General features: G+C 44.9%; 4 protein-coding genes across 8 annotated transcripts in view; all 4 read left to right on the top strand.

Annotated features, from left to right (window-relative positions):
- The window catches only part of LOC114830322, a 13273-nt gene extending 3992 nt beyond the window's left edge, over positions 1-9281 (top strand). The window contains exons 2-12 of one of the 4 annotated variants that reach the window (XM_034290718.1): positions 650-715; positions 939-1045; positions 1336-1438; positions 3194-3293; positions 4048-4087; positions 5199-5250; positions 5406-5511; positions 6357-6440; positions 7448-7565; positions 7746-7836; positions 8797-9281. In XM_034290718.1, the coding sequence (XP_034146609.1) occupies positions 650-715; positions 939-1045; positions 1336-1438; positions 3194-3293; positions 4048-4087; positions 5199-5250; positions 5406-5511; positions 6357-6440; positions 7448-7565; positions 7746-7836; positions 8797-8871 (942 nt within the window). In that variant the 3' untranslated portion in view covers positions 8872-9281. Of the gene's footprint in view, positions 1-649; positions 716-938; positions 1046-1335; positions 1439-3193; positions 3294-4047; positions 4088-5198; positions 5251-5405; positions 5512-6356; positions 6441-7447; positions 7566-7745; positions 7837-8796 lie in introns of those variants that run through there. The other 3 variants (XM_034290720.1, XM_034290719.1, XR_004575420.1) reach the window with 3 other exon arrangements.
- Positions 9282-16311: 7030 nt separating this feature from the next.
- On the top strand, positions 16312-21715 carry LOC105030634 (lecithin retinol acyltransferase-like). Its single transcript, XM_010904617.3, has 2 exons — positions 16312-17251; positions 20154-21715. Exons 1-2 carry the CDS (start codon positions 16646-16648, stop codon positions 20304-20306), a joined length of 759 nt encoding a protein of 252 aa, XP_010902919.1. The 5' UTR covers positions 16312-16645; the 3' UTR covers positions 20307-21715.
- Positions 21716-23777: 2062 nt separating this feature from the next.
- Positions 23778-28304, top strand: lratb.2 (lecithin retinol acyltransferase b, tandem duplicate 2). 2 transcript variants are annotated; one of them, XR_829616.3, is made up of 6 exons: positions 23778-24053; positions 24218-24373; positions 24458-24532; positions 25217-25369; positions 27734-27816; positions 28012-28103. XR_829616.3 is itself a non-coding variant. In XM_010904618.4 (5 exons), exons 1-5 carry the CDS (start codon positions 23910-23912, stop codon positions 28165-28167), a joined length of 684 nt encoding a protein of 227 aa, XP_010902920.2. In that variant the 5' UTR covers positions 23778-23909; the 3' UTR covers positions 28168-28304. The 2 variants fall into 2 exon arrangements, 1 of the variants encoding a protein (XP_010902920.2); XM_010904618.4 differs by lacking the exon at positions 27734-27816 and having other exon boundaries at positions 28012-28304.
- A 122-nt stretch (positions 28305-28426) lies between these two features.
- rbm46 (RNA binding motif protein 46) lies at positions 28427-44544 on the top strand. Its single transcript, XM_029117236.2, has 17 exons — positions 28427-28593; positions 29035-29232; positions 29968-30012; positions 30109-30184; positions 33197-33256; positions 33438-33541; positions 33975-34027; positions 34938-35067; positions 35545-35647; positions 35814-35895; positions 37705-37829; positions 38067-38197; positions 38413-38559; positions 38813-38896; positions 41929-42050; positions 42285-42387; positions 42821-44544. Exons 2-17 carry the CDS (start codon positions 29088-29090, stop codon positions 43009-43011), a joined length of 1701 nt encoding a protein of 566 aa, XP_028973069.1. The 5' UTR covers positions 28427-28593; positions 29035-29087; the 3' UTR covers positions 43012-44544.
- The last annotated feature ends 26044 nt before the right edge of the window (positions 44545-70588 follow it).

The following is a 70588-nucleotide window of genomic DNA, read 5'->3' as shown; positions in this document are numbered from 1 at the left end:
AGGTTAGGGTGAAGGTGGGTGACAGGGTTAGGTTAGGGTGAAGGTGGGTGACAGGGTTAGGTTAGGGTGAGGGTGAGGGGGGTTAGGTTAGGGTGAGGGAGAGGGTGATGGGGGTTAGGTTAGGGCGAGGGTGTTGGGGGTTAGGGTGAGGGAGAGGGGGGTTAGGTTAGGGTGAGGGAGAGGGTGATGGGGGTTAGGTTAGGGTGAGGGAGAGGGTGACAGGGTTAGGTTAGGGTGAAGGTGGGTGACAGGGTTAGGTTAGGGTGAGGGTGAGGGTGAGGGGGGTTAGGTTAGGGTGAGGGAGAGGGTGATGGGGGTTAGGTTAGGGCGAGGGTGTTGGGGGTTAGGGTGAGGGAGAGGGGGGTTAGGTTAGGGTGAGGGAGAGGGTGATGGGGGTTAGGTTAGGGTGAGGGAGAGGGTGACAGGGTTAGGTTAGGGTGAAGGTGGGTGACAGGGTTAGGTTAGGGTGAAGGTGGGTGACAGGGTTAGGTTAGGGTGAAGGTGGGTGACAGGGTTAGGTTAGGGTGAAGGTGGGTGACAGGGTTAGGTTAGGGTGAGAGAAATAAATAAAACCTCAGACATGTAGAATCTCTGTGCCTTTCTCTCTGTCTGTCTGTCTGAAGTGTCCTTGCTGTTTTGTTGTCTTCAGGTGTGGAGGGGGGGGGCGGTCAAAGTGACGGGGGCCAGAGGCTTCGCTCCATCCAGTGATTACAAGGTGCAGCACCCCATTGCATCGTGGGTGGTTGGGCTCCACCGAAATGTGGAAAAAGTCAGCCAACGTGCCCTTGAGCCAAGTACATGAAGAGTAACTGTTCCTGTCAGCGACTCCTAGAGCCACACACGGACTGCTCCAAGGCTTGTGAAGCCCCTCCGTTCCAATGAAGTGCAGTCTAACAACGCTACTGTGTGTGTGTGTGTGTGTGTGTATGTGTGTCTAGGTGTGTGCTACCTACATGGATGGGTACAGAGCTACAGCAGTGTGTCCTGTAGGGGGCCCCAGAGCCACAGACAAGGCCCGGCGCACCGCTGACAGCATCATCAAACGGTAAGCGTCCGGTCCAGTCCCAGGCAGTTTGGGCCTCATGAAGTTCTTTTGAAGTCCTGCACTCCAGCTGGCCCGTCTGACAACTGCCAAGAGACTCTCTGTAGTTTAAATTAGAAAAGGCCAGCTCGTAGGGTGTTGAGTCCCCCTGGGGCGGCAAGTAGAAACATTTTGACCTGATCTTGAGCCGGGCCCTGTCACTATAAATGCTCCCGCTGTAAAAACACAGGAAGAATATTGTTGTTATTAGTGTATAGTGCAATAGACATCCTGTCCCTGTGTGTCCTGGTCAGGACGAGACGTATCTTCACTCAGCAGCATCTGGAGGACTTCACTTCTGTCAACATCCAGGTGTTGGGTGCTGAGGACACCTACGGACCTCACAGGAGAAACCTGGTGTGTTACCCTTCTCTCTCTCTCTGTGTGTGTGTGTGTGTGTGTGTGTGTGTGTGTGTAGAGGTCAGGGGTTGATCTATCCAACTGTTTCCTTTGTCTTTGCGTGAAGACTGAGACTCTGTCCACAGCCTGTGTGGTAGAGCCCCAATGACTACAATAACCCCTCTGTTCTTTAGTCTCTCCCTCTCTCTCGCTTTCCTTCTCTCCCTCTTGCTTTCTCTCTGCTTTCTCTGACGATCACTCTCTCTCTGTCTCTCTGCTTCATACGCTTGTGGGTTGCATCCCGACACAGGGCCACTAGTGGGGTGAAGGAGGCTGTAGGGTGGCATTTGTTAGCCCCCCCATCTGTATCTATGTGGGTCAGGGGTAGTAGTAAGCCTGTTTCATGCTTCTTTATGCACTGGGGTGCCCGCTGGCAACAAACTCATTCAACCTTCCAATACAATTTAAAGGGCTAATTTGACATGGGGGAGATGTATTTAGATTGCCAAAGCAACTGAAAACAAAATATATATACAGCTCCGGGGGAAAAAATTACAAGACCACCTTTTTCTTTCCTTTCCAAAAAAGTTGAAAAGGGAAATTTTGAGTGAGGGACAGTAGGGTTCAATTTGCAGTGGTCTCTTAATTTTAACCCTTCTGCTCCTCACTCAAAACCTCCCTTTTCAACTTTTTTGGACAGGAAAGAAAAAGGCGGTCTCTTGATTGTTTCCAGAGCTGTATATTTAAGTAACACAAGTGAAAACTAAACATCCACATGGGGAAGCCCCCAAACGCATTGCAGGTCACAGGCCTTTGTCAACCTGGAAGCCACAGCATGTTGCTGTTATTAATACTGGCCATGCAACAGCCGCTTGGTAAAGGCTTTTCTACGGCTTTTATGACCTGATGCAGCTGCCACTTCGCTTTTCCTTCCTAGGTATGTCTCCGATTCTGACGAGCGCCTCTCTCTGACCCTGAGGCCAAAGCAACACTTGTTCTTTCTTGTGTCATGAGACGCAATCGGGCTTTGGCTGCAGTCTTAAAACTGTGACCTAAAGTTGCGCAGAATTCCCATTATGCAAAGTCAAGGTTCCTCTTTCAAGGTCAGATGTTTTATCAGCGTCCCGAAATATCTGGAGAGCGTTGTTTTTGTGTCCATTGTGTTTTGTGCCCCATTTGTTTGGCGAAATGTTATGGCAACAGGTCACAAATCTTGCGGCTTTTTTGCACATATGGTATTCTTCAGGGAATAGGTATTCAAATGTTTTGTGTTTTTGTGTCTTCGGAGGGTAAAATAAATTTTTCAGGAGCTGAGGAAGAGAAGTACAGTCTGTCTGTGGACGAGAGTGTAGCAAGGCCGTTATCATACCGTCTCTACGTAGTCAAGGTTGTTTTTATTTCGGGTCAGTAATGGGGGTCAGATACTCTGCCACTGTCTACCCCTTTGGCTGATTCTTTTCATTGTGTCAAAGAGTTTGTGTTCTTATTCATTGGTAGGAGCTTTCTCTCCTGGGGCTCTGCGGGGTCTGTTTGGGCCCCAAAACCAGCTGGCTTAGTGGGGTCTTCTCTAGGCTCGTCTCTCTGTAGATGGCTTTGTCATGGAAGGTTTGAGAGTTGCTTTCCTTTAGGCTGTTGTGGCATTTTCTGAATGATTGTTTGTGGTTATAGTACTAATTAAGCTCTGCATGAAAAATTCAGCCTGCAGAGTCTAAATATGTTTATTTGATTTTGTGAATACTGCTATCCACCCCCTCCCCTCCCTCCCCCCTCCAGTCTCCCAGAGAGGTGGTGTTATGGATGGCTGTGTGTCATAAACAGAAGAAAGCTCTGGAGGTCTTCGCCAGGGAGATAGCGCCTGCAGGAACGGGCATGGGTAGCAGCGAGCACACAGCACACACACCAACACAAACACAGCACACACACCAACACAAACACAGCACACACACACACACACACCCCCACACCGACACAAACACACCGACACAAACACAGCGCACACACACACACACACACACACAAGCACAGCACACACACAAGCACAATGTTCAGTTTACACTCGAACAGAACATTTTGAAACAGTTCAGTTGGAGGTCACAGGCTGTGTTTGCGTGTGCGCGCGCACACACACACACTGCGGTCCCTGAGATCCTCGGTTGAACTTGTGAATCAGCTAATGCAGAAACACATTTCCTGCTGACGAGGTTACAGTAACAGTGTGGTGCAACGGAGACGTTCCAAACGGCACACTACAAAGTGCACTAGTGTTTGTGACAGTTCTTCCTATGGGCCGGGTCGAATGGAGTGCACTAGGGAGGGGGGGGGGGGCTTGGGCCTGGGCCGAGACCAGGGTGGCTTTCCCTAATATTCACAAGCATTTGAGCAGCCACGGAGTGTGTGTTTTGTCCTGACCCCTTGTTAACCGTCTCCCTCTCTGTCTGTCTCCTCTCTCCCTCTCTCTCTCCTCCCACTCCTCCCTCTCTCTCCTCCCTCCCTCTCCTCCCTCCCTCTCCTCCCTCTCTCTCTCTCCTCCCTCCCTCTCCTCCCTCTCCTCCCTCCCTCTCCTCCCTCCCTCTCTCTCCTCCCTCTCTCTCCTCCCTCTCTCTCTCTCCTCCCTCTCTCTCTTCTAGCTCCGGGACTCATGGGGATAGTTGGAGGTCGACCGAGGGTGTAGGTATTGTGGTGCTGTTACACCTCCCACAGCTCGTGTTCTGATGAGACATTTGCAGGGTTGTGTGTGTCTCTGTGTGTGTGTGTGTGTCTCTGTGTGTGTGTGTGTCTCTGTGTGTGTGTGTGTGTGTCTCTGTGTGTGTGTGTGTGTCTCTGTGTGTGTGTGTGTGTGTCTCTGTGTGTGTGTGTGTCTCTGTGTGTGTGTATGTCTCTGTGTGTGTGTGTGTGTCTCTGTGTGTGTGTGTGTGTCTCTGTGTGTGTGTGTCGGTCGGTGTGTGTGTGTGTGTGTGTCTGTGTGTGGGGGTGTGTGTTTGGGTCTGTGTGTGTGTCTGTGTGTGGGGGTGTGTGTTTGGGTCTGTGTGTGTGTGTGTGTGTGTCTGTGTGTGTGTCTCTGTGTGTGTGTGTGTGTGTGGGTCTGTGTGTGCGTGGGTCTGTGTGTGCGTGGGTCTGTGTGTGCGTGGGTCTGTGTGTGCGTGGGTCTGTGTGTGTGTGGGTCTGTGTGCGTGGGTCTGTGTGTGTGTGCGTGGGTCTGTGTGTGTGTGCGTGGGTCTGTGTGTGTGTGCGTGTGTCTGTCTGTGTGTGTGTGTGTGTGTGTGTGTGTATTTGGACAGTGACTCAATTTTAAATAAAACTTTAAGAGGTTAAAGGGTAGTAGACTGTCAGCTTTGAATGGAGGATATTTGCATCAATAAAATGTTAACTGTGTACTAATTTTAACCCCCGTTATATAAATAGTGCCCCATTTTAGTGGACCAAAAGTGACTGGACTGTTGGCATCCTGGCCAGATGTGTGTCACTGCGTGGCTACGTTTCATTGCATACAGTCAGGGAACAGGACTAGACCAGTTCAAAGAGTTGCATTTGGAGCCTCTTTCTCTCTCTCAACATGCAGAGCAAAGAACTGTCAGGGCCAGTAAATCAGGTCCCTGTGAGGCTGAAAAATCTGTACGAATCGATCAGAGACCCTGTCAAAACATCAGGTGTGTCAAAACATCAGGTGTGTCAAAAACTGTTTAGTTGTTTTTTAGAAGCGTTTTTTTAGAAACCCAATAAGGCACACTGCCCGGGGCTGTTTTTCTACACAGTCTTGATTTGTGTCATTTCTTTCCAGCTCCCCGGTTCTGAAACCTTTCTTCTTCATGCATCCTAAATCCCAGATGAAGGTAAATTCATCATCCCGATAAGAGCATATTAATAGGTTAGGTTGATTTATGGCTCACACGTCATATTCACTGTGTGTTTTCGTAGTTCAACGCAGACTGACTGATCTATTAATTTGTCCACTGATTGTTTCGTTGATCGACGATATTTGCCGCAGGTGGAAATGTACATGGATGGAGGACATGTCGAGACGCACACGGAGGTGGAGTTAGCATCAACCGAGGCTCCGTCACCGAGTGTGGAGAAAGCTGGGCCGGTCACAGGTGTGCCATTACCCAGGCTGCTGTTCCGTTCCCTTTTCACTTAAGAGAACATGAACGAAACGTGCCATATTGAACGAACCGGTTCCGGGAGGAGGAGGGGCTTTGGGCAACACTGTCCACATGGCCACTGTCTAAGCTCGCGTGAAATTCTTCCCCCCTTTAAAATCATTTCAGCCAAGCCTGATTGCAAGCAGTTGAGACACAGTGAAAAGAGCTGAACGTATAAAGAAAACTGGTTATCGCTCTCGTGCAGATTATGATAATAACGTAATGATGTTCGTGGTCGTCAGTCGACTCTGTAACGCTCCAAAGTGTCTAGAAATTCAGACTGGCGATGACGGCTCCGCTAGCTATTCAACCTGTCTGTCGTAATGAGAGTTAGCGTGCTAATAGTACACTGCACACAAACCTGAAGAGTTTTCAGAGTGGTATTCAGTAGGTGGATGTTCAAATAACATGACAAGCTAATGAGAAGATGGTAGAGGTACATGAGTTGAAAACAACGTTAAACCGAGCAGAAGGTCATTTAGAAAAGGCTCCAACAGCATATTCCGAGTTGATTTTACGTTCGTACCCAAAGGAAGCAAGAAATAGAAATTGAGAAAAGGCACCAGTCTCCAAGAAAGGCAGAACTAATCAATTAAAAGGCAGAGCTAATCGATTACCTACCCCTCTGCAGATAAGATCACTGTCTCATTAATGAATGAATGAAGAGGCAGAGCTAATCGATTACTTATCCTTTACATTGATCATCATAAACAGAGTCTGAAGCTGTTCTGAGACCCCAGAAATCCCTCTCTCTTTCCCACCCCCCCCCCTAACTCTCCATCTCTCCCCCTCTCCAGATCTCCCTAGTGGTCCCCATACCTTCAGGCTGGAAGATTTGGCCTACACCCGGAGTGGAGACAAGGGAGACTCTTCTAACATTGGTAAGACTCACTGTACAAACACTGTATACAACAATAACAACATTGACTCGCTGTACAAACACTGTATACAACAATAACAACATTGACTCGCTGTACAAACACTGTATACAACAATAACAACATTGACTCACTGTACAAACACTGTATACAACAATAACAACATTGACTTGCTGTACAAACACTGTATACAACAATAACAACATTGACTCGCTGTACAAACACTGTATACAACAATAACAACATTGACTCACTGTACAAACACTGTATACAACAATAACAACATTGACTCGCTGTACAAACACTGTATACAACAATAACAACATTGACTCGCTGTACAAACACTGTATACAACAATAACAACATTGACTCGCTGTACAAACACTGTATACAACAATAACAACATTGACTCGCTGTACAAACACTGTATACAACAATAACACATTGACTCGCTGTACAAACACTGTATACAACAATAACACATTGACTCGCTGTACAAACACTGTATACAACAATAACAACATTGACTCGCTGTACAAACACTGTATACAACAATAACAACATTGACTCGCTGTACAAACACTGTATACAACAATAACACATTGACTCGCTGTACAAACACTGTATACAACAATAACACATTGACTTGCTGTACAAACACTGTATACAACAATAACAACATTGACTCGCTGTACAAACACTGTATACAACAATAACACATTGACTCGCTGTACAAACACTGTATACAACAATAACACATTGACTCGCTGTACAAACACTGTATACAACAATAACACATTGACTCGCTGTACAAACACTGTATACAACAATAACACATTGACTCGCTGTACAAACACTGTATACAACAATAACACATTGACTCGCTGTACAAACACTGTATACAACAATAACAACATTGACTTGCTGTACAAACACTGTATACAACAATAACAACATTGACTTGCTGTACAAACACTGCATACAACAAGACTTCCTCTCTCCTCTGTCAGGTGTGATAGCACGCCACCCTCTTTACTTCCCCTATCTGAAGGAACACCTGACCGAGGTCGTGGTGGAGGGCTACTTCTCCCACCTCATACAGGCAGACACGCAGAATGCTGTAACACGGTATGTGTGTGTGTGTTCACCTTTCACTAGCCTTGGTCTCCTTGGTCTATAAAAGGGCAGGACAGGCACCCTATCCAACCAGTGCTCTAACTGGGGCTCAGTGGGCCAGTGGTGCTGCATTCTCCTTCCGGGTCGTCATTGTACATCCAAATTAGTTTTGACTCCCCACGTTTCCTCCAGCTATGAGTTGCCAGGGATTCACGCTCTCAACTTTGTCCTGCGACGTTCTCTCGGAGGAGGAGGGGTGGCTTCAATGCGCAGTGACCCTCAGGTACACGCACACACACACACACACACACACACCTCTTCCTGAACCTCTTTCTTTCTCCCCTGACCTCCGTCTCTCTTGACCTCCCCTCTGATGACATATTATCCCTGCCAGACTCACTTTACTTTCACCTTTGACCCCGCATTTCCCCTTCTATTAGGATTGGAATGCAGCCCCTCTCTGTGTTTCTCCTGCCCTCCATTCCCACCTCCCTCCATCCCCCTCTCCCTCCACCCCTCCACCCACCTTTTAGCGTTCCATTCATTCCTCCTCTCTCACGCCTCAGACTGTGGCGACAGCAGTCCTGTAAAGGTCTTTATTGGCCCACTGGATCTCAGAGGAACATCAAAGGATCACACACACGCGTACACACACCATTTAGAGTGTGTGGTAATCAACTATGTGAATTCCTAATGATGTTTACCTCATCCTTTAACATTAACACTTGATACAGCCTGGTAGGTTTGTGTTTCAACTGAGACATCTTTATCCTTCCCTCCCCCATATTCATCCTTCCCTCCCCCATCTTTATCCTTCCCTCCCCCATCTCCCCCTTCCCTCCACCCTCTCCCCCTTCCCTCCACCTCTCCCCCTTCCCTCCACCCTCTCCTCCTTCCCTCCACCCTCTCCTCCTTCCCTCCACCCTCTCCCCCTTCCCTCCACCCTCTCCTCCTTCCCTCCACCCTCTCCTCCTTCCCTCCACCCTCTCCTCCTTCCCTCCACCCTCTCCCCCTTCCCTCCACCCTCTCCCCCTTCCCTCCACCCTCTCCTCCTTCCCTCCACCCTCTCCTCCTTCCCTCCACCCTCTCCTCCTTACCTCCACCCTCTCCTCCTTCCCTCCACCCTCTCCTCCTTCCCTCCACCCTCTCCTCCTTCCCTCCACCCTCTCCTCCTTCCCTCCACCCTCTCCTCCTTCCCTCCACCCTCTCCTCCTTCCCTCCTCCATCTCCTCCTTCCCTCTAGGGCAAAGCATACGGTCAGATGCTGCTGGACCTGAAGTTGTCTGGGTTGCCAGACCTCAAGTCTCTGGTCGGCTGAGATGAAGAGGAGCTATGGATCACTAACAGATGTAATCATTAATGTTAACACGATCAAGTGGCTCCCTATTCCCGAGGCAGTGCCCTCCCTCTGACCAGGACTCTAAGCAGTCTAGCTGCTTATTGAAGGGGATAGGGTTTAGTTTGGGAGCTGAAACATGATGCAGTCCTGCGTATCTCTGTGGAGATAATTATCTGGGTCCGCTTGTCATTGGGACCCTATTCCCTAAATAGGGCACTACTTTTGACACAAGGCCACATAGGTAATAGGGCTCCACTTGGTGTCTGGGTTTTATCCGTTTCTAGAGTTGGTTTTCTGTGTCATGACATTATGTGCCTCACTGTTCCGAAGTTGGCAACTAACATGAGTTCACTGGGAAATGTACAAATAAATAATCATCGTACCATTGGGTTTAGTGTGACGTCAGTTTTCATGTGATTGCGCTTTCTTTGTTAAAAATACCTTTGCTCTATTTCATTGTCAAGCTCAATCACTATGAACATCTCATGTTTTTCCCTCCCACATACACAAAAGACATGAAAAAGTTAACAAACAAGATAATAAACAAGGTATAAAAAAAGTGTGGTTTGGAAACCCAGGAGAGCTTGGCCAATTAAATGCGCTAAAACATTTGACCAATTAATTGCACTAATTTGTAGCTCTGAAAAAGAGGGGTTGGTTAATTAATGTGTTCAGTTTCAAAGTTGAAACAAAACCCATTCTTCCTGTTCCAAAACTGGTCCTGGCCACAACAAGCCAAGAAGAAACAGTGGCTGCCATCACCGGTCTGCGCCCCAAAACAGCAACCTATTCCCTTGGTAGTACACTGCTTTTAACCACAGCCCTGTGGGCCTTGTAGGGAATAGGATGCAATTCAGGATGTGACCTATGTCTTCACTACCATGGCAACCACTATGCCACAACAAGCCAGCCTTAACAAGCTTTGGGAGTTTGTTAAGAACAAGACGCCATCTTGTTTTTTTCTGGTGGGTTTATTCATACACACACAATCTGATGCACTCAACTGGTTTGCTGATGACTTATTTTCTGTTTTGAAAAGTGACTTTTAGTTTTGTAGAATGGGAGTTAACATTTGACCGTTGACTGTTTTATGAGGCTGCTTTCTGTGTGTGTGCTCGTGTGTGTGTGTCTGACAGACACTTTAGCACAATGATCAGCTTGTCAACCATATCCAGTCCCCTTGTAGCAGATTTCACAGTAAACCTTTGCCTCTGTGGGTGTGTCTGTCGTAAAGCCCTGGAACGTATTACCTCTCTCCAGTCTTTTGACACAGGAAGTCATCAGCCAAAAGGTTTTCCTGTCAACAGGAGTGACATGTTACAGGGAAGGCCAGTCGCAGGAGGCTGTGAAAGAGGAGAGGGAAAGTGTGTCAGCCGTAGAGGCAAAGTGTGTAACTACAAATAGGACACACATGGTTCCCAACTGCTGTAGCAGCAGAGTCAGGTTAGAGTCAGACATCAGGGCTGGATTAACATTAATGTTAGTTTGTTTAAGGTTAGGTTTGGGATTAGTAAAACTTGGATTCTTTGAAGGGGTAATCAACTTTGGTGTCCCCATTTAAATTGCTAAGTAAGTGTGTGTGTGGGTGTGTTTGGGGGGGGGGGGGGGGTGTGTGTGTGTGTGTGTGTGTGTGTGTGTGTGTGTGTGTGTGTGCGTGCGTGTGTGTGTGTGGTCTAGCAGACAGGAATGATGATGGATGTGGAGACATTTATCTTCCTTTATCTCCTCTGACATCTCTGCTGCTGTGTGTGTGTCTGTGTGCGTGTCTGTGTGTGAGCAACCTAATCTCACAGATTTTATTCTATTTCTAAGCTTATTGGCCAAACTAAACAATATTTTAGACCTATTTTGGACATTTGTTTGTGTGTTAATATGTTTTCAAGTAAGCAGTGCAGGCATTAAAAGGACTGTATGTAGATTTATATAGATTTACAGCTCTTGTTTTTCCTTTCCAAAAAAGTTGAAAAGGAATGTTTTGAGTGAGGAACAAAAGTGTTCAATTTGCTGTGGTCTCTTAATATTAACCCTTCTGTTCCTCTTTTCCTCTGTTAATTTTAACCCTTCTGTTCCTCACTCAAAACTTTTATATAGTTTTAACAGGTTGAGGTTTGGGACAGTTTTGACTGGTTGAGGTTTTGGACAGTTTTGGCAGGTTGAGGTTTGGGACAGTTTTGACTGGTTGAGGTTTTGGACAGTTTTGGCAGGTTGAGGTTTGGGACAGTTTTGGCAGGTTGAGGTTTGGGACAGTTTTGGCAGGTTGAGGTTTGGGACAGGTTATGCTGGTCACAAGCAGCGGGGGGGCCTGTGGAGGTAACTGACATCCCTTTTTGCTCCGTAGCTCTTGACACTGGGTCGAAGGTCATGCGGGGCAGTCTTGGAGGCTTTCATTGGTCGGTCTGTCTGTGTGGAGGACACAAATGACTACTAACGCTGGCGTGTACATTATCCGTGTGCTTGTGCGTGTGTACGGTCGTGTGTGTAGCCATGAATAATAATAAAGAGCATTGGGTGGTGAGAGAACAAATAGGAACTACTGGTCATCTATTCATCCTTCCATCATTCAGCCTTCTTTATCCCTCTACCATTCTAGCCTGTTTTCATCCCTTTATCATCCTCTCCTTTATCACAGCATCCCTCACGTTAAGCGCACACACGCGCACACACAAAAGCAAGCGCGCACACTGTCACAAACAAAAGCACGCAAGCATTCACACACACACACACAGCCATGGTTTGAAAGGTTTCCCATGCTGTCTCTACAACATGATTGATGTTGACAACAGGGGATCATACAAACAGGCACCAAAAGACATAGAAAATCACTGAGGCCTCATGAAAGCTGGGTAAGCCTTCGTCTTGCCAGGTCTTAGGTCGCTCTTTGGCTTTCGGTAGCTGCCACTCTGCAACTCAACAATAACACGGCAGAGTTAACACAGCCAGCTCAATTCAGATTTTGTTTTCTTCACACAAATGTTGCATTTTGTGACCAATCAGATCTTTTGTCTACAACTGGTCTGTTTGTGTAAACGTGGCTTTCAGTCAATAGTAGAAGGGTTCCCAGACCTGAATTAAGCCTAGTCCTGGACTTAAATTACCTGAATAAAGCCTGGTCCTGGACTAAAATGACCTGAATTAAGCCTAGTCCTGGACTTAAATTACCTGAATAAAGCCTGGTGCTGGACTTAAATGACCTGAATTAAGCCTGGTCCTGGACTAAAATGACCTGAATCAAGCTTAGTTCTGGATAAAAATGCTCTTTCTTTTGATATTCACCAATTGATTGGTCAGTGGGTTGAATAAATCTGATTATGTTTGAACTTCTGACAAATCAGTTAATCAGAAAAAGTTCTGATGTGGTTTGTCAATAGAACAATCAGGTAGGGGGAAAATCGGACTTGGCGTCCCTTTGTAAATGGAGATCCTCCAAGAGTAGGTATCTGGGAAACCAACCTTTGTAGTTAAATCAGGCCCAGCCACTAGTCGTGTATCCCACAGCTACTAATGAGGCCTTCCAATCTGTGTATCATCCCACAACTACAAATGAAACACTCCAATCTGTGTATCATCCCCCAACTACTAATGAGGCGCTCCATTCTGTGTATCATCCCACAACTACTAATGGGGCGCTCCAATCTGTGTATCATCCCCCAACTACTAATGAGGCGCTCCATTCTGTGTATCATCCCACAACTACTAATGAGGCGCTCCATTCTGTGTATCATCCCACAACTACTAATGAGGCGCTCCAATCTGTGTATCATCCCCCAACTACAAATGAAACGCTCCAGTTTGTGTATCATCCCACAACTACAAATGAAACGCTCCAGTTTGTGTATCATCCCACAACTACAAATGAAACACTCCAATCTCTGTATCATCCCGCAACTACTCATGAGGCGCTCCAATCTGTGTATCATCCCACAACTACTAATGAGGCGCTCCAATCTGTTTATAACATTCTGCATCCCAGCACATTGTTACGATGTAATTAGCCTTCTCCTCCCTTATCCCTCCCCCACCACATCTCCCCCTCCAGGTCCTCCTCCTCCTAGCTGCGGGAGAGCATCAGCCCCACGCCAGGCTGTATTGTCCAGGCTTAATCACGCTAATCCACACACACACAAACACACACACACACTGTCCCCTGTCAATCAGCACCCCTTGGCCTTCTCATCGTGGGGTACAAGGCATTCAGACTGAGTGCGTGTGTGTGGACTTCTACCTTCTCAATTACATAATCTCCTCTAATCCCTCTCTTCTGAATACAGAGGGAGAGTTGATGAGGATGAGAGGAGAGGGGGAGAGGAGAGGGGAGAGGGGGTGAGTATGAGAGGGGAGAGTGGATGAAAATGAGAGGAAAGGGGGCTAAAAGAGGGAAGGAATATAAGAGAGGTATGAGTGGATGAGTGACTCAACACTCTGTGAAAACAAATCCCATATAAATAGTCCTGTGGTAAACTTTGAAGCTTCTTCCAGGATTGGCCTTTACTCTTCACTTAGGTGGATTTTTGTTCTTTTAGACCACTTATCCAAATGTTTAAGAAGGGAAACCCAACTGGTGCTCTTTTCCCTGTGTAGTGTCCTGCTCTGACTAATAGGTCTCAGGGTGAGACTTTTACATTGTAAGGCTTTATAACCCAGGTTGATCCAAACCCTGAACACTGTTATATCAGACCATATACGGTATAACAAAAAACCAACCACATTGAGTACTTCTAGTGCCAACTGATATTAAAGTTGAATTCAGATATTCAGAAAAAAAAGAATGTAATGCACAAATGAAATAATGGAATTCATACATGGTTTAAATGATAATCTAGCCCGGGGGTGTGGAGCGTAATCTAGCCCAGGGGTGTGGAGCGTAATCTAGCCCAGGGGTGTGGAGCGTAATCTAGCCCAGGGGTGTGGAGAGCGTAATCTAGCCCAGGGGTGTGGAGAGCGTAATCTAGCCCGGGGGCGAGAGCGTAATCTAGCCCGGGGGCGGAGAGTGTAATCTAGCCCGGGGGAGGGGAGCGTAATCTAGCCCAGGGGTGTGGAGCGTAATCTAGCCTGGGGGTGTGGAGCGTAATCTAGCCCGGGGGCGGAGAGCGTAATCTAGCCCGGGGGCGGAGAGCGTAATCTAGCCCGGGGGCGGGGAGCGTAATCTAGCCCGGGGGCGGAGAGCGTAATCTAGCCCGGGGGTGTGGAGCGTAATCTAGCCCAGGGGTGTGGAGCGTAATCTAGCCCAGGGATGTGGAGCGTAATCTAGCCCAGGGGTGTGGAGCGTAATCTAACCCAGGGATGTGGAGCGTAATCTAGCCCAGGGGTGTGGAGCGTAATCTAGCCCAGGGGTGTGGAGCGTAATCTAGCCCAGGGATGTGGAGCGTAATCTAGCCCGGGGGCGGAAAGCGTAATCTAGCCCAGGGATGTGGAGCGTAATCTAGCCCAGGGGTGTGGAGAGCGTAATCTAGCCCAGGGGTGTGGAGAGCGTAATCTAGCCCGGGGGCGGAGAGCGTAATCTAGCCCGGGGGCGGGGAGCGTAATCTAGCCCGGGGGCGGAGAGCGTAATCTAGCCCGGGGGCGGGGAGCGTAGTCTAGCCCGGGGGTGTGGAGTGTAATCTAGCCCGGGGGCGGAGAGCGTAATCTAGCCCGGGGGTGTGGAGCGTAATCTAGCCCGGGGGCGTGGAGGTGCAGTTTGCCTGCCGTGTTGCTCTCTCTCCTCTGGGCTACTCTGCCAGTGACTCTGTCGTGGAGGCCGGGACACTGCCCTGTCCAGGGATATCATAGGCTTGTTTACATTAAGGCAGAGAGAATGATACGCTAGATAAACGTATCTGGTTGGCATAATCATTTCCATTGCGTTTGAATTTACACAGAGATGCTTGGATCTTATCTTCCCTCTAGTTGGATCTTTTCTAATTCGGTGGCCTGTTGGAATTGTTTCACTCTCCTGATTGATTCTCGCCAAAGGCTAAATTCATAGTGGTTAAAAGAGGGGATCTGTGTTGGGGATCTGGGCAGCTTGCCAGGAAGGATGCAGTCCAAGAGTGTGGAGAGCCTGAAGCAGGTAATAGCACCGCCTACATGCCTCAACATAGGCCAGGTAAGCCAGTGATCCACCCATCAGAACAAGAGAGCAAGGTTATTATCGTTAAAGAAAACTAACGAAAAAACAAAAACTAGGTGTGGAAAAACATTTTAGTTAACTGAATAAAATTAAATAAAATTAAAAACAAGGCTTGACATAAAAACTAAAACTACCTGAAACTGTAGTGTGTGTTTGCAAAACTAACTATAATAAACTAAAATTATGAAGAAAATGTCTTTAGTTTTTGTCTTTGACAATTTTTTTGTCCTACAAAAGCCTAGTATTTTGGGAGGATATGAAATACATTTCTTAGCTGTGTGGGTTTTAGTTTGTGCTCCTCACCAGGCATCATGGTGGCCAAAGTCGTGAGAAAGCGGCAGTGACCCATTTGGGATTTCTTCAAATACGACTGTGTCTCAAATGCCTTGCAGTCGAATGTGTTCAAATATTTGGCGCATTTCTCAAGGGAAAAAATCCCAGAAATGTTAAATTCCATTTGAAAAGTGCGCACAAGAAGGCTAACCTAGCTTACCTTGACAAGGTAAGGGAGAACGTCATAACCCATATTAGAAAAAAAAGACTAAAACTAACACTGAAACTAATGAAAACTCAACTAAAACTAAGGATAACCATCACCAAAATATAAACAGTCAAATCATATGGATGACTGGTGGATCGCATTGAACACTGGGATTATGTTTTACACATGGCAATTGCTGGCTGTACTTTCCTCCATGAGTTACAATGTGCCACATTCCAGGTCTTGCAGTAGTTAACAACCATAGAGGGAAATCATTGGAAAGATGTCTGTACGACCCTTTGTGGCCGTTTGAGTTTGTTAACAGAAAGGCTATGTAGATTATTGCTGCTTTAGAAAAGTGGGTTAGTTGTGGGTAGATACATCTGAATTGTGTGGGTATGTGTGTTTGAGTCAATGGGCTGGTTAATCTCAGTTCTCCAGAGATCTAATGATTGCCACATGGCTACGGCTCTTCCCCTTTTTCCATAGGTCCAGAGTCACACCAAACACACCCACAGCTCCATTTTGTAGCCAAGCAAGCTCAGATTTTCCACAGCCGTGCACGACACAAACGTGTACTTAGAAATGTTAATGGGCACACCAAAGTTGACTGCCCAAAACAAATCCTACTTTTACTAACCCTGACCCGAGACCTAGCCTCGGTAACCTAACATGTATGCTAGAACTTAACCTATCCCTAATGCCTACATATTACAGACAATGCCTAACCCAAATTCTAACCCTAACCTCAAGTGTAACATTTAAAAGCCAGGAAAAAAAGTGTTTCTGATTTAACCAGATTGGGGATTTATTTCTCACCATTACATGTGTTTCTAAATGTAAAGTCAGAAACACACACCAGACCATTTGCAGATGTACAGTCTCCACCCAGTCTCTAAGTAATTTCTCTATAGCAGCATTAATGCCTTAACACTCAAACAAGTTACATTCCCAGGCACCAAAGCAGAAGCGGATGTTCATTCCTCTCTGACTGATGACTACCTACCAAAGAAACCTTGCAGCCAATCGGATCCTCAAATCCCTTATGGCGTCACCGTGGGCCTCCCGTTGAAACTGACCGCGAGCTGAAGGTGATGCACTGTAGACGCGCGCGAGGCGAGGAGGAGTGCTTGCGGAAAGTCAAGGACTAGGAATCTCCAATAAACATGGTGGATTCGCTAACATTACTCCTGGAAAAAGTGTTCTTTCTAACTCATCTCAATGTGTTCAATCTGTTCAGGGTCGGTCTATTTTCGGACACAGAGAGACAGGGTCAAAGGGAGAAGACAGTTAAAGCTCACTGCGAGGGAGAGAGAGAGTTGGTCCCCGATCCCTCCGCCGGCGCTGCACTCCAAGACTTCGTCTACCGTCGGGGAGACTTGCTCGAGGTTCCCCGGACTTTGTTCACTCATTTCGGCATCTATTTAGGGGGCAACAGGGTGGCGCATCTGATTCCTGACATCTTACCGCTTTTCATAACGGACAAGCGTTCAATTCAGGTGATGGTAACGAACAAACGGTTAGTTCTCGGAGTTCTGTCTAAGACCGCCAGCATTCGAGTGGATACTGTGGAGGACTTTGCTTATGGCGCGTTAATTTTTCTGAACACTATGGACAGTAGGATTCAGAAACGTCCGTTGGGTGGAGAAGAGACTGCGAGGAGAGCGGAAAAACTGGTCGGGAGGATACAGTACAGCTTGTTGTGGAATAACTGCGAACATTTCGTTACTTATTGTAGGTACGGGAAGGCAATCAGCATTCAGACTAACAAGGTAATGTTGCCTGGAACAATTTATGATATGATTGGCCTCGTGTAATAGGTCCCTATAAATTTTGATTAGCCAACACACATTTGGTAAGTGCGTCCTTTGAACTGTTGCGCGCTGGAGATTTTTTTTTTTAAAGTGAGAGGCTTCTGGGCTGAAGCCTTTCACTTTAAAACCAGCCTTTTACTGGTTGAATAATATCAACAGTCTAAGTAAATCAACGAATCACCTCGTATCACATATTACAACATTTCAACTAGTATTATAATGAATGCTGTTGGTGTTAGTAAATGTACAACATATTAATCTCTAGCTAAATATACTGGTTTAACTGCCCAAGAAAGACCTTCATATGGACCATTTGTGATCACAAGTTATACAGCAGAGGTAGAAGCGCACCCAAATGACAGCCTATTCCCTGTACTGCTCAGGGTCAAAAGTAGTGTGCTGTACGTGCCATTATGCTGGGTAGTAAAACCGGGACATCCTCCCAGTACCCCATGCCCTAAAGAAAAAACACTGAGGTGGATATGTAGAGCAGTCTGAGACCCTTCAGATTGTGTCACAGTACAGACTGCATCTAAAATCTGGATATTTGCGACGTTTAGGCAATGCGAACTATGCAGGCTTTGGCTGCACCACTTAGAGCAGTTCTGATGTTTTTCACCAGTTGGCCTTTGGACCAATCGGCTATGAAAAGGATCTGAAGTAAGAAGTATTTAAAAAAAAATATGTCTTGATGCATGCTAGAGCTGAGTTGGGTCAAGTGTGTGCAGGTCTGTTGAGAGTCTGAGGTTTGTTTTTCTTTTAGCCTAAATGAGGCCACTCAGGAGGCTGGCCCAGTGCATTCAGTGTTTAGGTGCCTGCTGCTTTTAAGCCAGAAAAAAACGTCATTGTGCCAAAGAGAACTCTCAGTTCTTAGAATACTCTACTCTGTTTTAAAGAACCCAACTACGTGTTCTGCTCATTCTGTTCCACTAGGTCTGCAAAAAAAGTTAATTGAATTAACAATTTACCCTGGTCCCTAAGGCGATGCAATCTGTATTCAGCCACTAGGGGCAACGGTGAGCGCCGTGAACATCTAGGAGTCGCGTGGCTTGCAGTGTTGTAGTGCGCTCTGAGAAAGTGGATGGGCGACAGCTGCAAGCACTAAGACGAACACATCCGTCTAAACTCTACATTTATTATGGAAACACGTATTGTATTAAATAATGCTGTTAAACTATTAAAATATTGAATTAAGCATAGTCTGCTGAAGTATAAGCACGATTAATTGCACATTTAGAATTTGTTAAAATTTGGTCCTGAATGAAGAGTGTTCTGTTTATTGTAGTTTTCTGTTCATTAATTGTAATCTGTGGCAAAAAACAATGGATCTTTGGATGGTTCTGAGCATCAAAAAAGGAAAATGTGTTCTGGATGACAATAACGTCTTTAAACCTTTTTAATTAGTTGCACAGCTTTACATTGACATCCCTAATATTATAGTTTGAATTACAACTGGAATTAATCTTTCAACTACACCAAGCACCAGGCTGAAACTCAACTCTGTTGTTTTTATTGGACCATGTGCCCCTTGTATATTCAGACCAATGAAATGCTTGCAGGTTCAGCTGTTAACAATGCTACAACAGCGAAATGTTATAAAAGTCATTTGATAGAAGGGGGGGGGGGGAGGGGATGATACAAGAACGGCACCCAAACAGATCAGACAACATTTGCGTGCTTCCTTTTCTTTGAAGGTGCTCGCGATCCACAACCAAATGTGTTCAGTAGGAGAACCAGATTGCTGGTTCGTTTCTCAAGAAAATGAGAAAAAGGGAACTATTGAAATAACATTGTCATGCCAATTAACCACAAGTTTTTTGGGAGGTGGATGATTTTAACCAGAGATGAGGCCTGCAGTGTTTCCCCTACTTTTTTCCCCAAGAGTCTGGGGGGGGGGTTACGGGACAACCCGCTGGCATCAACGACACACAAGGCTCGATGCATGACACCTATATTTTCTTAACATTATTTGACAATACTGCCTTAACACCATTCCCTAATAATAACCTAAGTAATCCCCCTCAATTAACCATATTCTCTAAAACTGTTCATGAATCACCACCCAGACTCCTAATAAAAGCCAATAGCGACCAACTAATGAGGCAGTATGAATTCCATGTACAGTTTATTACCGTGTGTTGCACTGGGCATTAAAGAGGGGATGGAGAATAAAAATGTTCTGGATGTAGCACACAGTGCTCCATGATTTCACATTATATTTTTAACTTTACAAACTCCTGAGTATTTCGAACAATACATTCACTGTGGCACTGAATAGTTTCTATTCTGTTTTTCTGTGGTGGCAACGTCACAATTTAGCAGCCCGGTAAAAGAGGGAAACACTGGGCCTGACCGCTTGGAGGCCCCCTGGGCGAGAGCTGCGGTCGTCGTGACATTTGAGCTAAACATGATTGGCCCCAAACTGAGCCCTGGTCTGAAGGGAAACTCATTCAGCGACTGTCAATGAGACATGTTGAGGTGTAAGTTGATACCGGGGGCCTATTGGCTACACTGCCAGGCAGAAGCAGAGGGGATTGCTTGGCATGGATGTCCTCTCTGGAGGACCTGGAAGAGACATCCGTTTAGACGTCAAATCCCCATAAAGGAAAGCTTTTAAAAATGAACACAAACAAACTTATAATGAGTGCAAGACATAAAATAAAATAGTCTGTCATGACAATTACATTTGAGCAAATTCTGTTAGTGCTATGTAGAGTAATTTAAGAGGTGCTGTCTCGAGTACGGCGCGCACCCATACACACACTCACTCATACACACACATTTATGCTTGATGAACTTTCCCCTTTGTGTCACTGTGATACAAAATCACAATGTGTTTTCCCAATTCTTCCCTTTTTAGTTTTGTGATTGGCTGAAATCCATCATCCGGGATCACAGAATTGTTCCACTGACGGCGCTCCTCGGAATACTGTCTATCCTCTACTTGGGACTTGCTCCCCACACCGCTCTTCCCACTCTTCTCATCCCATTCACACTGTGGATGGTCGGCTGATTCTAGGAGTTCCATAATGGAATGTTAACTTTATATTGCATTCTGTCAGCCAGGGTCATGGGCTATATACACAGACTACCTCATGAGGCTGGTTGAGAGAATGCAAAGAGTGTGCAGAGGTGTCACCAAGGCAATGGCTGGCTTCTTTTGAAGAATCTAATCTGTTTGACACTTTTTTTGGTTTGCTACATGATTCCGTATGTACTACATCATAGTTTTGATGTCTTCAATATTATTCTACGATGTGGAAACCAGTAAAACTAAAGAAATACCCTAGAATGAGTAGGTGTCCTAACCTTTGACTGGTACTGTATGTATGCATATAAATACAATACAATACACACCTATCTCTCTGTAGATATATACATACGTAAATACACTATATATGTATGTATCTGTACAGTATGTTGTTATTTTTGACAGAATTGGTTAATCCAGGAATATTTCCAATAGGAACGGTTCTAAGCAACAAAAATAAAAAATATGTCTCAGAATATGGATTAGCCCCATAACATAGTTTATTTACTCATATGATAAAAGGCTACATTGTAGACTCCTCAGATCTCACCTGATGGCAGTGATTACTTCCTGGAACTAAATTCTCAATTAGCCTATCAGATGGAACACATTGTGTCAACCGACCAGAGGGCTTCCATTAAATATGTTAACCCAGGGCGGCCACCAGAGGAATGTCTAGACCTGCAGTACAAGGTTGTCTTTTGTCCCTGGTTCTGTAACAAGTGCGGTGTGTTATAATATTGTCAAAAAGCTATTATTGACTACTTCCTGCTGTGTCTAATTAGGATCTGCTGAAGTGGGAATTATCAAGTTTTGAAAATTGCTTGTAATTAGTTAACCCCATTCTCACCTTGCAAACAAATCAACTATTTGAATTGGCTGATATGAATTTTCAGACACAATTTTTAAAAATATTTTTGGTCATACTATTAACCACAGAAATACCATTTTAGTCATATTGACCCGATAACAGTTTTGGTACCCCTCTGTAGCCATGATTTATTTGTAATTAATGTATTTTGGTACTCTGTAGCCATGAGTTATTTGTACATAAGGTATTTTCTTACTCCTCTGTAGCCATTAGTTATTTGTACATAATGTATTTTCTTACTCCTCTGTAGCCATGGATTATTTGTACATAATGTATTTTCTTATTCCTCTGTAGCCATTAGTTATTTGTACATAATGTATTTTGGTACTCCTCTGTAGCCATGAGTTATTTGTACATAATGTATTTTGGTACTCCTATGTAGCCATGAGTTATTTGTACATAATGTATTTTGGTACTCACCTAGAACTACGCGTCATCTGTACATAATATATTGTTTGACAAGTTAACAAGTTAATGCTTTATGCAGTATTATCATTAATAAATAAATACCTGAACATTTTACACGTGTGTGTGTGTCTGTGTCTTTGTGTCTGTGTGTGTGTGCGGACCAGAAGTCCTGTCTAGGATAGTGAAACATGACTGAAACTGCCTTTATTCGGACCTATTGCCGATCCCCCCAAGTTCAAAGTAAATTTCCCTCACAAGGTTTATGTTTAGAGTCAAATTGGGATTACTTTTAGGGTTAGGTTTAGGTGTTAGGGCTAGGTTAAGTTTAGGCATAAATCTTATTGAGGTTAGGGTTAGGGTTACTTGTTTTCCTGTCACCGTGAGGACTGAAGTATCAGGGTTTGTATGTGGATTCTTAGTTACTTGAGTGTTGAGTCTGACTCAAAGCTTCTTCGCACATTTTTTACAATCTAGATCTCTTTCCTCTTTGTTCATATTTTATGCCGAGATGACTCTTATCACACAGAACTAATTGTTGATATTGCCACACAGTGTGTAATGAAAAAACTGTTGAAAGTTTAAGAAGGAGAGATTTCATTTTAGTCTGACCTATTTCTTAGGGTCTTTTACCACAGAGTGGCCATTCATGACATAACCTCAAACACCACTGTTGTGTGAGGATGATTGGCGAGGTGGAACAAAGCCATTGATTCATTCATTAATCTGGTCAGTGCTGAGTTCGGGGAGACAGACAGGACAACCAGCAACATGGCGGATTAGAGAAACATTATAGGGGTTGCAGAATTCCCTACATTTTCATAGAAGGGTTTTATCCCACATAAACTACTCGTAAAATGTATGGAATTGAGTGTGAGTACGAGCTAACAATATGTCATTTGTATAGTTAGCATACTTCTTCATCCCTACATTATGTTTAGGTACAAGCAATAGGTAAATAATCAAGTCTTCGCTGTTTAGCAGGGCTCCAGAGTGTTGTATTTTACTTTAATTTTTTTGCAATATCACAAACAAATCCCAATTTTTGCCAGACCACTTAAGCGGAGCTGGCCTAGAAGAGTGAATGTCTCTTACTGAGTCCGTCCGTCTGTCCGTCACCGACCGACCGACCAGTATGATGTCTTAGCATTTCTTCAGGATTGTGAAACACTTCGCTGGCTGCACGATTCTTTCGTCTTTTCACTTGACGTAAAAGTCAGTTATCGCCACCTATATTGATACAGAAGTTATTGTATCAGTGTCATTCACAAATGGCAAATAAGCTGTTAAAACGGCCAGCGGCAAGAGTCATACAGTTCATAGATACTTTGTGGTGGAGGTAAACTTCATAAGAAACGTTACTCAGTTTAACACGATGGTTAATGGTGTCTAACAAAATATTCAAACTTGACGTGATGTTAATGCATGACAACATTATATAATGTCAATATGCTATACTGACACACGGCAAATGGTCAGCTCTGTGGTGTTGTGGGTAAAGACACAACCTTTCACGTGGGTGACCTAGGTTAGAATCTTGAGAGGGCAGCCATGATCAACACTTTCTACTGTGGGCCGGCTGAACTAGGCTTGTGGGCCGGCTGAACTAGGCTTTGCCTGGTTTCTTGTTTTTTTCTTGACTGGGAACCAATCAACTGGGGTTAAGTGTCTTACTCAGGGGCGGAACAGATTGTCAGCTTGTCGGCTTTGGCATTCAAGCTAGTGACCTTTTGGCCACCTTACGACAACTATGCCAACTATGCAATCTGCCACCGCCTCTAAGGTCATTTCAGACCTTAGACTTAGTGTTGGGAAATAACAGCATTGTTTTGTTAAGCTGGCTTCACTCGATGACTGTACCGAGTCCATAGGCTGCTGTTTGGGACGCAAACCTTCTTTCTCATAGATGAAGTGTCCACATGGCTCTAAAACCTGGCCCTGGACCAAGGCGTCACTGTGTGTATCTCTTGCTGGCTGTGAAGCCTGGTGTCAACAAGATGCATGTCACACTATGGACCAGAGGGGCAGTTTCTAATCCGCAACTTTGGGAACCTGTTAGACACCGTCCAAGCCTCGGTGAGGTCCCTACCCACTGTGAGGGGGGGGGGTTGACCCAGCATTAGGGCTAATTCCTGCAGCTCCTCCTTCTTGACTAGAGGCAGGCCCAATAAAAACACCAGAGTAACACACTGAATTCTTTCACCCTGTCCACATTCTCCTCTCAACACTTCCTAAATTGTACTGTACTATCTCTCCGGTCTTTCTCCTCCCATCTCCTCTCTCCATCTCTTTGCCTTTGTGTCTGCACTATGTTCCCACTCAACTTTCTAAGCCTCATCTTCATCACCGCGCCAATAGACCACGGGGAAAGGAAGAAAAGAGAGAAAACCAAGGATGACCCCAAAGCCCCTTCTAAGTACGACTCCATGTTCCAGAGAGGTGACCTGTTGGAGGTATGTTCATATCCCAGGTGTCACCCTGTTCCCGTTATAGTGAACTGCTTTTGACCAGACGCCACTGGTTGCACCATAAAAGGATAAGAGTGTCATTTGGGTCTCAATACTAAAGACAGAATATGTTGAACATCCCTAATACCAGCATGTATTCCTTCCGTTAGGTACCCCGTACGCTGTTCACTCACTTTGGGATCTACCTGGGGGGCGGGAGGGTGGCTCATCTGATCCCTGACATCCTGCCTGTGATGTCGGTTGATGAAGGGGCCATTAGAGAGATGGTCACCAACAGCAGACTCATTCTGGGGGTCATCGCAAAGGTGAGGTGCGTGTTTGCGTGCATGCGTGTTTGCGTGCATGCACTGTATGCCGTAATACGGGTTTTCTAACCGCTCCTCTCTCAGTGTGCCAGCGTGAGAGTGGACTCTGTGGAAGACTTTGCCTACGGCTCGGAGATCATCGTCAACCCAATGGACAAGGTACAGACCGTTGCCGACCTCGACTGGAAGCTGGGGAAGATTAGGTGGCCGTGACGGTTTGTGGGCCAGATCGACTGGAAGCTAGGGATGATTAGGTGGCAGTGACGGTTTGTGGGCCATATCGACTGAAAGCTGGGGAAGATTAGGTGGCAGTGACGGTTTGTGGGCCAGATCGACTGAAAGCTGGGGAAGATTAGGTGGCAGTGACGGTTTGTGGGCCAGATCGACTGGGAGCTAGGGATGATTAGGTATCCGTGACGGTTTGTGGGCCAGATCGACTGGGAGCTAGGGATGATTAGGTATCCGTGACGGTTTGTGGGCCATATCGACTGGAAGATGGGGATGATTAGATGGCCGTGATGGTTTGTGGGCCAGATCGACTGGAAGCTGCGGATGATTAGGTGGCCGTGATGGTTTGTGGGCCAGATTGACTGGAAGCTGGGGAAGATTAGGTGGCAGTGACGGTTTGTGGGCCAGATCGACTGGAAGCTGCGGATAATTAGGTGGCCGTGACGGTTTGTGGGCCAGATCGGCAGCGTAGCCAGCACACAGAGGGTCCACACTCCTACTTATCTGATAGGTGCCTCTGGAATTCAAAAGGGACGGTTTAACGTTCCTTTAGAATTGCAGAGCCCTGAGCATAGAAGGTGTGTCTTTGTCTCAGTGTGTGTTCACGTTGATCAGGTGTGCAGTCGACCTCCACTGGCAGGGACGGAGGTGGCCCGCCGCGCGGAAAAGCTGCAGGGCTCTGTGGCCTACAGTCTGCTGTGGTACAACTGTGAGCACTATGTCATGTACTGTCGCTACGGCACCTGCATGAGCTACCAAACATTCCAGGTCAGTACAGTAGTAGTAATGGTAATCATGGTAATTTGATTTGGTTTGTCTGTATGTAAGTCTTGTCTTCCAGTCTGTATGTCTTGTCTTCCAGTCTGTCTGCCATTTTGTCTGTCTGTCTCCCTGTCCGTCTCTCTGTCAGGTGGTGTTCTCCCTGCTTTGCACACTGTGTGACCAAACAAAATCACACAATCACAACCTCAGTTTGTTTTAACAACTCTAAAAGTAGACTGTTTAATAAGAAACACAGTCTGAAGACCCATTAAGCTGTACGTGTGTTTCTGTGTGAGTGTGTTTCTGTGTGAGTGTGTGTCTGTGTTGAGTGTGTGTCTGTGTGAGTGTGTTTCTGTGTGAGTGTGTGTCTGTGTGAGTGTGTTTCTGTGTGAGTGTGTGTCTGTGTGAGTGCATGTCTGTGTTGAGTGTGTGACTGTGTGAGTGCGTGACTGTGTTGAGTGTGTGAGTGCGTGTCCGTGTTGAGTGTGTGAGTGCGTGACTGTGTTAGTGCGTGTCTGTGTGACTGTGTTTCTGTGTGAGTGGGTGTCTGTGTGAGTGCGTGTCTGTGTGAGTGTGTGGGTGTGTGTGTGCATGTCTGTGTGAGTGTGTGTCTGTGTGAGTGTGTGACTGTGTGAGTGCGTGACTGTGTTGAGTGTGTGAGTGCGTGTCCGTATTGAGTGTGTGAGTGCGTGACTGTGTTAGTGCGTGTCTGTGTGACTGTGTTTCTGTGTGAGTGGGTGTCTGTGTGAGTGCGTGTCTGTGTGAGTGTGTGTCTGTGTGAGTGTGTTTCTATGTGAGTGTATGTCTGTGTTGAGTGTGTGTCTGTGTGAGTGTGTGTCTTTGTTGAGTGTATGTCTGTGTTGAGTGTGTGTCTGTGTGAATGTGTTTCTGTGTGAGTGTGTGTCTGCGTGAGTTTGTTTCTGTGTGAGTGCGTGTCTGTGTTGAGTGTGTGACTGTGTGAGTGCGTGACTGTGTTGAGTGTGTGAGTGCGTGACTGTGTGAGTGCGTGACTGTGTGAGTGCGTGTCTGTGTGAGTGCGTGTCTGTGTGACTGTGTTTCTGTGTGAGTGGGTGTCTGTGTGAGTGCGTGCCTGTGTGAGTGTGTGAGTGTGTGTGTTTGTCTGTGTGGGTGTGTGTTTGTCTAAATCCCTGCATGGTAATAATGTCCACAGAAAAAAACATTGACCAATTATATGAGGTTAAGCCTCAGATTTTTGCAATGTGGAGAAAAGACAAAAGCCCCCTTTTAATATCCCTGTGAGACTTCACAAGCCCCTGGAATTAGTCTGAAAGAAATTGTTATATAAGTCTGAAAGTAATCTTGTTTTTCTTTGTGAAGTTCCTCCAGTAGAAGGTAATCTTGTTTGGACATACTACGTAAACATAAAGTAAATGTACCATGATGAATTGTAATCCTTGAGATATCAAGCAGCATTACATCAGGTGCTTTGGAAAAAAATCACAATATTTTTAGCAGGTGTTAATAGAATTCATACTCTGCAGATATATGGCCCATAGTCTTGCCCAGTAAGTTTGGCCTTTTATATCAACGTAATACTCCTCACATGATGTCTCCTTAACACCTCCCCTTAAAAACCCATCGTAAATGGTCGGACAGGAACATCTCTGCGAAAATCCAGTTGACTCAAAGAGTAAGTGATAAGGCCTATTTTAAAAACAAAAACAGCTCATGTCACATAACAACCATGGTTGGTAAAAAACAGCTGAGTTTAAACCCAGGTCTCCTTCAGGCTGTTAACACGCTGACCTGAAGCATGGGCATTCTATTACTTGAAAGAGCTAAAGCGGCCCACGTCTTCAGTTTCGTGTCATGGGCCGGTTAACCCTGGAGCAGAAAGACTCTAATGAGCTATTTTCCAAGTCAAACACTGGTCTTCTAGTTACTAGTCTGAAGTAGGACAGCTTAATAGATGGTCCTCTGGTCACTAGTCTGAAATAGGACTGATTTTATTGCATTAAAACAGAGTGTTATCATAGTGTTACTTTCCCGTGTGGTTTTACATTGGACCCTGGCAAGGGCATATGCAGAGCTCACTGGTAACGGACAATTCCCATAGGACTGTTTAAGACAGCAGATGTTCTCTCACTTTGTTTTCCAAGAACCTTCCCACAAAGACACTTCACCTGAATTAGAAACATTTTGTAACAGCTCACAGATAGAAAGTGTGAGAATATGATTGTTCTCAAAGAATCGTTGTTCTAAAAACACTTTGTGACCAATGACTTCAGTTCTCCCTGCACAACAAGGGAAACATTTGTAACGGCTCATAAAGACTAGGCATGTGAATATTAATATAAAAATCTTCCTCCACCCTGTAATCTGTGAGCACGCCTAACCTTCACATGGTAGTCTGTGAGCATACCTAACCTGTGACCTTGTGGACCCAATAATCTGACCGTGGCAAGGCAATCAGATGGATAAGCTGTTTAGAGGTACTATGGCGCCCTCTTTGTGGTCATAATGTGGGGGAAAAATATTATTCACACAACAGTGTCCTTTCTAAACACCTGTGGTGTCAGAAATGTAAGAACAATTCATACCTTCATATTTCTCTCCCTTTCTCTTCTCATGCTTCCCTATCTCCTTTTCTCTATTCTCAAACCATCTATCCACTTCTTTGTCCACAGTTCTGCAAGACAGTGAAGAAGTTAATTCTGAACCGGAGGAACGCCAAGCTTACAGCGGTGTTGGGCCCAGTCCTGATGATTTATCTAGGTGTGGTGTCGCCCTTTTCAGCTCTGGTCACATTGCTGGTTCCCTTCATCATTTGGATGGCTTCCTAGAAACACACACACACATATCTACTAATCTAAGCTAGTATTTTTCATTGCATAATGGCGTCTATACGTGTGAATTGTACATAAGGCTGTCCTTTCTTTTAAATAATATATCTATAAATAAAAAATGTTATTTTGTCAGATTTTGGTTCGTGTGCTTTTTTGTCAGTGTGAATTCATAGGAGACTGACTGACTGATACATTTCAATGGTATCCCGCCTTTATCACTGACAACAAACGCTGATTGGTCGGAGTCTGACGGGGGGTCACTTACTAATTTGTCACCACCGACCAGGCGAAGACGCCGCATCGGTTCTTTTTCGGAGGGAAATTCCGTTTCTCACTAGTTACCTACTTTGGGAAAACGAACACATTCGGTATACCTTCATACTTCTACCGGTTTTGTCCATAATACATACATTTTCGGCGGAGGTAAGAAACGTTACGAATCGATCATCGCTGAATTCGTTATGTGTATTTACAGTACTGTACTGAAACACTAGTTAGTCCGTGGGCTAGCCGATCAAAGTCGCGTGCACACGTGTTTACTGTACTAACATCGCTAGCTAATCATGGCTAACCTTAGCTAGCAGTAGGCTCGGAACATCCAAAAAGGGACGAAAGTAGTCAGTAACTTTATTGCATCACCCTAGCAAAATATGTAGTCAGTTAATTTGAGCATAAACGAAATTTAATATTTCCAATAATAGACAAATCCATATAATTCGCTAATGTACAATACTGTAGATGGATAGCTAGTTAATTTGTTTCGCTAATTCGTTCTTTTATTGGGGATCATTTAAGGTAACGCGTTTATGAACTGACTGTATTAAAGGCGTACTAGCTAAAACCCTACAGTACTATATTTCACAGAATCGCCCAACATTGGGTAACTTGCCAGCCTAGCCAGCCGACATTAGCTAACCATGGAAGGAGACGGCGGTGGTACGCTCACGGAGGACCGGACGCTGGAGAGCCCCAATGAGGCAGCGCTGCTAGTTCTGATGGAGAAGACGGGATACAGCATGGTACAGGAGAACGGACAGAGGAAGTTTGGCGGACCGCCTCCAGGTGTGTGTCTGTCTGTGTCTGTCTGTGTGTGTGTGTGTGTGTGTGTGTGTGTGTGTGTTAGACAGACAGACAGACAGAACACGCGTGTAACAAACGTGATTGAACTTCATCCCAAATGGCAGGTCTCAACAAGGAGATGGAACGGGTAGAAATCTGTGTTTGTTTGTGTGATACATAATGGCTTGTGAAAGAGGGAGTTGTTGTGCCACTTTAACAACCTTGGTTGAAATGATCGATAAACCTGTCAGAGAGAAAGAGAAGAATCCAGATGTTCATGGCCTGAGTTTGTCCGGAAAATAACGTGCAAGAGAGGCAATCAGTGGAAGTGCTACCGTGGTTGAATACTGCACCGATTACTGATGTGTGTATGTGTCAGAGGGTTTCTGGGTCTGACCCGACGCTGTTTGATGAACCAGCTGAATGGCCAATTCTTTAAGTGTTTGTTATGCACTTTAATGTCCTCTGTCAGAAATGTGCTATTGAATCTCTTTCCTCCCCCCTCTCTCCGTCTTTATTTCGGTGTCTCTCTGTTGTCCGTCGCATCTCTCATTATATCACCCCTCATCTGTGCTGTCATTTTCTCACTCTGTTTCTTTTTCATTCTGTGTTTGTTCCCCCCCCGCTGTGTCTCTTTCTGTCTACTCGCTCTGTCTGTCTCCCTCTCCTGGTTTCTTTTTTATCTTTCTACCTTTCTGTCTCCATTTTCTCTCTCTCTCTTTCCATCCCTTTCTCCAGGTTGGGAGGGCCCCCCACCCCCACGAGGATGCGAGGTGTTTGTAGGTAAGGTGTCTCTGTAACTGACATGGTTGTGATGGCAATGGACGATGAGGATGAGGATAATGAAGAGCAGATCTATGACTGTGTGTGTCTGAGTAGGTAAGATCCCTAGGGACATGTATGAAGATGAGTTGGTGCCAGTGTTTGAGAGGGCCGGAAGGATCTATGAGTTCAGGTGTGTAGCCCGCAGAGTTAATCCTTAAACTGTAACATTCCCAGCTGTTGTGTTCTTAAGAAAGGCACTTGAGGAGATATTTTGCCAGATTTTGCGCGCATTCATGAAATACCAGCAACATATTGCAGTGAATGTGACTGTAGGAGGAAACCTTTTCCATATTGGCCGTGTTGCCAGTTGGGTAGATTTCCCCAAGAATTGGGCTATTTTTAATTAGGCTGGGCACCTGCATAAAGTTGAAAAACAATGTGACAAGGCTGTAATAATATATAATATAGCCTGTACAGTATACTGATGCGTTTTTAAATCAAGTCAAATTAACAAGAACATATTATAATAACGAAAATAGACTAATTATAACGCTTGATGAGTGATTTCATATTTCTATGTGATTCCTGGATCTTCGAATAAACTAGTTTTGATGCTCAGACGTAATGAAGAGGGAATGATATTCTCTGTATGCTAGAAGCATTGTGGAGCCAATGTGTTTGGGGCCTTAGGAAAATAGCCAAGCAGAAACTACAGGCTGGATGCACTTAAATCCAATAAAATGTCTACTAGCTCTGGACAGGCAGAGGAGAACAAAAACAAAAAATTATCAAACATCTAACATCTTAATATGTAAAGAATAGATGTATTGCTTGTTTTCTGGTTGCTATTGAAGAGGACATTGTAAACACGCATTAGCTGGACAACAGGGCTGATTTAACACTATAAAGATTGTCTATTTTCTAGTGTGTATCCAGATATTATATAAAGTATATCACAGAGTGTATCCAGGTATTATACAAAGTACAGTGGATTTAAAAAGTCTACACACCCCTGTTAAAATGCCATTTTCTTGGGATGTAAAAGAATGAGACAAAGAGAAATCATGTCAGAACTTTTTCCTTTTTAATGTGACACAAAACGTGAACACTTAAATTGAAAAACAAACTGAAATCTTTGAAATGATAAAATGAAAAAGAAAAACCTTACAATAACCTGGTTGCATAAGTGTACACACCCTTAAACTAATACTTTGTTAAAGTACCTTTTAAAAACCTTTTAAGATTTGTACATCACAAGAACCTGGCATTTTAACAGGGTAGTCTAGACATTTTATATCTACTGTATATCACAGATTGTATCCAGATATTATATAAAGTATATCACAGAGTGTATCCAGATATTATAAAGTACAGGTGCTGGTCATAAAATTTGAATATCATCAAAAAGTTGATTTATTTCAGTAATTCCATTCAAAAAGTGAAACTTGTATAATGTATACATTCATTCCACACAGACTGATATATTTCAAGTGTTTATTTCTTTTAATGTTGCTGATTATAACTGACAACTAAAGAAAAACCCAAATTCAGTATCTCAGAAAATTTGAATATTGTGAAAAGGTTCAATATTGAAGACACCTTGTGCCACACTCTAATCATCTAATTAACCCAAAACACCTGCAAAGGCCTTTAAATGGTCTCTCAGTCTAGTTCTGTAGGCAACACAATCATGGGGAAGACTGCTGACTTGACAGCTGTCCAAAAGACGACCATTGACACCTTGCACAAGGAGGGCAAGACACAAAAGGTCATAGCTAAAGAGGCTGGCTGTTCACAGAGCTCTGTGTCCAAGTACATTAATAGAGAGGGGAAGGGAAAAGGGAAAGATGTGGTAGAAAAGTGTACAAGCAATAGGGATAACCGCACCCTGGAGAGGATTGTTAAACAAAACCCATTCAAAAATGTGGGGGAGATTCACAAAGAGTGGACTGCAGCTGGAGTCGGTGCTTCAAGAACCACCACACACAGATGTATGCAAGACATGGGTTTCAGCTGTCGCATTCCTTGTGTCAAGCCACTCTTGAACAAGACACAGCGTCAGAAGCGTCTTGCCTGGGCTAAAGACAAAAAGGACTGGACTGCTGCTGAGTTATGTTCTCTGATGAAAGAACATTTTGCATTTCCTTTGGAAATCAAGGTCCCTGAGTCTGGAGGAATAGAGGAGAGGCACAGAATCCACTTTGCTTGAAGTCCAGTGTAAAGTTTCCACAGTCAGTGATGGTTTGGGGTACCATGTCATCTGCTGGTATTGGTCCACTGTGTTTTCTGAGGTTCAAGGTCAACGCAGCCGTCTACCAGGAAGTTTTAGAGCACTTCATGCTTCCTGCTGCTGACCAACTTTATGGAGATGCAGATTTCATTTTCCAACAGGACTTGGCACCTGCACACAGTCACAAAGCTACCAGTACCTGGTTTAAGGACAATGGTATCCCTGTTCTTAATTGGCCAGCAAACTCGCCTGACCTTAACCCTATAGAAAATCTATGGGGTATTGTGAAGAGGAAGATGCGATATGCCAGACCCAACAATGCAGAAGAGCTGAAGGCCACTATCAGAGCAACCTGGACTCTCATAACACCTGAGCAGTGCCACAGACTGATCGACTCCATGCCACGCCGCATTGCTGCAGTAATTCAGGCAAAAGGAGCCCCAACTAAGTATTGAGTGCTGTACAGGCTCATACTTTTCATGTTCATACTTTTCAGTTGGCCAACATTTCTAAAAATCAATTTTTTGTATTGGTCTTAAGTAACATTTTCCAAGATACTGAATTTGGGATTTTCATTAGTTGTCGGTTATAATCATCACAATTAAAGAAATAAACATTTAAAATATATCAGTCTGTGTGTAATGAATGAATATAATATACAAGTTTCACTTTTTGAATGGAATTACTGAAATAAATCAACTTTTTGATGATATTCTAATTATATGACCAGCACCTGTATATCACAGAGGGGTGTCAGATATTATATAAAGTATATCACAGAGGGGGTCCGGTGGAACTCGCAGGTTGACGTACCACCGTTGCCTTATTTTGAGCCAGGAAAAACCCTGTAAGTTTAGGGAAAGCTGAGTTTAGACAAATCTCTGTGCTCATATTTGGAAGAGGATGAATGGTTTAAAACCGCAGAAGACACATACGCCTTTGATTAATTTCTGAAGTATTCTTCTTCTTCAGACTGATGATGGAGTTTAGTGGGGAGAACCGAGGATATGCTTTTGTCATGTACACCACCAGGTAGGATGTGGGTACACGCACAGACTATCAAATATATACACGCACAGACACTCAGCAAATCTGGATTAATGATCATCAAACTAGGATTCATTGCCTTGGGTCAGTCAACCATCCCCAGTCAGAAAGTGTGTACTTCTGTGTGTTTGCGTGCGTGTGTGCACGCGTGTGTGTGCATGTCCAGAGAGGCAGCCCAGAAAGCCATCCACCTCCTTGACAACCATGAGATCCGACCTGGGAAGTTCATAGGAGTGTGTGTCAGCCTGGACAACTGCCGGCTGTTCATTGGTAGGGATGCATTCAGCACTGTCACGTCGTCCAAACGTCACGTTCTTCTGTTCAGCATTGGAATGTGTCCCGTGAAGCAGCCGTCACCAGTGGAAGAACCAGTGCCACCGAGCTCAGGGAAGGGCCTGGAGGGATGTGACCACTCTGAAGTGCATGAGCAGGGCTATGGATGCCAAGACAGACCATTCATTCTGCCAAAGTTATATGTTTGCCGTGTGTTTAGGCCACAGACAGTTCACAGGGATTTGGGGTGAAACAAGCTGACATTTAGGGTTGTGATCGGGTTTGGCAGTTTGGCTAAGCTCACGGCATTTATAAGTTATGCTCCTAAATAATTCAAGGGGTACATTAAGTCAGTATAAAAGTATAAAAAAATATCTGAAGCAACTGCAGAATACATATATTTTTTGGTGTCTGGCCACACTGTGCCCAGGGTCTATCCCCAAGGACCGGAGGAAGGAGGACATCATGGAGGAAATGACAAAGGTAGCTGTGTATGCAAACACACTTTCTACAAGCACACACACATCTCTGCATACAAGAGGGTAGGAGGTCAGGGAGGTTTAGGGTAAAAGTTACACAGATGGTAATTAGTGTGTGTTCTAGGTGACAGATGGAGTGGTGGATGTGATCGTGTGTGTGTGTCCTAGGTGACAGATGGAGTGGTGGATGTGATAGTGTGTGTGTGTGTGTGTTCTAGGTGACAGATGGAGTGATGGATGTGAGTGAGTGAGTGTGTGTGTGTGTTCTAGGTGACAGATGGAGTGGTGGATGTGAGTGAGTGTGTGTGTGTGTGTTCTAGGTGACAGATGGAGTGGTGGATGTGAGTGAGTGAGTGTGTGTGTGTTCTAGGTGACAGATGGAGTGGTGGATGTGAGTGAGTGAGTGTGTGTGTGTTCTAGGTGACAGATGGAGTGGTGGATGTGAGTGAGTGAGTGTGTGTGTTCTAGGTGACAGATGGAGTGGTGGATGTGAGTGTGTGTGTGTGTGTTCTAGGTGACAGATGGAGTGGTGGATGTGAGCGAGTGTGTGTGTGTTCTAGGTGACCGATGGATGTGATAGTGTGTGTGTGTATTCTAGGTGACAGATGGAGTGGTGGATGTGAGTGAGTGAGTGAGTGTGTGTGTGTGTGTGTGTGTTCTAGGTGACAGATGGAGTGGTGGATGTGAGTGTGAGTGTGTGTGTGTGTGTGTTCTAGGTGACAGATGGAGTGGTGGATGTGAGTGTGTGTGTGTGTGTGTTCTAGGTGACAGATGGAGTGGTGGATGTGAGTGTGAGTGTGTGTGTGTGTGTGTTCTAGGTGACAGATGGAGTGGTGGATGTGAGTGTGTGTGTGTGTGTGTTCTAGGTGACAGATGGAGTGGTGGATGTGAGTGTGTGTGTGTGTGTGTTCTAGGTGACAGATGGAGTGGTGGATGTGATTGTCTACCCCAGTGCGACAGACAAGTCTAAGAACAGGGGGTTTGCCTTTGTTGAGTATGAATCTCACAAAGCAGCCGCCATGGCTCGGAGGAAGCTGATACCAGGTATTCACACACACACGCCAAACACTAACTCACATCAATAATAAAACACACACACATACAGTACATAAAAGTGTACTTACACAGTGTCAGAAATACCTTTACTGTCCCCAAGAGGGTGCCAACGCTAAACATTTGGGTAAACAGGTTTCATACCCCATGTGCAGTTTATAAGGCAGGTTCCCCCAACAAGATCTTGTTTGTTCCTGCTCCCGGGCTGTGTGTTTGTTGCATGTTTTCGTGCGTGTTTTGATGTGGTTGTGTGTGTGTTGAGGTGCGTTTTGATGTGGTTGTGTGTGTGTTGAGGTGCGTTTTGATGTGTGTGTGTGTGTTGAGGTGCGTTTTGATGTGTGTGTGTGTGTGTGTGTGTGTTGAGGTGCGTTTTGATGTGTGTGTGTGTGTGTGTTGAGGTGCGTTTTGATGTGTGTTTGTGTGTGTGTTTGTTGATGTGGTTGTGGGTGTGTTGACGTGTGTGTACAGGCACATTCCAGCTGTGGGGTCACACCATCCAGGTGGACTGGGCCGAACCTGAGAAGGATGTTGACGAGGAGACCATGTTGCGGGTCAGGGTCCTCTATGTCAGGTGTGTTTATCAGGCTTGGATGCAACCCACAGGTTTGTACGTGGAAACCCCAAGCCGGCAAGTAATGCTCTTCTGGCCTTGAGCTAGACCACCCTGATTGTTCTCGTGAGTCGCTCTGGATGGGCGCATCTGCTGACTGACTATTGGCAGCCGTTTTCTTCCTTAGGAATCTGATGATCACCACCACCGAAGACACGCTACGACAAGAGTTCTCGCGTTTCAAACCTGGCGCCGTGGAGAGAGTCAAGGTAGTGTGTCTGTGTCTGTCTGTCTGTGTGTGTGTGTGTCTGTCTGTGTCTGTCTGTGTGTGTGGGTTAGGTCTTACTGAACGAATGGGGACCAAATGTCCCAATGAGTATAGTAAAACCAGAAAAAATTTACCTAATTGCGACCTTTTGCCGGTCCCTGTGAGGCAAAAGTCAATTTCCGGCTCAGGGTTTAGGTTTAGGGTCAAACTTACAATTGATTTTATAGTTAGAATTGGGGTTTCTTTAAGGTCCAGGCATTGTTGGTTAAGTTTAGGGTTAAGGTTAGGCATAACATCTAGGTAAAGTTTAGGCATAAATGTTACTTTATTGAGGTTAAGTTTACGGTTAGATTAGGGTTGGGTTAAGGTTAGGGTTAGGTTTAAGTTTAGGGCAAGCGAGCACGCAATTTCTATTTTCTGGTCCCCATGAGGGTAGCTGTAAAAACTTGTGTGTCTTTCTTTGTGTGTGTGTGTGTGTGTGTGTGTGTGTGTGTGTGTGTGTGTGTGTGTGTGTGTGTGTGTGTGTGTGTGTGTCTTTCTGTGTGTGTGTGTGTGTCAGTGTTTTGGCCGGGTGAAGGTGACTTCGGCAGCGTGTTGATTCACTGTGTGTGTTAGAGATGGACCCAGTCCTTGGGTGGGTAACCTGGTCAGAGCTCAGAATGACAGTCAGACTTAAATTGTGGCAATTAGGGGCTGCTGACTGGTGCTCCAGAGAGAAGTCACTGGCTTGCAATGCAGCTTGAAGTCCTGGACTCAGCATTCCGGTAACACCCAGAGGCACGGCAGGAATGATAATATCAACTTCCTTTCCAGACTTATTTCAAACATTTGCATTTTCCGGGGGAAAACGCCATTTCACCATCCGACCCGATGCAGGCGGAGCACTTCTCATTAACACGGCGCTGAGGCAGGTCTCTCAATACCCAGCATCGCCGAGGCAACCGGTTACAGTGTTTGGCTGAAGATGTTGCCAAATTATTCTCATGACCAACGCAGCAGTAGGCCCCCGGGCAGTGTAGTATCGGCCGTAACCGTTTTTTTCCACGCTTCAGTTCACTTCTCATTACTTGGGGGGGAAAAACATACTCGTCAGCTCCGAAAATGCATGCGAGCGTTTCGGTGTGACGGGCGGACATTTCCGGTACAGAGCGAGGGCAGGTCTGTGGATGTAACAAAAGACGGCTGATACGGCCCTGGTCGTGCCATTTGTTTGCCGTAAAAGTGAAAAAACTGAATTGTCTCCCTGGTCCCGGGCGGTGATGTTTCGCTGGTCAACATGCTCCGATGCACCATGGCCGGGGTGCGTTGGCCTAGCCGGGCCTGCCGACGATAACCATGTTAACGGTCCCAATGAGGCTCATCTCTCCCTCTCCTCTGCCCCTGGTGCCCGTGTTGGGCAAGGAGTTAGCCGTCGTTGCTGACCCAAAGTCAGGCGTTTCATAGGATCTACACGACATGCCACAGAAACATTTATTAGTTCCAGATTTATTTAGGTTTCACCGCTGCCCTGGTGTGTGTGTGTGTGCGTGCGTGCGCGTGCGTGCAGGATGACTTCAACACCGGATTCAGAATGTTTGCAGAGTCCACCAGCTCCTGCCACTGTGCCCTTGAGCAAGGTTTTGTTGGTGTCCTCTGGGTTTGGCTGTGAACTGATGCAGCAGTTGAAGGGCAGAAATCAGCCAAAATAATCAGTTAGCAAACACATTTCTCTGGTATCCAATCTCTTCATGGGTCTCGATAAGACAATCCAATCAAACTGTTTTGTGCCCCTCTCCTTCTTTCTCTCCCCTCGCTCCCTCTTGTCCTCCAGAAACTGACAGACTACGCGTTTGTCCACTACCACTGCCGTGATGACGCAGTGACAGCGTTACGCCTGATGAACGGAGCGCTGATCGATGGGGCCATCATCGAGGTCACCCTGGCCAAGCCTGTTAGGTAGGGCAATGGAACAGAGGCTTTTAACCTGGGCTGCCTGGCTTCAGTACAGGAACATGTTTATATAGAGGGGCTCATCTGGGCTGAGCGTTAGCAGCACCAAAACCCTTTATTTAAAAAGTCTGCCGTTGTGTCCTCTTATACAACCCTGATTTTTTTACATGGCTGACTATTTGGATGAAGCTCTGTCCCTGTGACAAGAGCCAATGAAGTTACGTCTTTATTTCTCATCCTCAGTAAAGAGGGCGGACGGCGCTTTGGTAACCGCGGCTACGTCAGCAGCAGTAACATGACGGACCCATACGGAGACGCGTCCTCCGGCTGTTTCCTCCATCAGGGCCGTGAGGATGAGGAGAGAATGGGAGGAGGTGAATGAATGAACTAGACGTCAACTAATCACAAAATGACTGTGAAGGCCGTTTATCTGACGTTGGTAATGACCATGAGCCGGCCTGCCGGAGAACACTGGTCTGAAAGGAAGCACGCCTCGCTAACGGGACAATTAGCTCTGCTATTTAAACTACCGGTCATTTCCTGGGTGTGTTTGGTGTCGATGTGGTGAGCTGCGTGTTGTGTGCCGCAGGTGGAGGGACACCCCTACGGACTGCCAGCCTGCCCTCCAGGCTGGGGAGCCTCTACCTGGGATCCGGTCAATGCTGTGACAACAGAGGTCACGGTGAAGGTGGTGGTTATGGTGATGAAGGTGGTGATGACGAAGGTGGTGGTTATGGTGATTATGATGGTGATGGTGAATGTGGTGGAGACGGTGAATGTGGTGGTGATGGTGAATGTGGTGGTGAATGTGGTGGTGATGGTGAATGTGGTGGTGATGGTGAATGTGGTGGTGAAGGTGGTGGTGATGATGGCGGTGATTTATGATGGTGATGACGAAGGTGGTAGTGATGGTGAATTTGGTGGTGATGGTTAGTGATGATATTGGTGACCACGACGATGATGATGGTGGTGGTCTGTCCGTCCGTTAGGAACAGGGAATGTGGACAGATGTGTGTATCCCTTCTTCGCCGGTGCCAGTCTCTTCCCTGTCAGCCTGCTGGCACTCAAACCAGGTATGTGATGAAGATTACAGTGATGCCGATGAACATTAATGTAACTAATGTGGAAATCCTTTAGCAGGGATTTCTGGAAAACCCAGGATTTTCATGGAAGGTTGATGCAAGTGTCTTTAGACAATGACAATAATGATGATGATGATGATGATTAATACCTCTACTATTATGCTAATAATACTACTAAATATGACTGTATTAATACTTGAATAGTAACATTATATAACACTGTAATAATATTGTCCACTGTGCATCTATACATTGGAGGTCTCCAACCCTTTAAAAGCTTGTAGGCTTTAAAAGCAATTAGAAATGTCACCGGCTACTCGTTTTCCAACTCTTGGCCAGGTCCTTGGTGTAATAGAAGAGGTGTTTTGCGTTTTCTGTAACTGTACCTGGTAAAATAAGGCTTAGTAAATTACTCTAAGTGGAGGCCTATACATTCTGTTAGTATTTCTGAGTTCTGTTTTCTGTGATGTTATTTCTGCCAATTACATTGAACAAGAAGTTGATGGCAGTTAAATTATTTAATTAGTAATCTACATAATTTAGGACTGTTATCGTTAAACTGGCTTCACGCGGTGAGGGAGATAAACAGATGTTGCCCCACTCCACATGTGAGGCAGTTCGGCTGGAAATGCATTTTAAATGTGTTATGGGATTGTCCATGTAAACCAGTAACGGCTGTGGGGGGGTTGGATCAGGTCACTGTTCGGTCAATTAGCCGGCAGATGGGAGCTTGGAGTGATCATCATTTTTGTGAATGACAGCTTGTGGCGGAACGCGTGAACATTTCATCTGGGCCTTCGTTCGGAATTGTCAAGACGACCTGCTAATGAAGTGTCCTGTGGCGATCCAATTAATAAGACGGGCCCACTTTGCCTTGACTAACCTCCTGCTCCTTCCTGGGTCCGGTGAACGATCGGGGAGTTTGGTTACACAGCATGTCAGCTCTGTAGGGAGGCAACTGGAGAGAGACCGGGGAGGGGGGGGACAGGTGTGACGAGGTGAGATGGAGAGACGGGAGAGACGGGTTACGGACAGGGAGAGATGGGGGGGACACGGGAGGTGAAGGGGTAGATGGGATGTGCTGGGGGAGGCACTGCCAGTCACACTGGGGGCTCTTGGCTCTCGCCCCCCCGCCTGCTGGCTTGATTTGCGACATGTAGCTGTCTGTTCGAGGGGGGCATCTGAGGTTAGTTCATGACGCACAGGATTGACCTTATGGAGGACTGTAACCATACTAAATAATGCTGTAATAATATTAGACATTGCGGTATAATACTAAGCAATGCTCTCATAATATATAATGCTGTAGTAATACAATAAAGTACTCAAATGATTCACCTGATGGAAGAGTGATCACAGGCCGGCGGTGTTGGTTTCACTGTGGCGCTGCATCTAATTGCCGGAGGAAGAAGCCCTGAGTTATAACAGCGTAGTAATAGAAGAAAACCTGAGTTATAAATGCGTAGTAACAGAAGAAGTCCTGAGTTATAACAGCGTAGTAATAGAAGAAGCCCTGAGTTATAAATGCGTAGTAATAGAAGAAAACCTGAGTTATAAATGCGTAGTAACAGAAGAAGCCCTGAGTTATAACAGCGTAGTAATAGAAGAAAACCTGAGTTATAAATGCGTAGTAACAGAAGAAGTCCTGAGTTATAACAGCGTAGTTACAGAGTAAGCCCTGAGTTATAACAGCGTAGTAACAGAGGAAGCCTTGAGTTATCACCGCGTAGTAACAGAGGAAGCCCTGAGTTATAACAGCGTAGTAACAGAAGAAGCCCTGAGTTATAACAGCGTAGTAACAGAGGAAGCCCTGAGTTATAACAGCGTAGTAACAGAGGAAGCCCTGAGTTATAACAGTGTAGTAATAGAAGAAGCCATGAGTTATAACTGCGTAGTTACAGAGTAAGCCCTGAGTTATAACAGCGTAGTAACAGAAGAAGCCCTGAGTTATAACAGCGTAGTAACAGAAGAAGCCCTGAGTTATAGCAGCGTAGTAACAGAAGAAGCCCTGAGTTATAGCAGCGTAGTAACAGAAGAAGCCCTGAGTTATAGCAGCGTAGTAACAGAAGAAGCCCTGAGTTATAACAGCGTAGTAACAGAAGAAGCCCTGAGTTATAACAGCGTAGTAACAGAAGAAGCCCTGAGTTATAAATTCGTAGTAATAGAAGAAGCCCTGAGTTATAACAGTGTAGTCAATCAATCAATCAATCAAAATTTATTTATAAAGCGCTTTTTACAACAGCAGTTGTCACAAAGTGCTTTACAGAGACACCCGGCCTTAAACCCCAAGGAGCAAACAACAGCAGTGTTGAATTTCAGTGGCTAGGAAAAACTCCCTAAGAAGGTCGAATTTTAGGAAGAAACCTAGAGAGGACCCAGGCTCAGAGGGGTGACCAGTCCTCTTCTGGCTGTGCCGGGTGAGATATTAAGAGTCCAATTGGAATAATAAATAAATTTCTCTTGGCTAAATCCAGAGTATATTCGATTTTAGACTAGGTCAGAAGTATGACCAGGTGGACAAGGACAGGAACAGCAACGGTCCCCCCAAACCAGGTAATCCGCAGGTGTGGACCAGGACCTCATCTCCTTCTAAAATTTAAAATTGGAGGAAACTGAGAAAAGTTAGTAGTACATCCCTCATGTCCCCCAGCACAATAATATAGCAGCGTAACACCTTGGAAACTGAGACGGGGGGGTCCGGTGACACTGTGGCCCTACCCGGGGGAGGCCCCGGACAGGGCCCAACAGGCAGGAAATCAATCCAACCACATTGCCAGGCATCAACCAAAGGGACACCCACGTAGTAACAGAAGAAGCCCTGAGTTATAACAGCGTAGTAACAGAAGAAGCCCTGAGTTATAACAGCGTAGTAACAGAAGAAGCCCTGAGTTATAACAGCGTAGTAACAGAAGAAGCCCTGAGTTATAACAGCGTAGTAACAGAAGAAGCCCTGAGTTATAACAGCGTAGTAACAGAAGAAGCCCTGAGTTATAACAGCGTAGTAATAGGCTGCCTGTGACCAGGTCAGCTGAGTTCCGCGGTGACTCTGCTGGAGTACTACTGCTGTAAGAACAGCTGGGCCTTTCCTGAGTACTACCTGCACTCTACGCCAGGACACGATGGGAAGCTGCTGCTCATATTTAAGGTGGGTGTCTCATTCATCCACCAAGCCAGTCTGTCATTCATTAATCTACATTCATTCCATCAGTCTATCAGTTTCCTTTGTTCATTTGTTTCTTTATCCTCACATCCGCCCATCCTTCTGTGCACTGATTTATTTCCTGTAGTTAATATAAATGTCGCTGATAGCTGTGCCAAGGTTTTACTGTCGTGTGTGTGCGTTTGCGTGCGTACTTGTGTGTGTGTGTGTGTGTTTAAGGTGGTGATCTCAACAACAAGGAGTTGCTTCATGCCAGACAAGCTGTGTACCGTGTTGGAGGACGCTAAGGAGCTGGCCGCACAGAACGCCCTCTGGAGCCTGGGTCAGTACACACCCTGATACACGGATTCACCAAACACACCCTGGTACACCTGACGTGTTTGTTTGAAAATGATTTCAGACTCCATCCCTGGTCCTAATAAACATCTGGGGAAATTAGCATGGCGCCAAATAGTTTAAAAACAATCCCTCCCCCCTGTTCCCTCCCCCCTCTGTTCCCTCATCCTTCCCTCCTCCCTCATCCTTCTCTGTTCCCTCATCCTTCTCTGTTCCCTCATCCTTCTCTGTTCCCTCATCCTTCTCTGTTCCCTCATCCTTCCCTCATCCTTCTCTGTTCCCTCTCCCCTCTGTTCCCTCACCCCCCCCCCGTTCCCTCCCCCCTCTGTTCCCTCATCCTTCCCTCCTCCCTCTTTTCCCTCCCCCCTCTTCCCTCCCTCTTTTCCCTCCTCTGTCTCTTCCCTCCTCCCTCTCTTCAGACTGTTCTTTCCTAGGCTGTAATTCCCCTGGTTCACTCTCTCCTCCACCACCCCTCTCCAGTGGGACGGGCCTTCTCTCGTATGGCTGTACCCGAGCCTTCCCTTACCCCCCCTACCCCCTCTCCCCCTCCCTCCACAACACCCCACAGAGGCTCTGCATCCCCCCAAACCAGAACACTGCCTTCTTCTAATCACCCCATCATTCTACACCTCCGTCCAGCATCACCACCTTGTCCGTTGTATCTGTGTCACTGATTGGTTGATTAATTGACTGATTTAATTGGTTGGTTGGATTGTATCTGCCAGTCATAAAATTAATGATGAAAGGTATTATATAAAAAAAAAGAGGGAGTGAAGCAGAGAAAAGAACAATGGATGATAGATAGAAGGAGGAGTCAGAGGAAGAGAAGACGCCGGTAGGCTGAGAAAAAGGAGGAGTCAGAGGAAGAGAAGACGCCGGTAGGCTGAGAAAGAGGAGGAGTCAGAGGAAGAGAAGACGCCGGTAGGCTGAGAAAGAGGAGGTGGAGCAAGCGGAGACGTGAACGTCCTGTCCTGTGTGTCCAGTTTGTTACTGTGCCATTTTATGTCTGTGTTGCTGTTTGGTTGGTTTGGGTTTTAGGTCATTTGGTTTTTAAAAGATGGCCATTTTCAATTTGATGTGTTCAGTTCTGGAGAAAAATACAGGTGTTTTTTGCCTGGCGAAAGGCTTTACTGTATTGCTAAGTGGGATCTCTGGGAGCGCCGCTCTGATGTCACACAGTTTATTGTCCAGTTAGGGCTAGACTAGGGTAGGGTTATGTGTTGGGTCGACCCGAATAGGCCTAGTTTCAGCGGACCAAAGTGTCCGATATGTTAAGATGAACAGGGGAACCACAGACAACAGATGCACCATGGAAGAAGGACCTTATTTCATATCTTGGCAATAATGATACCTGATTAGTATTTACTTTCACCATATTTATTAACATGATTAAATTTTTTGGACCTGTATTTCTTTTATTATGCTTTTTCCGCTGTATTTGTTTTATTGTATTGTATAATGCCCTCAGTAAAAAGCTCAATATTAATATATCGAGCATAACAAAATTCTGTTTGAAAATCTATTTTGTAATTCAGCATATTTATTTATTAGCAGCAGATGATTTTGCAACAAACGCATCAGTGATATCAAGTTAAACAAATCAAATCTAAATTGTCAATCGATGTTTAAAGGTCCATAACGGCCTCCACCGGATAATATATTTATTGAGATTTAAATGCTAATGTTAGAATTTGCACTAAAACAGTGATAATCAATAATACAGTGTTGCCTGTCCTTCTACACATTTTTCTTTCTATGTAATATGGCGTATTTGTTGCAACCTACACGAAGCTAAAGCGTGAATAAAAACAACCCTGACACTTCGAGTTTTACCAAATTATATTTACTCTCCAGGTGTTTTTTTGACCTGCTGGTCACTCAATTGTTTTGTGTGTATTTTCTGTTACTACACAGTGTTCTTAAATTAATGCTATTTTAAAAACATTGTCTTTGTTGTTCTCTTGGAGTACTCGTTTAGTGTTGCATCCCACCTGGACTGAACCCCCCTTCTCTTCCTAGTCAATTCTAGGGCACTGTAAGGAATTGGGTGCCATTTGAGACTGTTTTATTGTCATATACAAGCTGTTCACTTGGAACTTTTTAACTGGTTAACGAGATCATGTTGAATTTAATAAACATTTAAAACGTGTGTATGACAATTGGTTGCCTTAGTAGTGTGCTAGAAAGTATATTGGCCCTTGAGCATCGCAGGCCACGCCCCTCTACATTGTGAAAGTTGTATAAACATTGTTCAAATGATCCTGTTAAATCTTATTCATTCTCTTAAATTGGAAGGGTTTTATGTTGAATTGTTTCATTTTACTTTGAGAAGATTTCCTAAAAGAAGGTGATAGTAATAGTTAAATATAGTGGAACAGTAACATATTATTTTGACCGCATGCTAAAGCTTGTAATTTATATTGGTCAGCAGGAAAGGTGCACCAGCTTATGTAGTCAAAAATAAACCCTGTTCCCATCAGCAATCACGAGGACATGCCGTGAAAAAATTAAAAGGTAGGAGTACATTAGGAACATTTCATTACATGTTTTGTCATGGACGGAGAATGTTAGAAACGTCTGTGTGTTTGCCAAAAACTCCACGGTTTCATGCTATTTCCCAGAGACATGTAATTTCACCCCTGAAGAGGTAGAAAGATTTCTGACTTCCCTATCGGAAGTGGACCAGACAGTGTTACATGACTTAAAAGGCCGCAGGTCCCGTCTTCCCGTGCCCTCGTGCATAACTTCAATGCCTGTATGATTAATAGAAAAGTGCCTGGAAATGGATGGTGCCACCATCCACAGAATCTCCAGGTTCAATTGACATGGAGAGACACCTGTCTAACCCTCATTTCGGGCTGCTTGTCGCCGCGGTTTGTAGAAACCGGGATTATCTCTCGCACACAGGTGGCGCATGCGAAAGGCAAGAATGAGCCTGTTTTCTGTCGATAAACTGGAATTGATTGAATGTGAATCTACAAAGTTTTACACTGGGTTATTCAACTTCATAGATCCCTATGGTACTTTATCTCAGGGCAATGATCAGTGCGTTTTGAGATGTACAGCCACGGTTACCGTATAGCTTACAGGACGCGGCTGAATGCATTTATCCCTTTCAGTCAGCATGAGAACAAATGGCCGTTAACGTAATCCTAGCTGTCAACCAGCCGCTGAAATGGATTTGCCAGTGTGCCCCCGCCCTACAACGGCCACCAATCCCTTTGTGGAGTTTCAGAACCAAATCTCCAGAAGGACATGCTCTCTCTTACGGATTAGTTTTTAAAATGGCCTGGACTTGACTTGAAAGATTCACCCAAACTGTGCAGTGCTTAGTGGAGGCAACCAAGTGCTGGTCTAAAACAGATAAGTACCGAACCCTTTACACCAATGAATAAACCACTGTCGACATAAAATATACATTCATCTTGAACATACATTTTTATATTGCCATGGAGTGTGGAAAACAACCTTGTGTATTCAAACAGGCTTGGTTCATATAAGGAAATTAGTCAATTAAATGTACTCATTTAATAAATGAATTCGGCCCTGACTTAGGGATAAGAACTTTGAAGTAAAAAAAAAAAAAAGGAAATACTGTTACCTGGAAACTGGGATCTCATATTTGGGCAAATCACCCCCAATTAATCTTTACCACCCTAAACCGCCCAAGCCCATTTGCCAGCACATTGACATAAAATAGCTCAATTGTGCCGGTAACCGTCCCATCTGGCTACACTGGTCAGCGGACAAGGCTGTGCTCGTTGAGCATGTGCTTTGTCATGGTTTTCCGTCAGTGATCTTGATCAAACTGGGAGTTGTAGGAGGAATAGCACTCTGCTGTACAGGGGACCAAGCCAGAGACAGATAAAAAAAAAAATGCATTAGCGGCATAACCAGGTTTCTATCTACGGTGGGTGTGTGTGTGCGCATGCATGCGCGTGCGTGCGTGTGCGCTTCAAGTAGCAGGCTGAAGTGTAAGAGTGCTGATGGAAGATGATGGCTATCAAGTGTACTTTCCACTGGAGCCAGGCGGATGTAACGGTCGCTGGGAGGCTGGGAACCTCAGCCAGAGTTTGAATCGGAGCATTTCAGAGCTCATGGAAATGAGTCAGTGGTGGAGTATGTCTGGTCCCTCCCGCTGGTCCCTCCCCCTCGATGTCTTTGTAAAGGCAGAGATGGCGAGATGGTGACTTTTACCTGCAACATTACGTGAAACATCCTCCTGTGAGGAGTCTCTCTCACACACACACACGCAGGCCACCATTCTCACTGGGCGCTGAATACCCGCCGTCTGTTTGTCTCTTCCTACCTGCGATCACCCCCTTCTCCTTCCCCACTCAACTGCTGGCTGGTAACTACCTGAATACAAATGGGCTACAGGCTCACCACAGCGCAAGCGGCTACATCAAGATAAAGTGCTTGGACGTGTTACAGGAGAACTCCTTATTGATCTTCAATCATATTTTAAATTGTCTGCATGTGTGCTAAACAAAAACAACAACACCCCCTTTCAAAGTTGTAGAACTCCGTCTTCGTAAAGAATTTGAATATGAATGCAGCTGGCACATTGCAAGGTGAGTGTACAGGTATGTCCTGAGAACACAGGTGTTGAGAAAGCCTGTGTGTATTTCCAATGCGTACCCTATTCTCTGTCCTATTGACCTGAGTGCACACTATTTGACAGCAGTGCACTTGTCATGCAGTCTTTCACTTCCTGGTGCCGGTCGATGTCTGGATGGGATACCAGATGCTGCTGGAAGTGGTGTTGGAGGGCCGGTAGGTGGCCCATGTCCTTCGGGTCTTAAGATTAAAGTCCAGCGCCCCAGAGCAGTGAGTGGGACATTGCTTTGTGTATCCCCCCACTTCTCTACCGTACAGCTGAGGTGAGTCGAGCACTCTGGCACTAGTTTGTTCGTCGTGCTTCAACAGAGAATGTGTTGTTCGTCGATGAGACGAGCTTCCCTTCTTACTGAGTAAAGCGCTGTGGGTGTCCAGAAATGTTTTTAAATCCAATGCACAACTGATCGAAGATAAAGAATAGGATTCAGAAAATTGTATTGACGCTTTCGGGCAAAAAACAATCTTCGTCAGAGTTGGGGGTTCTTTGCTTTTCGTCTCTGGCCTCGTCCCTATCGGCTCCCCGAAAAACCTTCTCACTAGGGCACTGCTCGTATCCTGTAGGGGTCCAGGTACCCTTCCGGAACTTCTGAGTTCTCATTTGGGATGCAGGCAAGTATGTGGGCATTACTGACGTTTTCCGACTGTGGTAACTGTTGATAAAAGGGGTCCGATAAACAACAAAAATGTAAAAACTAATTAGCGGTGTCCCAATATGGGCGGTTGCCCAGATCCTAGAGGAAAAATACAGTTATCATCGGCAACCGCCTCACGAAGTGTTATTTTCAGACTGCTATGTGAGTGACTGCTTCCGATCATGCATTCATCTCACGAAGACTCTGCCGCTTTTGTTGTGCTGATTTTGTGTTTGAGTGTGTGTGTGTGTGTGTGAGAGTCTGTGTGCGGGTGTGTGCCTTTTTGTCTCAGTGTAGCTTTGATGTCGAATGCTATCTTTGTAATTGCCGGAACGCAGAGTTGTAGGGGTTAATGGAGGGGTCTGAAAGGTCGTGGTCCTGGTTGCCGCACCCAGAGGAGGAGTGGGCGGGACTGTCCGCGTGCGTGCGTGCGTGCGTGCGTGTGTGGCAGGGATAGGAATGGAGGTCACCTCGTGATACATCATACCGTCCGTGCCTCCGAGTCACGGCGGGAGGAAGCGACCGAGACAGAGAGAACAGGACTTAGAGGGAGATGGATGCGGAGAAAGAGGGAAGACCAGGGACACATGGACAGAGAGACAGTGATGGAGAGGAGGAATGAAGTGAGAGAGGGGATGAAGAGTAGGGATGGAGTGTAGGAGGGGGATACCAGAGATTTATAACTCTTCAAGAAGTCAAGGTGTTCCAGAGGTATCGTGTTTGTCTGTGTGTGTGTGTCAAATTGAGGGGCCCATTATTCAGAACGCAGCCCAGGGACTACGGCATATAAATACCTACTATCCCTCCCCTCTACAACCCCTTCTCCCTTTTCTCCTCCCCTCTCTCCCTCCATCTACCCTTCCCCCAGATACCTCTCTCCTTCCTTCTTTCCCCTGAGCCCCTTATCTCTCCCCATCGCTCTTCCATCAGGTTTCCCCATGGCAGGCGAGGGTAGTCACGCAAATCCCAGGTCTGGAGAATAGAGTTGCTGGGCTCACACATCACACAACACAATCCAGTAGCCTGCGTCTATTTATGATCTTGTATTCTTTTTGGTTTCTTCTTCTTTTAAGGGGACGTCTCTGTGAATCACATTCAACTGGAAGTAATAAACGGCAAGTTCTGCCACATGATATGCACTTTGAAATATATTTGAGATCTCAGGTTTGGTATTCTGTGAGCGTTTCATGTTCAGTCCCAGCACTAGGCAGACCTTTGGTTAGCGCTTCTTCATTTAGATGTTGTTTTACTCCTTTCCTAAATGTTAACCTCCTAAACCAATGTTTCCCTGGGGACGAAACACCAAAACACCTGATTTAAATTAAAAACTCAATGACAGGTTGATTACATCAATCAAGTGTGTAAGTGGTAGGGCAACATTTGAATGCTCAGGCAAAAACAAGAACGTGCACCCCTTTGGGTCCCAAGGTCTTAAGCACTAGCACAAACACTGCTCTTACACTGCTGCTCTAACACCAGTGTTAGAGCAGCGGTGTTAGAGCAGCGGTGTTTGAGCAGCGCTGTCAGAGCAGCAGTGTCAGAGCAGCAGTGTCAGAGCAGCAGTGTTAGAGCAGTGTTTGTGCTAGTGCTTAACACCGCTGCTCTAGCACCGCTGCTCTAACACCGCTGCTCTAACACCGCTGCTCTGACACCGCTGCTCTAACATTGCTGCTCTAACACTGCTGCTCTAACACTGCTGCTATGCATATTCAATGCATATTCAAATCACGATGACTCCATGACCACACCCTCAGTGGAGGCACAGTGATGGTCTCGGATTCCCAGGTGTCGGACTGTGTCGAGGGAAGAAGCTTTGCTACCTCCACCAAAGCTGATGGAATGTACATTTGTATAGTTTTGCTGATTGTTTGATGATTGTTTTTCTCAGATGTATCTTTATTTACTGTTTATCTCCAAGTATGTGGTCCATTTATGTCTGACAGTATTTTCATGAAGCCTAAACCTGATTATAGGCATGAAACCAACTGGAAAATGTAGTCGACATTTTGTTTTCTACGCTGGTCTTGGTAGGTATATTATCCAATACCTCCCAGTGATGCAAATGTTTTTAAGCATAATCTTGAGAAGGTTAAGTATTAAATTATCCTCATGTCTGAACACATGACTTTTTTACATTATCTTCAATTGCAAAAGCACCTGTATGAGCATCTAAATCTCCTCTGGAATGACACTGTTCCAAGGTCAGTAATGGTAACTAGGAGTCTTTCCAACCAGAACCTGCCTCAGAGCCAATCAGACCTACGGAAATGAGGAGAAAGGACACACCTCAAAAGTTTGTCACCCCGATGAGGAGAAATGGAAAGCAGTCAGGCAGTGAGCTATTAGAGCTCGGCCATCACTAATGATCAAACGTTAATGGATGGCTGAGTTCATGAAGGAAGAACATCTAAAGTCTAGGAACTATGAGACTTTGAATAAGCTATTGAACGATGTTCCGAAGCCTTCCCGGTTTCAGTCTGGGCCTGATAGTTAGTGTGTTAGAGAGGTTTTATGCCCCAGATTTGACAGGCGCATTCACATGCAATGGACTAATGGAGTACAGTATTGTGACGTGTTTATTTGATGACATAGATGAATATCAGTAGTTCTTTAATGCCCTGGAAAAAAAACGAGACTCTTTTTGAACGTCCTTTTGTCTTTTAACTGACACGTGTTGTCAGATTACATTTTTGTCATGTGACAGTGCGTCATTTCAACCTTTGTGGCAAAAATGAAAATGTTTATTTTTACTCAAAATGCTGAAATGAACAATCAAAAGGACTCATTAGTCTCGTAGTCCCCTCTTTCCCCTGGATGCTACTCTTGGTGGGCTTTCATGTGCAGCTCTGCCCATCCTCATCCATCACGTCTCCGTCTGTCTCACTTCCCGTCTCTGCGTGGATCTACCGGCTCCAATTTGCGTATTAAGATATCTCCAATCTCCGGGAGGATGTCCTGAAGCCCAGTGCGCGCCAGTGTGCCTCCCTTCACTATTTTGGGGTGACTCTCGGAAATACACTTCACTTCCCACCGGCCCTAGGTTACCTGGGGTTGAAATAGCTTTTCTCGGGCCGGAAGAGCATTAGTGAAAGGCTTGGGTCGCCATGACTGCCAAGGCAAACGCAGTCATCCAGAATGAGAGATGGAAATATACGAATGCTGTGTATATTATACATTTCTGCAAGTCCCGTTGTCAAATCGTTAGAAGAGTCGGTTGATATCGTATCTATTGTATCTGATCGATGTTTGGTGTTCACCGCAGTTGTGAAAATTAGCCAATATGATCTTTTTGTTATGATACTCTTATTGTAAATTCTAAACCTCTAGGTTTGATTGTGTTGTGGTTTATGCTTTGAGTGGGGCAATCTAATACAGTTCCATCCGCAGACTAAAAGCCCAATGAGGTCTTTTTTGTTTCTGAAGTGTTTTGCCACTCAGTCAAAAACGTGTGTTTCTGTTAAGACGTCTTCTCTTGGTCAAAGCTTGTACTTTGGTGCCAGATGATCCTGCTGGGTGTTCACTGGATTCACTGGATGTTCACTGGATTAACCCGGATTTCTTCCTGTTCCTCTAAGGAAGTGAACTTTGAGCTTTTGCCACAGTGTTTGCCACTGTGTTTTCTTTTTGGACACATTTGTAACTTTATTGTATGTCAATTTCTATTTATTCCAATATTATGTAGTATGTATAATAGTATGTACACACACACACTTGCTGAATGTGAATGGTTTACTAATGAATCCTAATTTGATGATCATTTATCTACATTGACTCTGACAGGCCTGTCAAAGCATCAGAGTGGTAATGTGTATTTATCTGTGTGAGCAAGTGATTAATCTAGCAGCCCTATTCATTAGTTACAGCAGCACACTATTGCACTAGGCATTCATTTAGGGACCTGATGACCAAATAAACATTCTATTCAATTAGAATTCTACTCTGTGAGCATTCTACTCTGTGAGCATTCTACTCTGTGGATATCCTAATCCGTGAACATTCTTCTCGACAAGCATTCTACTTTGTGAGAATTCTACTCCGTGAGCATTCAACTCATCAGATGCTAACCAAGCTCTAACATCCTGGTCACAATACCACCGTTGATCGGGTGCCATTTGAAGCACATAGATTTTGGGTAACCCCTAAGTCCCATATATGGAATTGAATTAAGAAATTAAACAGAGCATATGCAGTTTAGACACACACGCTCACGCAGTCTGGATCCTATAGAACCTAACACGCTGTGCTGAGGGCTTTGACATGAATTCCTGGCAGCAGGATGTTGGTGCCCCAAATACCTCCCTGTTCCCTGTGAACTGGAACCCAGTAAACCATCAGTAGTGTACGCGAGGGCGCATCATTTAGCATGCTCATGGTGGAATGAATCATTTCACCGCTCTAGCAGTTTCTATTCACACACAAACTAAATCGGTTGAGACAACACTTCCCGTCTCAATAGCTTGGGAGTGTGTATGTGTGTGTTAGCTCTATTATTGTGTTTTTCTAGGGTGATGCGAGACTGGTGTGTAGTGTTTGGAAACAGGCACAATTATGTTCTGTACACTGATGTGGTGTAACGTGCACTCTCTCCCTTCCCTCATCTCTCTCTATCTCTCTGTCTCTCTCTCTCTCTCTGTCTCTCTATCTGCCCCCGTCTCCTTCATTCATCTAGCGTCCTTGTCGCCGTGGTTGGTGTCAGCACGGCTGCTTGTACTCCCGGAGACGGATGTCAGCGGTCAACCTCGTGGCTAATTGTTGTCTCGTTGTCAACAATCTTTGAGGTCTGAAGCACAGAGAGTGCATGTGTGTGCGTGTGTGTGTGTGTGTGTGTGTGCGTGTGTGTGTGTGTGTGTGTGTGTGTGTGTTTGTGACCTTTGGGCCTTGGCAGTAAAGGACGCCGGCCGTACATGCTAATTAGCTGCGAGGGATCACCTTTAAAGAGAGCGGGACGGATCGAATGTGACACACATGAAACAAGCCGTGCTGATCTCCTGACAGCCATACATTCTGTCCACATTCTGCTGATAAGACGGATCTGACCAACCTCACGAAAGAACCACAAAGAACCTAATTAGAACCCTTTGTTCATGACATGGAAACCGCATTGAAAAGGGTGGAGCGAGAGAGAGGGGGGGAGGAGGGAGAGAGAGAGGGGGATGGAGAAAGAGAGGAGGGAGAGTGGGAGAGAGAGAGGGAGAGAGGGAAGGGTGAGGCAAGAAGGCAGGAGAGAATAAGGACTAATGGAGGAGAGAAAATTGTATTAGGAAAAAAATGGAAAGGATGAGAGGAGAGAGAGAGAGGAGAAATAATCTAAATGAACAACGGACGAATCTGTGAAAACATCAGTAAGAATAAACTGATGGATGTGTGTCAGTTTAAAATGTCACATCCCCTGAACACACACACACACACAGTGCTTATGAGAACATATCAGGGAGTAAACATTGCTTTACATTACGTATCCTACCTTTCCCTAACCCCCTGACTCCATGACCCTAAATCTATACTTGGCCCTAACCATGACCCCTAACCCTTAACCCTATCTCACAGTCCTTTCTCTTATCCTGACCTCTAACCCTGGCCGAACCAGAGTCTATGTGTCCTATCGAGTGCAAGCTGATTTAATCCCCACCAGGCGTGATCAAGACATGCAGTCCAAAATACCCAAATCAATTGTAAACCAGCTATATTGATTCAGGGACAGATTGAAAAAGGTGTGAAACCTTCACAACCATGGCGCTTGATTGTGCTACGATATGTACCAGGTGATATCACATTGTCTTGTTCTAAAAGCGCCATTCCACCATAGAACGTTGTATATTGTTCTAATTACTGATGTTAGCAGTGATACATTAGTAATTAGAACAATATACAACGAGCGAACCTGAGTCATTTGTGTTTTACAAACACTAGAACGAGCGAACCTGAGTCATTTGTGTTGTACAAACACTAGAACGAGCGAACCTGAGCCATTTGTGTAGTAGAAACACTAGAACGAGCGAACCTGAGTCATTTGTGTCGTACAAACACTAGAACGAGCAAACGAGTTTCGTTTTAGAGTCACAAAACTTAGAAAATATTGTATTTGTAGACTTTCTACAGCTTCAACTCCGTCATTGCCGAAAGATCTGACAGAATACTTTATACCTAGATTGTATTTTTAGTTGCTTAAGTATTGGTCAGTATCATGCTTAAGTATTGAAGTGTTTGCTGTGCCCCTAAGGGATAACAGTTTTATAAAAAAATGTCCTTAATCTTCAAAACCATTCTAAAATGCAAATGAGATTAGCCTCGGGAAATAACAAAACAAAACCAATTTTGGACTGTAAATACATATTTGAATCATCTAATTTTAGAGTTGAACAGTCAAGGCCTTTGAGAAACCTATTAGACAGCAAATGTAAATGAGATGGCCAAAGTTTGAATCTGACTTTATCTCTTTACATTTTGCAATAGCTGGTACTTTGATTCGTATTGTATTACTGTGATTTTCAAGAATTCCTGCGATTGGTTTCCAGCCACACTCTGTCACCAGTTAAATGGTTCACCTGTCAGACTCCCTTTATGTTTCATCATAAATCTGACAGCTCTGCTCTGACAAGTCAACGCCCCTGGGCCAAGGACCGCAACCGTTTAGACACAAGGACACAAACACACAAGATTCTGTAACAGCCGTCAGGGTCATTAATATGAAATCTCTGAGCAGTGACCCCGGTCCATTCCAGAAGCTGATTGGCAGATCAATACTATTATCAATAGATGCTGAGACTCGTCAATACTGCCGCTGAAGACGCTTAAAAAATAATTAAATCATTAATTCATCCATCAGTACACCTGCCGATCAGGCTTTAGGCCTATGAAGTGGTGGTCTGGGGAGTAATGGCTTCTTACCATGTGGGTGTTTTCCCTTTGGGTCGGTGGAGGTTGACCGCAGAATCAGGAATGAGTATATTAATTTGTCCACCTGTTTGAGATGACATCCTCCCATGTTTCTGCCTGGTTACCAGAGTGATGTCCTCTGTCCCGTGTCCCCTGTCCCCCGTCCCCAGACGACGCCATGGTTGTCGACATGGTAACTAACAAGGAGGAGTCAGCCTCCCGGGAGGTACGCAGACTAGCACTGTGTTGTCAGGACAACCTGTCCCTCACTGTCAGCAAAAACTAAGGAGTTGATAGTTGACTTTAGGGGGGGGGGGGGTGGGGGGGGGCAACACGCCTCCACCCACATCAACAGTAGAGAGACTCAGCAGTTTTAAGTTCCTCTCCCTTCTCATGAATGTTTGTGGATTATCAACACACCCACTGTTTTGGAGAGGGTTCAGTGCACACACACACACACACACACATACACACATACACACACACACACACTTCATGACCGCTGCTATCAGACTCGTTGTACTATTCAGCAGTGCTCAGACTGTGTTACGATTAATACTGCGCAATTTAAACATCCCCACACAGTCTGTAAATATTGTACTCACCACCCGCTTATCTTTGCTCTCAATGCTATCTTTATTAGTTTTATGTCCTTATCTTTATTCACATCACCATCTTTATATGTTTTGTGTCCTTATCTTTATTCACATGACCATCTTTATTTGTATTGTGTCTTTATTTTTACTTTGTTTAAACTATCATTTATTTCTTCTGGGTAACAGCAAGTTAACATTTATTTAAGCAGTGTATACACTGTGTATCCTGTTCTCATGACAAATAAAACCTGAAACTTGATGTGAGAGATTGATGCAGAGAAAACATTTTCCCAGACGCCTTTCCAGCTGAATTGCTGAGCAAAAGCAGCTTGTTATTTCTTCCAAATTACTGTTACGTCTGAGTTTTATGGGTTATAAAAGTGTTGAATAAAAGGTAACCATGTTGAATAACATCTTATGAACTCCCCCATGCAAAAAGCTGCTTGTTGCTGTCTCATTAAAGTCTCTCTTCATGTTTTGAAATCTTGCAGTACCAAAGTTATGTAGCAAACCCTCAACACAAAACCTTCAACTACTATTTTTTTTAATATATTTATCAGGCGTTTGAATTATTTATTTGACAGGAAAGTGTGTAAAGATGGAGTGTTTGCTGGAAGAGTGGGGAGCCGGATTCAAACACAATACGCCAAGTGTACAAGTATGTTGACGTGAAATGGAAGTTAACAAACATTTCACATTTTACAACTACCCCTGAGACACGATCACCACCGAGATCAGCCATTATACAACTCCCTCTGAGACACGATCACCACCGGGATCAGCCATTATACAACTCCCTCTGAGACATGATCATCACCGAGATCAGCCATTATACAACTCCCTCTGAGACATGATCACCACCGGGATCAGCCATTATACAACTCCCTCTGAGACATGATCATCACCGAGATCAGCCATTATACAACTCCCTCTGAGACACGATCACCACCGAGATCAGCCATTATACAACTCCCTCTGAGACATGATCACCACCGGGATCAGCCATTATACAACTCCCTCTTAGACATGATCACCACCGGGATCAGCCATTATACAACTCCCTCTGAGACACGATCACCACCGAGATCAGCCATTTTACAACTCCCTCTGAGACACGATCACCACCGGGATCAGCCATTATACAACTCCCTATGAGACACGATCACCACCGAGATCAGCCATTATACAACTCCCTCTGAGACACGATCACCACCGGGATCAGCCATTATACAACTCCCTCTGAGACACGATCACCACCGGGATCAGCCATTATACAACTCCCTATGAGACACGATCACCACCGAGATCAGCCATTATACAACTCCCTCTGAGACATGATCACCACCGAGATCAGCCATTATACAACTCCTTCCGAGACACGATCATCACCGAGATCAGCCATTATACAACTCCCTCTGAGATACGATCATCACCGAGATCAGCCATTATACAACTCCCTCTGAGACACGATCACCACCAAGATCAGCCATTATACAAAGCTCTAACATCAATCAATCAATCAAATGTATTTATAAAGCCCTTTTTACCACAGCAGTTGTCACAAAGTGCTTTACAGAGACACCCAGCCTTAAACCCCAAGGAGCAAACAACAGTAGTGTTGGATTTCAGTGGCTAGGAAGAACTCCCTAAGAAGGCCGAATTTTAGGAAGAAACCTAGAGAGGACCCAGGCTCAGAGGTGTGACCAGTCCTCTTCTGGCTGTGCCGGGTGGGATATTAAGTCCAATTGGAATAATTAATACATTTCTCTGGGCTAAATTCTATTTGATTTTAGACTAGGTCAAAAGTATGACCAGGTGGACAAGGACAGGGTCAGCAACGGGCCCCCCAAACCAGGTACTCCGCAGGTGTGGACCAGGACCTCATCTCCTCCTAAAATGTAAAACTGGAGGAGACTGAGAAAAGTTAGAAAGTGCATTCCTCATATCCCCCAGCACAATAATATAGCAGTGTAACACCTTGGAACTGAGACGGGGGGGGTCCGGCAACACGGGAGGCCCCGGACAGGGCCCAACAGGCAGGAAATCAATCCACCCACATTTCCAGGCATCAACCAAAGGGACACCCACCAACCGCAACCCCCCTGAATGAGGGCCGAGTATTGCCAGCAGCGTTCAGCCCAATTGCACAAGTGCGCAACAGAGAGTCAACCACAAGCCAGTGACTCTTCCCCCGAAAGGCATTGGAGGGAGGGCATCCCAGTGGCGACGAGAGCTCACCTGGCAAGACATCAAGGGTGGACAGTATCAAGCCTACTGGTCACCTTCACGCCCCCGGGCCAGGCTACACCTAATTATAAGTTGGTTTGCATTTCTAACCTTAATTGGCAGATCATTCTTCGGTAGTGGAGCTCTATGAGAAAAGGCCCTGCCTCCGGCTGTTTGTTTGCCTCCGGCTGTTTCGTAGGTTACGTGTAGGTATGTATGGCTGGATCATTTCAGCAAGGTAAGTAGGAGCAAGTCCATGTATTGATTTATAGGTTAAGAGTAAAACCTTAAAATCAGCCCTAACACTAACAGGCAGCCAGTGTAAGGACGCTAGGACAGGAGTAATGTGTTCAAATTGTTTTGTTCTAGTTAGGATTCTAGCAGCTGTGTGCAGCACTAATTGAAGTTTATTTATTGATTTGTCAGGGTAACCGGAAAGAAGAGCATTGCAGTAATATAGTCTAGAAGTAACGAAAGCATGGATTAGTTTTTCTGCATCAGTTTTTGATAGAAAGTTTATAATTTTTGCAATGTTTCGAAGATGAAAATAAACAAGATCAAGAAGCAATAGGACGGATGCAGAACCTTTGTCTGAGGCCATTAGAAGGTCATTTGTTACCTTCACGAGTGCAGTCTCAGTACTATGATGGGATCTGAAACCGGACTGGAGTATTTCATAAATGTTATGTCTTTCAGTCTTTCAGGCATTCAGTTGTTGGGAAACACATTTTTCTAAGATTTTTGAGTGGAACGGGAGGTTCGATATTGGCCTATAATTGTTTAATATGTCGGGATCCAGATTAGATTTTTTTAGAAGAGTCATCATTTCCGTAATTTTTTGTGAGTTTGGTACGCATCCGGAGGAAAGGGAGCAATTTATTATGTTCAGCATTGGCTGACCTAGCACAGGAAATGGCTCCTTAAATAATTTTGTTGGAATCGGGTCTAGCTGACAGTTTGTGGGTTTAGAACTCATTACAAATGTAGTGAACATGTTGAGCGATACGGCATCAAAAAATTCAAGTGTCCCCATTGACACCTGGTCAGGGAGGTTCAGGATTTTTTTTAGGACAACTGAGATTTTGAGGACCATATCAATTTAAGGAGGAGTCAGTTATTTGTTTTCTAATGGTGATGATTTTTTCATCAAAGTAGTTCATGTGTTCATTACAACTAAAGTGAAGACCCACTTCACTTGCTAAGCTTTGCTTTTTTGTTAACTTTGCAACTGTATCAAAGAGACATTTTTGGATTTGGATTGTTTTTGTTCACCTCAATCAGGTTGGAGAAATAAGATGATTGAGCAGACGTGAGTGATTTTCGGTATTGTACTGTACTGTCTATCCAGGTTAGTCTAAATACTTCCAACTTGGTGGAGCGCCACTTTCGGTCCAATTTTCTGGAGGCTTGCTTAAGTGCTCTAGTATTGTCTGTGCACCAGGGAGTGAGTTTCTTGTTGCGTATTTCTTTTGTTTTTAGTGGTGCAACTGTGTCTAATGTATTTCGCAGTGTTGAGTTTAAACCCCCGATTTGATCGTTTACAGATTTATTTACTCTGTCATTAATGAGCGAACTTGTAAGAATATCAAGGAATTTATTTGTAGTCTGAGAATTTATAGTATGGCTTTTGAAACTCACTGTTTGCGGAGCAAGTGGAATTCATGTTTTAACGTTAAATGTAATAAGACAGTGATCCAATAATCCAGGATTTTGGGGGGGGGGGATTATTAGATCTACAATATCTATTTCTTGTGACAGGTCTAAATCTAAGGTATGATTGTGGCAGTACGTTGGACCTGAGGCAAGTTGGATAAAACCCATTGAGTCAATTATGGCTCCAAAGGCTGTTTGAAGAGGATCATTGGACTTTTCCATATGAATATTGAAATCGCCAAACATTTGAATACTATCTGCCATGACTACAAGGTTAGACAAGAATTCTGGAAACTCATTGAGGAACAATGTGTATGGCCCGGGGTGCCTGTAAATGGTAGCTATGTAAAACGATTTATCGGCCTGGTTAACTTTCATTAGTAAAACTTCAAAAGAATGAAACTCTGTGATATGTTTGAGAGTAAGTTTATATTTACTGTCATAAATATTAGCAACACCCCCTCCTTTTCGGGACACACGAGGGATATGATCACTAGTATAACCAGGAGGAGAGGCCTCATTTAAGGCAGTGAATTCATTAGGCTTTAGCCACGTTTCACATAAACCAATAACATCTAGTTTATGATCAGAGATTAATTCATTTACTGCAACTGCCTTTGGAGCAAGGGATCTAACATTTAGGGAGGGAACTTATGAGGGATCTGTTGTTATTAATATGTGGTTACTGATGAGGGACACCGTGAATTGTTTTTGATGTGAGTGCCCATGTAATAAAGGAGACAATTTTCTACCATACAAACGCAAAACAATGCAAGCGTATTGGGAGAACATGCTTCTTGAAATGGAGTCACTTCATAGATTGTTTTGTTATTGTCGGTGCTTTCACGCTCATAGATTCTGCGTCTTCTCTATCATTTTTGCTTGATTATTTTCACACGTTGTCCAAAATCCGGAGACAATTGAAATGCATGCGTCGCCTTAGCGCGACAGAGGAATATGCTCAATTCTTAAACTAAAATGCCAAACTAGCTAGCTGTTATCTCATTAGCACTAACAAACATCACATAAAATGGTCTGTTTTGGACCACTACCCTGGGTCATGTATACAAGAAAGACTACAGAGGAGATCTAGAGTTAAAAATGCAACTGTTCACATGACAAATAAAACCTGAAACTTGATGAGAGAGATTGATGCAGAGAAAACATTTTCCCAGACGCCTTTCCAGCTGAATTGCTGAGCAAAAGCAGCTTGTTATTTCTTCCAAATTACTGTTACGTCTGAGTTTTATGGGTTATAAAAGTGTTGAATAAAAGGTAACCATGTTGAATAACATCTTATGAACTCCCCCATGCAAAAAGCTGCTTGTTGCTGTCTCATTAAAGTCTCTCTTCATGTTTTGAAATATTGCAGTACCAAAGTTATGTAGCAAACCCTCAACACAGAACCTTCAACTACAATTTTTTTAAATATATTTATCAGGCGCTTTAATTATTTATTTGACAGGAAAGTGTGTAAAGATGGAGTGTTTGCTGGAAGAGCGGGGAGCCGGATTCAAACACAATGCGCCAAATGTACGAGTATGCCGACGTGAATTGGAAGTTAACAAACGTTTCACATTATACAACTCCCTCTGAGACACGATCACCACCAGGATCAGCCATTGTTGATGCCAACACCAGAGTAACTAAGGTTCAGGCAACACAGTCATATGCTCGCAAAGGCATACTAACTACGTGTCATTAAGTGAATGCATTAGTCAACACATTTTTGACGCTGCTAACGTGGACCTGACCGAGACCCTTGACCCCAGCTTTTTACACATTCTCCCTCAACCCCAACCAAAGCTAAAGTTGTGTTTGAAAAATACAACTTCCATATTCAGGTTACTATTTCAGTGTACAAGCACTGTGTTCAAGCGTATTGGGAGAACATGCTTCTTGAAATGGAGTCACGTCATAGATTTGTTATTGTCAGTGCTTTCACGCTCATAGATTCTGCGTCTTCTCTATCATTTTTGCTTGATTATTTTTACGCGTTGTCCAAAATCCGTAGACAATCGAAATGCATGCGTCGCCTTAGCGCGACAGAGGAATATGCTCAATTCTTAAACTAAACTAGCTAGCTGTTATCTCGTTAGCACTAACAAACCACATAAAATGGTCTGTCTGTTTTGGACCACTACCCTGGGTCACGTATACAAGAAACAACTACAGAGGAGATCAATGTTTCTGCCGTTCCCCCGCGTAGATGCTAAGAGGGAAGGACGTAGCAACTCTTATTTACTTCACCCATTAAAGATACCAGACCTGTGGAAATTGAGAGAGAATGTGGAAGCAAGGAAAGAAAGTAGGAGAGAAAGAAGGGAGCGACAGGACGGAGAAAGTGAAATGGCACATGAGAGGAAGGGGAGAAAGGTGGAGGAAAAGGTGGAGAGACGGGGGACACGAAGAGAATGGAGATGGAGGCATATTGTACCAACATCCTACCAACATGTGGGCTGAATATGTTTACCACATGTGTTATTTATGGGACAAAGGGAGACAATTCACTCTGCTTATTTGGGTGCCAGTGATCAGAGGCTGAGCAAATTATGAGACGGAGAGTGGAACAGAGGGAAAGAGAGAGAGAAATGAAAGGTGTAGAGGGAGAGAAAGAAGTGAGAAAAACATGAGGGAGAAATGAAATGGCTCCAATAACCTTCTGAAAGATAGAGCAAGGAAGAAAGTGTAAAAGAGAGACAAAGTGAGAGTGCCCATTATCTAGTGAAACTCATCTTACGGTTCAGCAATATTAGCATTTTCTTTCAATAAAGCTTATTGAATTTAACCGAGTAGACATGGAAAAAAAAATTGCCTCATGACCGGAATGTAAATGTTAAAGAGTTGTATGATGTGAGACAATGTAGGACATGGAGAAAGAAAGAGGAGGGGGAGGGAAAGAAGGAGAGGAGAGACTAGAGAAGGGGGGAGAGATGGAAAGAAGGTGAGAGAAAGAAAGAGGAGGGAGAGGGAAAGAAGGAGAGGAAGACTAGAGAAGGGGGGAGAGATGGAAAGTAGGTGAGAGACAGAAAGAGGAGGTGAGAGAGAAAGAGGAGGGAGAGTAGAGACAGATAGAGGAGTTGGGGAGGGGCAGAAATAAGAGGAAAGAGATGACAGAGGGAATTGGGGAGAGGAGAAAAGGAAGAGAAGGGGGGGGAGAGTGATATTTTGCTTCTTCAACAATATTGCATTTGCATTTTTTGCCTATAAAGCTGATTAAACTGTAATGACAGAGGGAGAGAACAAAAGAAAAAGTGAGATGCATTTATAGAAACACAACAGAAAGATAAATGGACACAGAGGCAGTTAATGAGAGACCGAAAGATAAATGAGGGGAAGGCAGAAGGGTGGGCCGAGCAAAGCTTTGAAGTTTTGAACTCTGGATGCTGTCAACCTCAATATGTAGAGGGAAAAGAGAAAGATGAAGAGAGAGGAAGATAGAAGGATAAAGAGCGTAATGCCCAGACTAGATAAATAGATACCAATCACATTATTGGAAAGAGCGCCGACCGGATTCCCACAAATTGAGGCCCGGAGACATAATTCCTTCGGGGAATCACGCCGGACAACCATTGTCCCTTGCATGCACGAGTGGTGAGTGTGTGACTCTCACATATGTGTGTGTGTGTCTGTGTGTGATTCATGGGTGAGTGTGTTGGCATCAGCCCTGTGTTTTATGTTTAACATACAGAATAAATAAAGAAAAGCAATAAATGGACGTACTAAAAAGCCGAACGGGGGTCCAAAACCGCAACCCCCCCCCCACTACCGCTGCCCACTATGCCCAGGTCTTGCAGTACACTGAGGAGCAAACAGGAGGGACCCTTTTCCTCCTCCTTTCTCCCCTTCCTCTCGTTGCCCTCATTCAATGGGGTGCTGCTCTCACAGCTTATTCATATAAACAGGCAACTGGGCCGACCCGACCAGCCGGGACCGCTTCGATCCCGCCCCCCTGCAGGAAGTCCATGTCTAGAAGTCCACCGGCGCCGCCATAATGCTCCACCATAAACGCCACCGCTCACTGTTCTGTATGGCGCTTAAAAACCGTGTCTCGGGTGTCAGTCCGGAACCTGTGAAATTGTTCAGTTGGGTTGACATCTGCTATCACGAAACATCAGCAATTTGGACTGTCTTTGTCGCGGAGAAAGCCCCTGACAAATCTGTCCAAACAATCGCCCCTTCGCGGCGAACACATTCTGTGGCCATGTTAGCAAACGCAATGACGATCTGGGGACGGGATCTTCACACGTTTAGAAGCAGGTGCGCCTGGCATCTGTAATCTACTCAGAGTCTCCTCTATTTATACGATTACCTGTATTTCTCATTCAACCTTTTCGTCAACCAGGGTTTTCTATTGGGTTAAATAATATATATTCTGATGGAGTAAATGCAGGAGGACCTTGTTCTGCTCTCCTGGCAGCTCCTTGTTGAATTGCTTTACCGTGACTATAATGACTAGGATGCCAGCACAAACAGATCCGGAACCAGGATACCACATCAAACAGACGGGATGTTTTGGACTGGAAAATGAACAGGGGCGTTGGTACAGAAAAAGCCATTACCACACTGTCTTTCACTCATCTTACGAGAGTCTGCATCTCTCTTGTCCGCTCGCTCCATTCAAAGGGGCTCTATCCGCATGGGAAAGAGTTGTTTACGTTGGCAAAGCAAGGAGGAAACAAATTACATTTCCATGAAGTTCTAAATACGTTTCAAACACAAAATCTTCAAATTATCAGAGGCATCGAAGTACAGTGTCATAATAATGTAGATAATTACTGGTTATATTATATAACTAGATAACTACTGGTTATATTGTAGAAATAGATAACTACTGGTTATATTATAGAAATAGATAACTACTGGTTATATTATAGAAATAGATAACTACTGGTTATATTGTAGAAATAGATAACTACTGGTTATATTATAGAAATAGATAACTACTGGTTATATTATAGAAATAGATAACTACTGGTTATATTGTAGAAATAGATAACTGCTGGTTATATTATAGAAATAGATAACTACTGGTTATATTATAGAAATAGATAACTACTGGTTATATTGTAGAAATAGATAACTACTGGTTATATTATAGAAATAGATAACTACTGGTTATATTGTAGAAATAGATAACTACTGGTTATATTATAGAAATAGATAACTACTGGTTATATTATAGAAATAGATAACTACTGGTTATATTGTAGAAATAGATAACTACTGGTTATATTATAGAAATAGATAACTACTGGTTATATTATAGAAATAGATAACTACTGGTTATATTATAGAAATAGGTAACTACTGGTTATATTATAGAAATAGATAACTGCTGGTTATATTATAGAAATAGATAACTGCTGGTTATATTGTAGCCTCCATTCTACCCCTCTACTCAGCTCATTTTCCACCTCTTTCTCACTCCCTCTCTACTCCTCCCTCTCTACTCCTCCCTGTCTACTCCTCCCTGTCTACTCCTCCCTCTCTACTCCTCCCTCTCTTCTCCTCCCTCTCTACTCCTCCCTGTCTACTCCTCCCTCTCTACTCCTCCCTGTCTACTCCTCCCTCTCTACTCCTCCCTCTCTTCTCCTCCCTGTCTACTCCTCCCTCTCTACTCCTCCCTGTCTACTCCTCCCTCTCTACTCCTCCCTCTCTTCTCCTCCCTCTCTACTCCTCCCTGTCTACTCCTCCCTCTCTTCTCCTCCCTCTCTACTCCTCCCTCTCTTCTCCTCCCTGTCTACTCCTCCCTCTCTACTCCTCCCTGTCTACTCCTCCCTCTCTACTCCTCCCTCTCTACTCCTCCCGGTCTACTCCTCCCTGTCTACTCCTCCCTCTGTACTCCTCCCTCTACTCCTCCCTCTCTACTCCTCCCGGTCTACTCCTCCCTGTCTACTCCTCCCTCTCTCCCTTCTCCTTCACGAAATGTATCCAACAAAACCCTTAGAAAAGAATATCAATAACATCATATCTGAACCAAGATATACATTTCACAGTAAGTAAAAATGTAAATTCTGCATCACCGAATGTACAGAATATACAACACCAGGGAGGACACACACATTCTATAACATTGTAGAATTCAGGATGGCCTTCCGGCAATCTATTTGCATACAACATGACAAGGCTCCTGGGGGAAGACTGTGATTGGACAATCCTCCTTGCATGTATTGTATATTTACAAAAACAATGATTACTTATACACTATGAACCTTTCCTGATTTGAGGTGATCTGAGGGGATACTATTGCAGCTTGAAATGAAAACAAAACCAGATTAATATTCATGGGGAGCAGGGGCGTGTGGCATGTATATCTGTCATGCACACATGTTGTTTGTTCGTTGCCGTCTCAACGCATCTCTGTCATTTCATTCAGACAAGACCGAGGTCCAGGAGGGGGGATTTGGTGCCTTTGTGAAACAAATGTGAAACAAATGTCACATAGCAAACGCAGCAAGAGTTAAACACAGGAGGCTGAAAGACAACATTCTCAACTCTGTAGCCTCCATTCTACCCCTCTACTCAACCCTGTAGCCTCCATTCTACCCCTCTACTCAACCCTGTAGCCTCCATTCTACCCCTCTACTCAACCCTGTAGCCTCCATTCTACCCCTCTACTCAACCCTGTAGCCTCCATTCTACCCCTCTACTCAACTCTGTAGCCTCCATTCTACCCCTCTACTCAACTCTGTAGCCTCCATTCTACCCCTCTACTCAACTCTGTAGCCTCCATTCTACCCCTCTACTCAACTCTGTAGCCTCCATTCTACCCTTCTACTCAACCCTGTAGTCTCCATTCTACCCCTCTACTTAACTCTGTAGGCTCCATTCAACCCCTCTACTCAACTCAGTAGTCTCCATTCAACCCCTCTACTCAACTCTTCTCCTCTACCCCTCTACTCTACTCTTCTTCTCACTCCTCCGCTACTCTCCTCAATCTGCCTAATATATTAAATGGTGCGATGTCTCTTCCTTGGGTTCCCTGAAAGGTGTTGAGTTTCAGTATTATAGTATGCCTGTACTGTGGGGTGTCCTGATTAAGTATTATAATATGCCTGTACTGTGGGGTGTCCTGATTAAGTATTATAGTATGCCTGTACTGTGGGGTGTCCTAATTGAGTATTATAGTACAATTCATGCATATATATATATAAATATATATACATATAAATTCAAAACTGAAGGCATAGTGCTAAAATAGACATATGATTATGGTCTTTCATTTGTCAGCCTTGTTTAACAGCCTTGTAGCCCGGGGGTGTCAGTACTGTCAAGTTCCAATTTTCAGCCAGTTGGTTTAGCGGTCTTGGAACTGGAAAATTGACAGGCCAATCAATGAACGACGACTTCGATTAGTCCTTCAATAACCTTCATATGTTTACCGTTACTTCTGGTTAGGTGAGAAAAGCCTCTCATATTTCTCCAAACAAGTTGTGTGCATCCATATCCCCAGTAGCTAGCGAGCGGGACGGATTGATGAACCACCCAATACCTGTGTCAAATAGGGAAAGAGCGAATGTGTCGGTGCCTTGCAGCAAACATCCTGCTTTTCTATACATTTCGCTATGACTTACTGAATCCCATGTTAATGTACACAGATCCGGGGGTAACCTTCTAGCCACCCCTGTGGTCTCCAGAGGGGGGCCCCCAACCTGCCGGCAGATCTAGTAATTGCATGCAGAGTGTCCTGGGGCCCCGCTAGTGGGCCACCGCTGGAATGTAGAGTGAGGCGGGGAATTGCAAACAGACATTTGCATTCTGATAGCAAGCCCTGATTGTCTTTGGGGGTAGATAGAAAACGCAGGAAGATTGATTACGATGTTGCCGAACACACAATCTGTGGAGTACAGTAGGTATGACACAACTGTCAAATTCAGGGACAAATTAATGGGGGGAAAAATATCCTGCCAACCCCATATTGACTCCATGCTGTGATGTACTGTCATTGTCTTCTCCTGACCTATCTAGCTACCCCCTTTTCTATACACCACTCTGCTGTTTCTGGCTTCCACTAATTTCTTCTTTCCCTCTCTCTTTAGCATTTTTTTTCTCTTTCTGTCTTTCTTTTTCCGTCTTTACCTGATTTCTTCACTCTGACTTGAGTTTCTTCCCTCTGTTTTTAGCTAGTTTATTCCTTCCTCTTTCATTCTCTGTGTTCCTCTCTTCCCTAAGGCTGTTAATAATTCAGATACTGACGCTGTTTAAATATTTTTTAGTGCTTCTCCTGGATGATGGATCCGGTTTCGTTATGTTAATGTTTCATTATCATTGTCCCGCAAATGGCGAGAAAGCGACAGAGAAAGAGAGCGAGAGAAAGAGAGAGAGGGAGAGAACAAGAGTGAAACAGAGGAATGAGTCCAACCATCTCTGGATCAAGCTTAACCATTGTTTGCAATAACAATGCAATTCACACCTGCCCAACAACAAACATCTGATAGTTCAAGAGTCAGAGAAACAGATAGAGAAACAGGTCAGGTGGAGACTGAACAAAAACACCATTAAACAATGTTCTCTCAAACGGCTCAGGATAAATGATGTTTCACACAACTCTTCTGGAACACACAAACACCCGTCACCTGGGGATAAAGAGGTGGAGGGGGAATGGAGGCAGAGAGGCGGAGGTAGAGGGGGAATGGAGGGAGAGAGGCGGAGGTAGAGGAGGAATGGAGGGAGAGAGGCGGAGGTAGAGGGGGAATGGAGGCAGAGAGGAAGAGGTGGAGGGGGAATGGAGGCAGAGAGGCGGAGGTAGAGGGGGAATGGAGGGAGAGAGGTGGAGGTAGAGGGGGAATGGAGGCCGAGAGACAGAGGTAGAGGGGGAATGGAGGGAGAGAGGCGGAGGTAGAGGGGGAATGGAGGCAGAGAGACAGAGGTAGAGGGGGAATGGAGGCAGAGAGGCGGAGGTAGAGGGGGAATGGAGGCAGAGAGGCGGAGGTAGAGGGGGAATGGAGGGAGAGAGGCGGAGGTAGAGGGGGAATGGAGGGAGAGAGGCGGAGGTAGAGGGGGAATGGAGGGAGAGAGGCGGAGGTAGAGGGGGAATGGAGGCAGAGAGGCGGAGGTAGAGGGGGAATGGAGGGAGAGAGGTAGAGGTAGAGGGGGAATGGAGGGAGAGAGGCGGAGGTAGAGGGGGAATGGAGGCAGAGAGGAAGAGGTAGAGGGGGAATGGAGGGAGAGAGGCGGAGGTAGAGGGGGAATGGAGGGAGAGAGGCGGAGGTAGAGGGGGAATGGAGGGAGAGAGGCGGAGGTAGAGGGGGAATGGAGGCAGAGAGGCGGAGGTAGAGGGGGAATGGAGGGAGAGAGGCGGAGGTAGAGGGGGAATGGAGGGAGAGAGGCGGAGGTAGAGGGGGAATGGAGGGAGAGAGGCGGAGGTAGAGGGGGAATGGAGGGAGAGAGGCGGAGGTAGAGGGGGAATGGAGGCAGTGAGGCGGAGGTAGAGGGGGAATGGAGGCAGTGAGGCGGAGGATAGTCCAAAAAAGAGAGACAAGAAAAAGGGTGAGATAGCTGAGGAGAGAAGGGAGCTGAAGTGTCTTGTAGCGTGGCAGTAAAAACAGACGTAGGACAACGTCTTGTGTTGACGTTCGGATGCCTGCGGGCGCCATTTGTGAAAGGAACTAAAATTAGAGTGAAGGGGTGAGAGAGGGGGAGAAAGAGAGGGGGAGAAAGAGAGAGGGAGAGAGAGAGAATTAGGCACCATATGTGTGAGGTGATGTCGGAATCATAAGGATGACTCTAACTATATTCATGGGAACCAAATGTGTATTGTAAAACCAGAAAAAATACGGCAAAAGTCAATTTCTGGCTCAGGGTTTAGGTTTAGGGTCAAACATACCATTCATTTTAGAGTTTAGAGTTAGAATTTGGGTTTCTTTAAGGTCCAGGCATTGTTGGTTAAGTTTAGGGTAAAGGTTAGGCATTACATCTAGGTAAAGTTTGGGCATAAATGTTACTTTATTGAGGTTAGGGTTAGATTAGGTTAAGTTTATGGTTAGGGTAAGTGTTAGGGTTATGGTTAAAATTAGGGCAAGGGAGCATGCAATTTCTATTTTCTGGTCCCCCTGAGGATAGACATACAAACTTGTGTGTGTGTGTGTGTGTAGCATTATGTGTGTGTTTGAGCCAACTACTTACACCTTGCATTACTTGTGCTTTTCTTTGGGTCATTGAGAGAAAGGGAGGGAGAGAGGTTGAGAGGGAGGGAGTGAGGGAGAGAGAGAGGGAGAGAGAGGGAGAGAGGTTTAGAGAGAGGGAGAGAGGGAGGGAGAGAGGTTTAGAGAGAGGGAGGGAGAGAGGTTTAGAGAGAGGGAGAGAGGGAGAGAGGTTTAGAGAGAGGGAGAGAGGGAGGGAGAGAGGTTTTGAGAGAGGGAGAGAGAGGGAGAGAAGGAGAGAGGGAGAGTGGTTTAGAGAGAGGGAGAGAGGGAGAGAAGGAGGGAGGGAGAGAGGGAGAGAAGGAGAGAGGGAGAGAGGTTGAGAGAGAGGGAGAGAGAGGGAGAGAGGGAGAGAGAGAGGAGAGGAAGAGAGGGAGAGGAATGAGAAAAGAGGTCTAGGTGGAAATGACTGTCAAATTAGGTAGTTATGAAACTGAAAACTAACTGGAAAAGCATGTGTGTATGAGCAGCAGCGATAATGAAGCAAGGGCTATCCTATTTAAATATACATTTTAAACAACATGCCTTCATCGCATTCTGCGCTCTTGGCAACCAGATATCACCATTACACAGGAATCACACACCATTACGCCGTTGAATTCACTTCTGAATCTGACATTTCTACAGGGGGTAAAACCTAGATATGAAGTTTTATTCAAGCCAGTAAGCTCAGGGGTTGGAAAGGACAATGGAAATGTAACCAGACGTCTGCCGCAATCCACAGTGGGAGCAGAAAGCTGTCAATCCTCTGTCATTAAACAAACGTTCCCCACTGCCACAAAGGAGGGTTTAAATGGCCCTTTCCCAAGGTACAACAAGAAACCATGTTTGTCTGGAAAAATGGTGTTAGTCGCCTTTCGTTCGATTTTGTTACATCCCGTCAAATGTGCGGTGTCGAAGTCTGATATTGCAGATGTTCTTGTGAGTTGTTGTGTTCATAGAAAGCACCTCTTCACAGGTTTGGATTTGAAATGACATGGCCACTATGAGGTTAAAGTATAGATTCTCTGCATTAATCCAAGGATATTTGTGTTTATATTGGGCTCACCTTCCGCCATTGGTTTCACCTTTTATGACCACATAAAAAAAATAAAAATGGGGTGCACCAGACGTTTTGGGGAGAGACTGATATCATTTCCAAATAAAGCTTGTATGTTAAGTGTTTCATCAAAAGTCCTTGGGTTGTAATAGAAAGCCTGGGACAGTGGACCTGACCAGATGCTGAGTATCTTCCCCCGGTGATGCTCTGCCAGGCAGGTCCCACTGCTGTCATCAGCTGTTGTTGATTTCGAGGTCTCACAGCCCCGAGTCGAGTCTCATCAAGTTAAAGGTGTGTTCCGTTGGAGATGGACTTGGCCTGTCAATAGCACTTAACTCTTTGGCCTTGAAAAACACCTTAGTTGCCATGGCAGTATGTTTCCAGTCCATCTCCCCTTTGA

The sequence above is a fragment of the Esox lucius genome, chromosome 24 (assembly GCF_011004845.1).
Source record: "Esox lucius isolate fEsoLuc1 chromosome 24, fEsoLuc1.pri, whole genome shotgun sequence".
NCBI lineage: Eukaryota > Metazoa > Chordata > Actinopteri > Esociformes > Esocidae > Esox > Esox lucius.
Note: the sequence above shows the minus strand (reverse complement) of the source record. Positions and strands in the feature narration are given on the sequence as shown.

Coding starts and splice junctions, on each gene's coding strand:
- lratb.2 (XM_010904618.4), top strand. CDS start 23,910: ATGTTCCCACTCAACTTTCTAAGCCTCATCTTCATCACCGCGCCAATA. Junction 24,374..24,457: donor TTCTGGGGGTCATCGCAAAG/GTGAGGTGCGTG, acceptor CTCCTCTCTCAG/TGTGCCAGCGTGAGAGTGGA. Junction 24,533..25,216: donor TCGTCAACCCAATGGACAAG/GTACAGACCGTT, acceptor CACGTTGATCAG/GTGTGCAGTCGACCTCCACT.
- rbm46 (XM_029117236.2), top strand. CDS start 29,088: ATGGAAGGAGACGGCGGTGGTACGCTCACGGAGGACCGGACGCTGGAG. Junction 30,185..33,196: donor GGAAGGATCTATGAGTTCAG/GTGTGTAGCCCG, acceptor CTTCTTCTTCAG/ACTGATGATGGAGTTTAGTG. Junction 42,051..42,284: donor AGCTGCTGCTCATATTTAAG/GTGGGTGTCTCA, acceptor TGTGTGTTTAAG/GTGGTGATCTCAACAACAAG.
- LOC105030634 (XM_010904617.3), top strand. CDS start 16,646: ATGGTGGATTCGCTAACATTACTCCTGGAAAAAGTGTTCTTTCTAACT. Junction 17,252..20,153: donor TCAGCATTCAGACTAACAAG/GTAATGTTGCCT, acceptor TTCCCTTTTTAG/TTTTGTGATTGGCTGAAATC.